Source organism: Dipodomys ordii, unplaced genomic scaffold (genome assembly GCF_000151885.1).
Source record: "Dipodomys ordii isolate 6190 unplaced genomic scaffold, Dord_2.0 Scaffold111, whole genome shotgun sequence".
NCBI classification, from domain to species: domain Eukaryota; kingdom Metazoa; phylum Chordata; class Mammalia; order Rodentia; family Heteromyidae; genus Dipodomys; species Dipodomys ordii.
In genome coordinates this window covers 5536962-5609050 of record NW_012267327.1, presented here as the reverse complement: position 1 = coordinate 5609050, position 72089 = coordinate 5536962, and the positions used below count along the sequence as shown (strand labels likewise).

General features: G+C 40.4%; 1 protein-coding gene across 1 annotated transcript; it reads right to left on the bottom strand.

Moving 5' to 3' along the window:
- Positions 1–24306: 24306 nt before the first annotated feature.
- On the bottom strand, positions 24307–66510 carry Plcxd2 (phosphatidylinositol-specific phospholipase C, X domain containing 2). The gene is made up of 4 exons (XM_013028535.1): positions 66209–66510; positions 37536–37996; positions 31238–31479; positions 24307–24466 (listed from the first exon to the last, which is right to left on the bottom strand). Exons 1-4 carry the CDS (start codon positions 66369–66371, stop codon positions 24307–24309), a joined length of 1026 nt encoding a protein of 341 aa, XP_012883989.1. The 5' UTR covers positions 66372–66510.
- Between the last annotated feature and the right edge of the window lie 5579 nt (positions 66511–72089).

Below are 72089 nucleotides of genomic sequence, written 5' to 3'. Positions count from 1 at the left end.
TTTGTCACGAGAGTACAAGGTTGAATTGCAATCCCTCTCCACTTCTGTAGGCTTTAATTGCAAGCACATAGTGGCTAACCTCAGAGAGCCTTTTAATAATTACTGATTTGTTGCGTAGCTTCTCAAGTGTGACTGTAGCCAATAGGGTTGCGGACAGTGTCAGCTGAACCTCATTTATTGTGTTCCTTACCTCACTCTGACCCTAGATAGATAGAAGAAAAATAAAAAGAATACACGGACTCAGAAATTAAAACAGAATCAGAAAGTAAAAGCTGATAAACCAGAGCAGCCAGCTCTACTTCCTTTACCTCCTTTTAGATGCTAAATAAATTAACCGAATTGGGAAACAGAACAAAAGGCATGTTTGTCTTTTAGATGTTAAGAACCTACAGATTCATTCAAATAAATAGAGAGGAAATTAAAGGGTATGCCTGGCAAATTGAAGTCCTAAACCTCATTCTTATTGTCCCTATATTTTGGGTAAAGTCAGACCACTTGGCATAGTAACAGGACCTACATTTTGCTACATCTTGCGATAGACCACCTTCACCCATTGTCTCTAGTTATTAGGGGATGCATGATGGTGTGTATTTTCCCAGATCAGAAAATAACGACCATAGCAAAATAGCCATTTCTTTTTGAGTATGTCTGCTCTGACTCCTGCATTTCAAGTCAGAGGTGTTCACTTTTCTTTCTTCCTGTTATCCCCCTACTTGGTCCTTTTTTAAGAAAATAAACCCTTGCTAAACTTCCACTTTAGGAAATTCAGATTTGTGTGTGTGTGTGTGAAAGAGAGACAGAGAGACAGACAGAAGAGAGAGAGAGAGAGAGAGAGAGAGAGAGAGAGAGAGAGAGAGACTCCTCAAAATGCCGTTTCCTTCTTAATCCTGTAAGCTGCAAGGAAACCTGGAAACTAAGGGACTCCCTCTTCCTTCTTCCCTTCATTCCTCTAGTAAACAGCCCTAAGAGACTACCTAAGAAGAACCTAAAACTTGATTAGGAATAGAGTAAAAGCTGAGAATGGGGAAGCTCTGATAAGATTTGTGTGTGTGTGTGTGCGTGGAATACTACGTAAAGTCACTTGAAGGGAGACCCAATTTCTCTCTACTAAAGCCAGGGCATTTCCCCTTCCCCAGGAAAGTATTCCATGATGATTATCATGAATATGTTGCTTCCTCTTTCCTCTTCTAAAAGGAACAAAATGAAACAGCAAGGTGATTTAGAAACTAGTAAATGTTTTTGAATCATAATGTCTAGTATTTTTCAGTACCTTCTTATTGAGTTAGTTGGGAATATGGCTGCTCATGGTCTTAGGTTTGAGGTGGTAAAGTAGGTCTTAGGATAGGTTTGAGGTGGTAAAGTAAACTAGGTGGGCAATGGTGCTATCACATTTTCTTTCTCTTAAAATGTATTTTTATTATAGAGACGATATACAGAGGGATTACATTTACATGACTCAGGTAATGAGTACATTTCCTTTCTTACAGTGTCATCCGTTTCCTCATTCTCACTCATTCTCTCCCTCCTGTCTCCACCTAGGAGTTGTATAGTTCACTTTCACCAATGTCTAGTGAACTCACTGCTGCGCTTTTTTCCCCTTTTTCCTTCAAGTTTTGTGCCCCCTCCCTCCCAAAGATACACACATGAATCATCCAAACTAAACACTAAAAAAAGAAAAAAGAAAAAAAGTCTTTTGTTTCCGTATCTGTTTCAGTATGTATATTATTTTATATAAATATGCAGAGGTGCTTAGGCATTGTGCCTTTGTGATTCTCCCTTAAAAGTATATCCTCTTTTGGTCTCACTGTATGTGAGACTCTAAAATCCTGTATGATTTGTCATAACCCAATACATTTTAGATTTAACTTCCACATATCAGAGAGAACATATGCCCTTTGTCTCTGATCTTGGCTTACCTCATTTAACATGATTTGTTCTAGTTCCATTCATTTTCCTGCAAATGACATTATTTTATTTTTTCTAATGGCTGTGTAAAATTCCATTGTGTAGGTTTCACATTTTTTTTTTGATCCACATATCTTTTGTGGGGCATCTGGGCTATTTCCATATCTTAATAGTGTGGCAATGAACATGAATACAGGTTTTCTTTTCATATTCTAGTTCATGATGTTCAGGGTAGATGCCTAGATGTATCACATTTTCTTTACCAGAACTTCTGGCCATGTAATCAGAGCAAGTGCTTTATTCTTTCCCTTTTATGCACAGAAACAGAAGTGAGATAACCCCAGAGGCAAAAATAAGTAAATAAAAAATATCAGCACTTGGGAGGGAATTTCATTATTCTGTAGTCATCTTGATGACTACTCATTCTTGCAAATTACAAGACAGAAATCAGTCTCTCCAAAGAAAACTGCCCTTTTAGTTCAGGGCCTCAGGGAAGATCTTTGATGAACACTCACTTCCTTGATGTGCCCTTCCTTCATTACAAATCACTTTTCATGAAACTTACAAGAAGGGACACGAGTGCAGGCACCTAGTTAGTTGCAAGCAGGGTGAGTAAGCCTGGGTGGGGCACTTAGGGTGGCTCAGGAGGGGCAAATGGACAGGGGTAGTCTCTGGATTCAGAACAATTTTTTTTCACAACTCTTGATCATTGTGTGCTGCAGAGGAGAAATGTATCTGTCCTGTGCTCTTCTGTCTTTTGCTTCTAATGTCACTTACTCCCTGTGTCCAAACACATACAGTTCATCTGACTGACTGCCATGTGCTGTAACCTGGGGCAAATCACATCACCTCTAACAATTTCCGCTAATTTATAAAGGGAGTATAACAGTTGTGACTAGCTGCTCACTGGCAGACTTTGAGACTTTGCCAGTGGCACATATGTGTCCACCTCTGGACACCCATGCCAGGATTCCAGCTAGATGTGTGAACTCAGATGCGTTCTCTTCACTTTCTCAGCTGAGTAGGATTCTTCTTTATAAAGATCCATGTTCTCAGAGTCCCTAATGTATTATATCCTCTTGGTTGCATATCTGAGATCTGACCCACCCGTTCATTTACCTAGGCCAGGGGAATGATCGATCACCTGAAGAGACTAAAATAATTTCCATGTCTTCTTTGAAATAGTTTCTGATTTTTACTCTTCCAGTTTTTCATAAGGAACAGAATATTAAAATTAGAAGAAGCTAACTGTGATGATAGATGTCTATAATCCCAGACAAGGTAAGAGGATTCACAAGTTTGAGGCCAGCATGGACAACCAAATAAGATCCTGTATCAATACAACAATAACTAAAAGAGCTTAATCACCATTACCACCAATAATAACAAAAAAAATAAAACATAAGTACTAGAGGAGACCTTGGAGATAATAGTCCCAACCTCCTGTCTCAGTTCTGAAAAGGGGAATAAGACTGACATGACTTGCTTGTGGTTAGCAGGGGTAAACAAAACCAGGGTCTCCTATCCAGAAGCAAGAAGACCTTCAATGCACACCATTGGCTAGTATTTCCAGTCCAAAATCCTGTCGTTCATGAGGCTTGAACTCAGGGCCTGGGCACTGTTTCTGAGCTTTTTTTGCTCAAGGTTAATGCTCTATTACTTTGATTCACAGCTCGACTTCCAGTTTTCTGGTGGTTAATTGGCGATAAGAGTCTAAGAGACTTTCCTTACTGGTCTGGCTTTGAGCTGTGATTCTCAGATCTTAGCCTCCTGAGTAATTAAGATTACAGGTATGAGCCATCGGTGCCTGACCTCAAATCTTTTAAAATATCACTTTCTCCATGAAACTCACAGTTTTTTTAAAATCAATTTTTACTGAAATTTCATAACATTAATAACAATCACTGTGTTAGTGGTTAAATACACACACATGCACAAACACATACACTTACGGGACTAAGAAAGTTGGGGTTTGATCCATTTTATAAGTTTAAAATTTAATCTCTGATGAATGGCAAGATTATTTAATTTTGTTTGAAAGCAGGTCTAATGCACTTATGAGAAAGGGCAGATTATTTGCCAAACTAATGATAATCCATCAATGAATGTTTGTGATTATTTCAGGCAAAAACACAGAGGACTGTATAACTAGAGCTGAGCCAACCCCCAAAAGTCTAAAAACCAGCAGAAAAACAATTACAATGATACCTTGGGATAAAGGTGCTTTGTTGGGCTGCTTTATTTTCTGTTTTTTGGACTTTAAGTCACCAACGCAAATATATTCTAATACAAATATGTCCCAAGGAGAATGGGGGTGATTTCTGTTGCAATGAGAAGCAAGATGAGGTGAATTTCGGGGGAGGACAGTGAGGTTCTGAGATGTCTAGTGAATGGTCCTGTTCATGGTCAGGATTCTTAGCTAGAAGGCACAGCTAAGGTTCATGAATACACGTTATTCACGTTGAAGGTCCATTTCCTTGAAACTAGTAAGCGTCAGATTGGAGTGCTGGTTTTTCTTGGGTTTCCTTCCTCACACCAAATCTTTTTTTTTCCCCTCTCACTTTTCTCTCTTCTTACAGTCTCCTAAACCAAAGTGTTCAGCTGCGTTACCTTGTGGAACTGAATGAGATCGTTACAAAGTGCTCCACTGGAAGACAGCCATCTTTGCCCAGAAATGCACTTGACTGCAAGATAAATGCATTCAAAAGGTTTATCTTGAGAAATACATCCCTGAAAACATCAGACTAGTGATGGCAAAAAATAATTCTGCCTATGAAGCATTCTCTGCAGGAAGTATTTCTGATAATGGTTTAGCTTAATGACAAGAAAAAAAAACCCACCAGGATTTCGGGTCACCGCAGTGCATAGTGAAACTGCAAATTCAAACTGCTTCAATCCTGTCCTCCAAACAGAGAGGTCATCTGTGAAAACAATCTTATTTTCACTTAACTTTCTGGGAACCCCTCCAAGGCACTGTGGATCGCCAACTTTTTTGACCTTCAGCCTCCTTTACTGATCCCATAGGAAAACTGACCTTGGAACCATAGAGAGGAGGGGACCAATTTCCAGGATGAGGTGGGGCCAGAACAGAGGTACTGTGTTCTCTACGTGTTCATTGGCCAAACACATGGGTTCTCCTGCATCGAGGTCCACAGAAGCGCTGAGGCCTCAGAAACATGGACAGAAGTTCTGCAGAAGATGTCCATGAATCCTAAAGCAAGATGTGGACAGTCACACTGTCAAATGGGATGAAGACTTTGGCAGCCATCCAGGAACAATTCTCTGAAGCATTAAGAAGAAAATAGTTTCTCTCCTCTAGATGCAAAGCTGGTGGAGGGCTCCATAATCTTCAGAACCTCTTAGGATTGAAGTGAAACTCAAAGAACTCAAGGTTGCCTCTTAGAACTGCTTCTCCAGGCCAGGAAAGTACACTCATAGATTCCCACTATGTACAAGGAATTCCTTAGGTGCTCAACTGTCCTGTTTGATAATTAAGAAATAATGTCTCATGGGACATCCATCTGCTTATTGAGCTTACTAGGAGAGGACACACACACACACACACACACACACTTTTGAGGTACCATGGGCTTTGTGTATTCTCTCCTTAGACACGCAGCAGATTGGAGGTCAGTGCTTTTAATCTTCTTCCTATTGTGTGTGAGGGGGGATGCATGCATGCACATGTGCATGTGTGCGTACATGTGTATGTTTAAGTGCTGGAGCTTAAAATGAGTCTTTCTTGCTCAACTTTCTCACTCACAGCTTGTGCTCTATCACTTGAGCCATGTTTCCAGCCTGGCTTTGTGCAGGTTCATTGGAGACCAGTGTTTCCTTTTGATTGTCTGTCCAGGCTAGCTTCAAACTGTGTTCTTCCAGGTCTCCTGAGTGGCTAGAATTACAGGCATGAGCCACTGGCGCCTGACTCCTGATATGTCTCTTTTTTTTTTTTTTTAACTTTGTTCATCAGCTCAGGGCTTCAAAGCATTCAGCTATTAAGGCAGATTTTATTAAGTAACAATATCTTCATTTTCCTTACCCACTGAAAATCTAATTAGTGTGACAGCATTACTACTGTAACCTGACAGAATTCTAGCCAAAGGCTAAGAAGTTGCTCTTTGAGTGGGTCTCTGTAGCCTGAAAACAGGCCTTGTAGTATTTTTAATTTCTGAAATTAGCTTGTAGAAACCATCCTTATCATTTGTAGGTCTTAAGAATCCCGAGGACTTCTTGTGTCTTAGAAGAAAATTGCGAAGGATGTGGAGCTTTGCTTCTTAGAGGGCTTGTTACCTGGGTGACACTGAGAAGGTTCACCAGCATTGAGTCTCAGGTTTCCTATCTAAAAGATATCACCTGAAAACAGTGCTTATCGCACAGGGTTGCTACGAAGATTAAATAAAACAATGAGAAGACTGGAAAGCTTTGAGGAGTATAGCTTTGGTGGGGGTAGGGAGCAAATTTCACTGTAGAAATCAACTGAGTAAAAAGCTTGGTATAATAGGTTTAAAATAAAACCCTGTTTCTTTTTTATTACATTAAAAATCACTCAAACAAATAAAACTGTGAAAAAAGAAATATTTCTGAGAGCTTCATAAAGGGTTAAAATTAGTGGATATGAGTATGTGTGTGTGTGAGAGAGAGAGAGAGAAAGAGAGAGAGAGACATACACATTTATAGGTCTTCTGTGGCTACTTTCATGGAAGAGAGGAAACACTGTGATAATGAGGGTTTTTTAGGATTGAACTCAAGGCCTTGCACTAGGTAGGCTGGTACCAGTCCAGCCCTAGTGTTCATTTTTTTGGATAGGGTCTCACTTCCTGCTTAGTTGCCTGCACAAGTTAACATGCTTCGACTATGCTTCCTGTCATTGCTCAGATCACGCACACGTGCCACTGCATCTACTTTCCCTTCCCTGGAAACAGGGTCCTGCATTTTTCTGACCAGGCTGGTATGGTACTGTGATCTTCCTGTCTCTGTCTCTCATGAGGCGTGGGGTGACAATTTCAGAGACACTGTGCCCATCTATGGATTGAGAAGGAGTCTCACAAAATTATTTTTGTCTGGACTGGCCTTGAACTGAGCTCCTCCTGACCTCAACCTCCTGAATAGCTAACATTACAGGTGTGAGCCACTTGTGTGCCTGGTTGTGATCATGAATTTTAAGCCTTTTCACAGTCAAGAGCATCCAGTAAGGACAGAAAGAAGGGACTAAGTATGAACTCTGAGGATCTATGGAAACAATTTAGAAAGTATTCCTTGTCTTTTTAGACTTACAACGCACACTGTGGTGTGAGCCTGTTTCCCAGAACAGAGCACTAAAGAATGTGGGATTCCAAATTGGATCAACGTTCAACTCACATTTCACCTCATTAACTCTGTGACCTAAGAAAGTTATATAAGTTCATTATGAGAATTCTTTTTTTTTTTTTAAAGTGTAGTTAAAAAGATGGCTGTTCATTTCCTGGGCATACCAAACCCTTGATGGGGATGGAATGTAGTACGTCCACGTGTTTCAACTTTACCTTTTCCTCTTTCTCCTAGTGTGGTAGGTAATATGAATCATAGTTTAGTTCCTGTGGAACCAGTTGAATAGAAAGGGAACTAGGGGGTGGGGTGATGTCCACACAGATTCCTATTTGTAAGGCCTTGGCTATCACATTCTTCAGTTGAGTTTGAGGCAAGTCAGTGAAAACAAGAAACCTTTTGTTCAACCATGTTTAGCCAAGTACTTTTTGAGATGGCATTTCTTTATCTTAATCTTCTAAATATCCAGGAACTACGGCTGTTTTAGAATTTTTGCAAGAGAGATATTGACATTGTTAGGAGACATATGTATATTTGTATATAAATATATATATGAACAAATATATATACATATATATATTTATGAACAAAAGTAAGTTTGGAGTTGAGAAGCAGGAATTTTTTTTTGTTGTAGGTTATTCAGTTACTGCTTACAACAGACCATTTGAACACTCAAAATGAGTGTTCTTTGAAGATCCTGAGAACCTGCTGATGGTTCCTCTTACTTTAAGCCTCTTTCTATCCAAATTCCTTGGATTTAGCTGGGATGATATTAGCTGATGGACACAAGCTATTACATTCTCAACTTTCCAGAACAGAATTGGAGTGAGGCCACTTCTTTCTCTGGAAGTAGGTGTTGTAGTTGAATTGAAGCTCATGAGTTTGAGTCCATGGGACTAGATAGTGGCAGAGATTTAACCTTATAATTAACTGGGTTCACTAAGAAAGTATTCAGAACTGCAAGACTCCATTAACAACTGTTGGAAACACTTTGTTTGGCTCCCTATCTATTCTTCCCTTTACCTCCCTTTTGACAAGGTCTGATCCAGTCGTCCAATGTTGGCAGTTTGGTTATAGTGGCACCTAACTAGTCTCAGGCCTGGCATATCCAAACACCAATGAGGAGGCCCTGTGCTGGCCAATCTTGTTTTCCTTAGCAACATTTCCATTTGTGTTCTGCCAGGTGCTCAACACCATGACCTCATGTAAAAAAAATCAAAGGACTAGAGAACAAGGTTGAGCTGACTTAGCTGTTGACTAACTACAAATTGACTTGGACGAATTGACTTCTATGTTTTTACCTTCCTAATACGCAAAAGTTATAAAAATTCCAATCTTATCTAGTCCATTTCAAGAATAATGTCCCTCTAATGTGTAATATATATATATGAACTGGAAAGAAAAATTGAATATACTTTCAGAGTTTTCCAGTATGTTTTTGAATATCAGACATGCTGAAGCTGAACAGAAAACCAGTCTTGTGTGTTACTATAGCACTGTGGAGAAGCATGGGCTGTGCATTTGAATGTCCTGAGACCCTTCACCTTCTTCAAAACCACCTCCACCACTGGTGTTATCAACAGTTCATTCCAGATAAAAGCCAGACAAACATTTCACCATTTCTCTCAGAGCTTAGCACCTTCATAAATTCAGTTTTCCATAATTCTCCATGTAATTCTTGGGAAGTCACCCGGGTTTACAGCAAATCACACGAGAGAGCTTAGTGTCTATAATGGCTTCACTTCTTGAATCGAATTAATTGCTCCAGCCACTATAACTTCTAGCACAAATCTGACCTAAGGAGATTTGTTTCACCTACATAAGTAACTGACCAAAATGTCAAATGCTTATGCAATTAAAGGAGACATATTAAGACCTAAAGATGAACAGTTTCTGCTCATTAAAAGTTCCATAATATATAAGTATGAAGAAAAAAATCCCTTATTTTCTTGATGATTGCTTAAGAGTCACTCCATAACTTGTTTTATAGTTAGTCAGCATTTTCCTGATGTTAAACCTCCAGGCAGAGGAGAAGCTCTTTCCAAAGCCACAGCTCTTATGCCTGAGGTATCAGGTTTGCTAAGAGTCATGCTCAAGTTTATTAATCACTGAACTGGGAGAGTTTTTACAGTACTTTTTACCCTGGGTAGGATAAAAACTCCCTCTGGATGGTAACGAATATGGGCTATACCTTCAGAGAAGTCTATTTTCTATCAACTATGCAGTTGCTCTAAAGAGGGATTCAGTTAGGCCAGAGCTTTAGGTAACAGATTGCCTTCCATCAGTAAATGATTGACCTGGCTGCCTGAAGCGGTAAGGTTAGGTAAATAGTCTTGATTCTGCTCCAGTAATTTCAGGATGTTTAACTCCCTGGATTCCAAGTCAGAAAAATGCACATAGCTTCCTGAGAGATCCTGTCTTTGGAAATTGATGCTGCTCTGAATGGACCATGTGTCCCTCAGAATTATCCACATGGAATTATAAACCTCTCTGGGTATATTTTGTTAGTGGAAACAATTCATAGCTGCAAAATTCTGGAACAAAGCCATGTCTGTAGGATCAAAACCCAAGGAAAAATTTCTATCTCAAATGTGATTCATGAGAAGGAATGGTTAAAAAAAAATAAATCATCCAAAATTTCGAAGTAAGGAGCACCATCACTTTCAGAGGGAAGAAAATATGGAAGGAACATTCCCCAGAATGTTCTTGAAATGCTGACAAATGCCCAAATTCCTGTGACACACATTTAGATCTACCCCACCATGTCCTTTGGCATATCAAGAGACATTCTGTTTACCAGGCTAGTTCCAGGTGCTTGTTTTGTGATCTTGATAAAAAGGCCAACAAAAAAGACAGATTACCTACCTTCGTTGCTGTTTTTCAATGCAGATTCTTCTGTAGTTTTCTTCCGACTTAGCAGTCAGAGCTCCTGGCTGTTCCAACACTGGCTGAGAACATTCGGGACCTTGAAAAGAAGCCGGAATACTTGCTGCTTCTCTTCCCAAGCAAGAAAGTGAGCTTTTCCATTCCCTTCCTCTCTCTAACCTCTGCAGACAGTGGACACAGGCAACAACTTGCTTGCAACCAGGTATGTTGACACATGTGAAGGAGGGAGTCTGCGCTGGTCTCCACTGCTGGCCTAGCCAATCATTGTACACTAGACTAGGTTCTTCATTGTGTCCAGTCTAGCCAGAGAACTGGAGGACAAAACCAGAGAGCAGGACAGTAAAGAGCCAGAAAGCAGGCTGAGAGCTGACAATCCAGCAAAGTGATTACCCTGTCATCGGACCTGTGAAGTGGAAAGGGTCCCTTCTCATATATTTTAGTAGTCTGAGAAGACAGTCTGGAGCTGACTTGATCAAAAATCTCTGGTTAATAATAGATTATTTTCTATGACTCCTTGTTTGGCCAAAATCAGGTGGAAGTTTTTTGAAGTTATACGTGTTTATTTCACATTTCATATAATGCACATTTTTTATGTATCATAGTTTTATGTGTGTAATATATGTGTAATATAAACAAATAACGCAAACTTTTTTATGCTTGTAATATAAAATAATACGTGTAATATACGTCACCATAACCTTGGGATATTGTTCCTGCTTAATAGCTGAAAGTAATGCTCATGTGACTTTTGGGTGCTGAAGCTAGTATTAGAATGCAGATCAGCTATAAAACCAAGGCAGCAGCAATAAACTTTCACGATATGTTCTGTGGCAGGCTGAATGATGGCTCCCAAAGGTGTCCAAGACTAATCTCCATAATTTTTGAATCTATTACCTTATATCGTAAATGGAACTTTGCAGATGCCACAAAGGTGAGAATCTTAAGGCAGAAGATTGCATTGGATTGTTTGGTCCTAGGTAATTGCAAGGGGTCAAAGTCAGAGAGATAACAGAAAATGTTGGGCTGCTAGCATGGAAGATGGAGGAAAGGCCGCAGGACAAGGAATGTAGGGAATGCAGGCAGCTTCTAGAAACTGGAATGGCAAGGAAATGCATTGTCTTCTAAACACAGTTCTCCCTAGTGACTCATTGTAGGCTTCTGACGAGATCTGAAAGTCAGTAAATTTATGTTATTGTGACTTACTAAGTAGTAGTAGTTTGTTTTAGCAGCAAGAGGTTGGTAGCTAATACACACATGCTCAGAAATACTCTTCATGATAATGAACTCATGATTGCACAGCATTCTCTGCCACATAGGAATGCTCTTGTTAAAGCAATTTACACATTTTTTTCTGATACTGAGTTTAAATATAGAGCTTTATACAGACACTCTGCCACCTAAATCATACCCTCACCCCCTTCTGCTTTAGTTACTCATCAGATAGGGTTGCTTGCCCTTCTGCCCAGGCAACCTTGAGCTGTGACCCTCTTATTTATACCACCCACAGAGCTGGAAATGGCATGTGCCACCACACTCAACTCTTTAAAAACCTTTAAAGAAGCCTCGCCGCTTCTCTCCTATTTGTCCGAGTCCCAAGCCTATTGCTTCATTTCTTATGTGGCATTACTTCTTGTTGCTCTTTCATAGTGTTACATGGGAATTCAATCAGTAGATACAGAGAAGCCGCAGTTCGAGAGGTCGAAGTGTAAGTATTGGAAAACCAGCAAGTGCGCGTGGACACATGTGCCCAAAACACTTGCAGGCTCACATATATTTAATGCCAATGGGAAACAGAGCCATGAGGGTAGTAAAGAAAGAGCAGAAAAACAATCTCAACACACCTGATCAACCCTAATGGATAGTTGAAGAGACGCACCTGAGGAGTCAGGAGAAAGGTGTGGTGAAAAATGGCCGCTGAGTTGGTGGGGGCCTAAATCAGGCCATGGTTAGGGGAGAGGGTTCCAGGGAGCTCAAGATTTCAATGAGTCTGGAGAATTCATGGCATAGGTCTAGTCACATATTGTCCAAGTTCCTGTCTCTAGGAATTCAGGCACACCCATCACCTGGGGGTGGGACTTCACCTTCATCCACCAAGAAAACAAGACGTCAGTTAGACCCAATTTCCTTATCTACCATATTGCTAAGATGGCACCCATTGGACCCAATATCCTTATTTCAATGGGAAGTCTTCAATTTATTTCTTTCCCTCTGAAATGCCATATGATGATCTGCCATAGCCATTCCCTGTCTTCCAATTCTTCCTGTTCCCTGACCTTTCTTGCTATGTCCCACCTGACTATTCTTTAAGATTTGTGGACTTGCCTTAGCCTGTTGTTTTTCCTTAAAAAGAAAAGAAAAAGATCAAGGCTTTATAGTACAAGCTTAAATTAGTCATCCTTGCTTGCTTAGCAGAATTTTGATGATAATTCCTTATAAGCATTTAGGAGGCAGTGGTTCATAATTGTGTAGGCTCATAGATTCCTTTGAAAAACTAATAAAAAAGCTATGATTCCTCTACCAAAACACACACACACACACACACACACACACACACACACAGAGTGTATCATTTTTAACATTTTTAACATTTCTCCTGAAATAGTCTACTGGTTTCTCTGAAGTATATCAATTTAATGCTACATTGACAAAGTTTTTACTTTTGCAGAACTCAAGTTTACTGTCTTTTAAAACTCTTTACTTCCTTTTAAAACTCTACAAAGGCCCAGAAATGAGATCTTCTGGACTTGGATTGAGTGCACAACAAGCAAGGATCAAGACAAGGAAGTTTTCAGGTCAAAAAGCAGCCAAGATCTCGGTTGAAACAAAGAATAGCTTTCAGTAGCTTTGTTTTGCCATTTCTGTTTCTTCATAGGACCTTAGTCTACAGGATCAATCCTATTCATTAGGTGCTCAGCCCCTTACAATAAAGCCACCTGAGGGCCTAATAAGGGTTCTATCACATGATGCTCTGAACAGAGGCTGACACCTTTGTACCCCCTCCCCATGCTATGCAAAAACACTTCCCAGCTGTGAAAACACCCTGGGCTGACTAGCACTTTTGTTTTACTGGCACTTGTCCAGGCCATCCAGGGTGAGGTTTGAGTCACATGGTCTTTGGCCACTGTCGCTGCCTTGTATACTCCCATCCTCTCTGAGAATGAAAGGTTTCAATTTTTCAAAATAATAACATGTCTTTACTCATAGTGAACAGATTTACAGAGGAGTAAACAAAAGCATACTGCTGATTGGGAAGAATTCCTTTGGAAAAAAAATATATCACCACCAAAAATCCAGGACATTTAGACATTTAAACCTCAGGGAATCACAGAAAAGGAATCATTTCCCAAGCTGAAGAAATGCCATGTTTACCCAGTATGGGAAGCTGTGGGAGTAACTCCAAGACCTTTATTTCTCAAGTTTAAATTGCTCCAAAGGACAATATGGAGATTATCTAAGCATGAAATTGTACAGAAAATACTAAGAAACTTCACTCTGAGTAAAAAGGGAATGCTTTCTATCTCAAATAGTATTTACATATTAGGTGAATAAAGAATCTTTAGAAAGAGCAGAACCAAACTCAGTTCAAGATAAAAAGTTGTATTGTATCGTTAACTACATCTTACTCTTAAAATATACATGAGATCTGGACTTGGAGTGTACTTGTGGCTCAAGTGGTAGAAGTCCTGCCATTTCAAACCTCAGTTCTGCCAAGCTAAGAACAAAAAATGACGGAAAGAAGGTAGCCACAAAAGAAATACAATTTAAACAAAATAATATTAAACATCAAGTAGAGGATAGTTGTTTTATCTTTTAGATGACAAGAGATAGCTAAGTTTCATCGTTCACCTGAGATTCCACTGTTGAACAGCCAGATCTGAATAATTAATGATGTTCATGCTATTTAAGGTGTGGCATTCTCTATCCAGTGACATCATTCACTCCACCAGTGGTGTGAACCCTGCTTTCTTATCAATACACATTTGGGCCAGTAGTTTCCCAACTGGCTATGTACCAAAATCTGTATTTATATTGCCCCCTTCTGAGATCTACCTTTTTTAAAAAAAGAATTTCTAAAGGTTAGGTCTAGAAATATATATTGTTAGCACTTCCAGATTTGGAAGCTTCTACTGATATGTGGGGGGAGGAGGGGGAGAAGGTTAGAGGGACACAGACAGAGAGATAGACAGAGAACATGACCCAGTCTAAGTAACCAGCATTGCCCATATGCTTTGACTATGTACTATAGAACAGCTTGAGTCTAACACAGATCTTACATTCCCTTTATTTATCTACACAATCTCTCAATTTTGGCTAAATCTTTCACTTATTTATCTATTTTCTTTTTGATTAATTAATTTCTGTAAATCATTCAACCATCCTGAAGGCTAGCTGTCAATCATGTGAAAGGCAGTCCTGGGAACTGCTTGAAGAGAGTAGGTGTGAAGTTCAGCTTCTAGTACTAAACTATATGAATAGTTACTATTGTTTACTATACATCATGCGTTAAAATGTTTTGCATACATTTAAAATGTCTTTTGCTACCAGTCTTACCTGGTTTTCTATCTTCTTATTTTTATTTTTTTTTTGTCAGTCATGGAGCCTGAACGTGGGGCCTGGACTCTTTTGTCCCTGAGCTATTTTGTTCAAGGCTAGTGTTTAACCACTCTGAGCCACAGCTCCACTTGCATTTTTTGAGGGGTTAATTGAAGATAAGAGTCTCATGGAGATTTTCCTGCCAGGCTGGCTTTGAACTACAATCATCAGCTCTTAGTCTCCTGAGTAGCTAGGGTTTCAGGAGTAAGCCACTGATGTCTGGCTTCTATCTTTTTAAAAGTCATTTATTTCATTTTTTTAATATGTATTTTTTATTGTAAAGATACTGTACGAGGAGTTACAGTTATATGAGCAAAGTAATGAGTCTATTTCCTATGGAGCATTGTTACACCCTTCTTTTTCTCCTACCATCCCTTTCCTCCCCATGTCCCCAACTCTCCCTCCCTCCTTCCCCCACCCCAAGTTGTAAACTTCGTTTTCAACATACTGTCTTATACATCTCAATATTACAATGGGTCATCCTGTATCTTTATTTCAGCATTTTATTATTTCCCTTCCCCTCCCCAAATTAGAAAAATGTATATACAAGATGCAGGGCACCAGAATCAAACACAGTGACAACAGGGGGGACATACAAAAGAAACAAAAAAAAATCACATAGTACATTGTAAGTATATTAAAAAGAACAGCAACAAAGATAAAACTTCTTGTGTCCTTATCTTTGGGTTCATTTCGCTTAGCATCAGTTTATATAGTCAGATGTACATAGCTTTTGATCTCTTCTGCTTGTCCTAGACATATACTAGTTATTGCAAATAAGGGAAACCATGGGATCTATGTTTCTTTGAATCTGGCTTATTTCACTTAATATAATTTTTTCCAAGTCTTTCCATTTCATAACAAATGGGGTGATGTTGTCCTTTCTGATGGAGGCATAGAATTCCATTGTGTGATATGTGTGTATATATATATATATATACACATATATACATATATGTGTATACACACACACACACACACATACATATATAACCATTAATTCTTGATCCATTCATCTACTGAGAGGCATCTGGGTTGGTTCCATCTTAGCTATGGTGAATAATGCTGCGATTAACATAGTTGTGCTGGTAGCTTTAGTATGGTCTTGTTTGTGATCATTTGGGTAAATGCCTAAAAGTGAGATTGCTGGGTCGTAGGGGAGCTCTATGTGGAGTCTTTTGAGGAACCTCCATACTGCTTTCCAAAGTGGTTGAACAAGTTTACACTCCCACCAACAATGAAGTAGGGTTTCCTTTTGACCACATCTCTTCCAGCATCTGTTGTTATTAAAGTTCTTGATTATAGCCATTCTAACTGGAGTGATGTGGAATCTCAATGTTGTTTTGATTTGCATTTCTTTTATGGCCAGAGAAGTTGAGCATTTCTTCATATGTCTATTGGTCATTCTTATTTCTTCTTCAGAGAAGTCTCTCTTTAAATCTTTAGCCCACTTATTTATGGGGCACTTGTTTCTTTGAGGATTTGTTGTTGGGGGATTTAATTTTTTGAGTTCCACGTGTATTTTAGATATGAGACCCTTATTGGTTGTATGGCTAGTGAAGATCTATTCCCAATCCGTGGGCTTTCTATTAATCTTGCTTGCTATGTCCTTTGCCATGGAGAAGATCTGCAGTTTCATGAAATTCCATTTGTCCAACCTTTCTTTGATTTGTTGTGTTTCTGGGTCTTTATTAAGAAAACTTTGGCCTGTCTGGCTTCTATCTTTTATAGAAGGCATTATTTACCTGATTTTCTGTATACACACAGATATATAGAATTTGCCTAAGGTCAGGATGTGATAGAGATGGACTTGGGATAGAAACCCAGGCTTGTGCATTTTCTGTGTATGTAACTAGTAATACTATGGCAAATTAATCAGTGATTCGAAATTAAAGAGTCCATACATGATATAAGGGCTTCGTTGTCATAGAGGCAATGTCTTTGCAAAAACTTACAATTAGACATTGAACTATGTAAATAGTACCTCTACATCTGGACCTGGTCCTATTAATATTGTGTGATTTGTTATTTAAAATCAAATGAAAATTACTGAATATGGTGCGCATTAAAGCCAATCAGATGTCAATGTCATAGACAGTAATTCTAAATACAAGCATAAATTCTGGCCATGACTATGGTTTTAAGATCTTGTAATAACTTAAGTAGATGTATGATTATTCTTAACTGCCTGTCCCAACACTTGACCATGTGAAATAAGTTACTGCTTAGACTTTGTTTGACCTCTGATAAATTCATACAAAAGACTTTCTTAACATCCCATTATTTTAGGCAAAAAAAAAAGAATAAAGAAAACTAAAAAGAATTCACTGAAATTGATATTTGGTAGTCTATTAAAAATATTAGGAGTAATGTTTAGTGCCATTGGCTCATGCCTGCAATCCTAGCTGCTCATGAGGCAGAAATTAGGAGGAAAACACTTCAAACCCAGCTGAAGTATAAATAGGAGACCTCATTTCAATCAATAGCTAGATGAAGTGGGAAATGTAAACAGGTGGATAGTAGTGCAGGAGAACTATTTGAAGAATAACAAAGGCAAAAAGAACATGGGACTGCTTGCCTAGCAAGCACATGTCCCTGAGTTCAATGACCCCCACTCCCAAAGGAATTAGAAATGAGGAACTTACTGGAATTTCCTTTGCAACAGCAACTACAAGACCGTTGTTATTTGTAGATGGTAAGTATGTATACATCATTTCTCCTTTGCTCTATTTCTAGGCACCGAGTTGTAGAGCACATGGGCAGCAAAGATGGCGCTGAGAGGGAGTTGAATGGGCAGAGCCCGTGGAAGCTTAGGTGGTGTATGATAGGGTGTGACCTTGACAGTGATTGGTTCCCCTTCCTTCCATGCCACCCGCTCTTTTTGGCTTTAAAAAGGGCTGCTCTCTGTTAATAAACGAGTTTTCTTCCTGCTTGACTTGGCTCCCCCACTGTGTCTGATTGTCTCCCGGGCTGAGGGAGGCTGGGGAACAGGTGAGCACCACACTTAACTTTCCTCGGACCCATTGGTCTTTCCTGGGACAGACAAGACCCAACACCTAGTGATTACTTAAATTGATGTGGGTCAGAGATAGCAATAAATGGGAATATGGATGTCATTTAGTGAAATGTGGTCTGAGCTTAGTGGGGAGAACGGAAGTGCTAAGGATGAAGCGTGGAAAAGCCTGAGTGAGGTAGTTGTGTACACATTACACACTGTGGAAATGTTTAACTGATCCTAATATGCCGCATGGGGCTAAGAAGCTTTTCATCCAATTTTATATAATGCATTTGATTTAGGATGAGAATAAAAATAGAAGTGGGTCAATAATAAAACATTCATTCACACAAAGGAAAGGTGCCTGTCGAAGTTTTCTATTTATTATCAGGCTTAAGCCTAGTTAAATAGGTCAAACCAAAATACAAGGAAACACATCATGTCATATGTCTATTAACATGTCTTTCACAGTTAAAATGAGGTATTCTGCTTTTACAATGTTTGAGGTTGAATGAAGCAGTTCAATCAATGCCACAAGAAAGAAAGAGATACACTTGAACAATTATTTCCTAGAGGAGAAAAAAGCCAAGCAAAATGTGTATGAATGAGATAATTAAGCCACAGAACACATTTTAGAGTATCAGTTAGTATATATGCAAAATTTTAACCCTAACTTTAAAATTGGTACAATTTACTATTATTATTTAACTTAGTAACAACAAGCAGCTTTGTAAAATAACAGAGAACAAAACAATGCCTATTAGAATATTTATTAGATACATGTATCATTTATTTGAATTGGTCAAGACTTATTTTAACCATTTAAATTTCTATATTTTTAAACTGCTGATCAGCAAGGTTAAGTATTATGTTTGGCATATATACAATACCAATAATGCTTATACAATATGAATTTAACACTTATTAGTATTTGGGTATCAATAAGTATTATAGCAGCAAGGTAACATCATTATGAGAATATATCCTAAGATTTATCATATTGATACATATAGATTCATAACTGCACTATCACTAGTGCTATAAACTAATAAAATTGCAAATATACAGAACTACCAAAGGCCTATATTTGACTTTTCAAAGTGCTGTGCTTCTTATTGGGCTTAAAGCTTGTGAGCAAGCCTGTGCTATTTGAATGAAATATTGGTCCCAAGTTCTGGGCTCCAATCAAGTATACTTCCAGTGATTGAGTGATGGTGAGGAGCAGAATAATGCATTTGAGAAAAGTTAAGAAGCAATGATCACGATGGTAAGAGTGTATTAAGCAATCAACACATACCATTTAACCATGTCTTTTGCCAGCCTTCTGGGATTAATGGTGATCAGTAGATGATGGAGGACAGCCAAGAGATAAAAGGAGAAAATAGTTTTCTCCAAATGAGGTGGGGAAAGCTGGACATAGAAAATGACTCTAGATCATTGATGGCACCGCCTCAATAAACTATGGGCCTAAACTCCCAGAAAATAAAAGGATGGAAATAGTTTTATCTGAGTTATTAACTTAAAAATGAGCTTGCAAAGTCCTAAAGACAAGTTTGAAGATGGCAAAACACTGGATCTAAAGCAGGATAGCATTATCATAGAAAATTTTTACAGCACCCAGACGTGTGCTCTTTAAAGAAAATCGGTAACCTTTTTGTGGTCTATGCTTCTGAGTTAAGTGTACCTCAGAAATGCAGTGCCATTAGTATCACTGATTTTAGCAGGAAGGTAGTGATGCCTAAGGAGACAGTGGGTTCATAGGGGGCAGTTCAGAGCTAGTCAGAGTCATCTGGAATTAAAGATTAAGTTTCTAAGCAAAACCACTTGTCATCCAATTGGTTCACTCCCGGGTGTCCCAATGAAACACCAGCAAGTGACAAGGAATGGTGGCAAATGCCTGAAGCCTTGCTGCAGTAGAGGGCCAAGATGTATTGGCAAGTCGATGGAATTTAGAGAAACAGTCATGCCTTTCTATGCCATATCAAACGAACTTCCAGTCACTTTTGATTCTATCCATTTTATTGGTTTCTCTTGACACAGCAAAGGCAAGGTCCCATGTGTTGAAAAGCCCACTTTCAGGAACCCACATATGCACGGATTCCCTTGAGCCCTCCGCCTTTTATTATGCAGACCATAGAAGGTGCCGTTTTGGTTAAGTTCATCAACTGATACTTCACTTTTGCTAAAAAGTCCAAGTAGTGTTCTCTACACACATGCATGGAAGGAAGAATTACCAGAATTACCCCTGAGTGTAAAAATTTAGTCTAAACTTTAGGAACCTTATATTTTCGGGTGCTAGTCAAGCAAGGCTTACAAAACACTCAGCACTGATATGACACACACCATCTCCACACAGATGAAAAGGAACAAGACGACTTGCCCAGCTCAGGGAGGGGAGTCTCCTGGTTGTACCCCAATCCTATGCTGATTCTGTTTCCTAGAACTTAACAATCAATAAAGAATACTACAAAACTTCAACTGTGGTATGCAATCAATCTTATGGCCTGATTTTCTAGTCCTGCTACCTTATTTCTTGGCAAAGAAGAAGTAGCTTCATTTCTGTCTAAATTTCTCCTATGTCGTTAGTTTTGTGCTAAGCCTTTTTTTTAATGCTGGGTTTTATCATGTCTCTTTGGGAGCATTTTCTCATGGTAAGATACATCATAACATATTAGAAAACATTTAATTTGGGAAGATTCCACTACAGTCTTTTTTGGTATAGAAGCAAACAGCCATGGTACTGGGCTTGAATTCAAGACCTTACACTCTTGTCTTGCTTGCTAGTTTGGCTGGTGCTTGGCCACTTAAACTATGCTCCAGTCCTGCTTTGGAGGTGGGACTCTTTGGAGATGAGAATCTTAAGGATTCTCCTGCCTTGGCTGCCTTCAAATCTGTATCTATTGGACCTCAGCCTTCGGAGATTCATAGTCATGAGCCACCGAAGCTGGGGAACATAAATGTTTTGATTTGACTATGAGATCATGATTAAAATTCCTAAGGTCTATCACTAGCTCTGCTTAGATCTTGTGCTTTTCTTCAAATTTATCTAAAATCCTGGGTTTTGTAGTAGCTCCACTACTGTTAAAAAAAAAAAAAAGTTCAGGGGTAGATTCAGCACTAAGGAAAATGACTAAGCAATTTAATCTACTGCAGCAAATATACAACCTTGCATGACCCTTTTTATCTGCCATAATACAAAATTAAATCTCAATAACTTATTGTTCCTTTCCATCGTCTATTCTCTCTCTCTCTCTCTCCCCCTCCCCCCAAGAGCATCATCTTTATCCACGATACCACATCACACCTCTAAGAAGCTCCTAGTTCAAACCTTTATAGCTTTTAACTGAAATCTGTGATGGCCCTTTTGCCACAAAAATTATGGAAATGTGGCCATTAGAACAGTCCAGGGAGTGCATGAAAAACTCAGTTTTATTTTAGAATAAATATGACACTAAATTCTGTGAAACTATGTCCTCATAGCCTCAATCAAGTAGCTTTTTTAGCTGCTCTTGAAGTTATTATCATCATTATTTAATTTTATTTTTTGCAGTGCTGGGGGTATACATGTCAGGTGAATGCTCTATCACTGAATCACTGTTACTCTTCTTGAAGTAAACTCTGAACAATTATTGAGAGCCTTGTTTTGACCTGAAAGGTTCCCAGAACTTGTGAGAATGAGTGGTGTGGCTGGGTCACAATTCTTACTATTGGCTGTGGCAGAAAGATTCACTGACCTTAAGTCTGTTTTCTTTTTGTCCCAATTGTCTTGAGTTCTCTTTCCTGCCTCATGGCCAAAGAGCAGAACACACCCATTCTTTACAATATGGAAAACCTTTTCAATGGAGCAGAGATTAGAGTGTTTGTTAGGGGAAAATTGTAAAGAATCCAATTTCTACCTCCAGGACTCGTGTGCAGATTTCCCGAATAAAACCAAGGCCAGTAACCCAAAGCAGCAGGAGTGAGCGCCTGCACTCACCACGCAGCACAGGGCTCCGGACACAGAGACCTCGGGAAGGTTTTGTTTCTGTGTCATGCTTGGTAACTTTTCGCTTAGCATGCTGACACTGAGGTGCACCTAAATGTTACAGTTCAAGCAAAGCACAATTCTACATTTAAAAACTAAGGAATAAAATCAAGTAAACAGTTCATTGAACAGTCACTAGCCATCGAGCCTTGCGGGCATCCCATGTAGATGCCGGTCGACGCTCCTGGCCTTATAGCACCAAACACCTGGACAAAGCTGAGGCTCAAATAAAACAGAGCAGAAGAATTCTCCTCTTGCCTCCTTATCTCTTTGCCAAGTCACAAAGGGTTAAAAAAGAGGGAAATGGTCTCGTTCATAGCAATTGGCCAAGATTTAAACAACAATGACAACAAAAATGGAACAATAAGAACAAACCTAGACCCTGAAAGTAAGCCAGGGATTTCAGAGTTTGTCATTTGGGTTTGATACAGAATTGAAGGAACATTAAGAAAATGAGGCGACTCATTGTCATGCTTCAATCCAGAGAAAACTCTACTAAATTGGACCTTACTATCCCAGAAATTCTTTGGGAAGGGATTTCCAAGGTGAGAATGCAGGTTTTCCTAGAGGCATTTGTATTGTGACCTCCCTCAAGCTGTGGAAGCAAAAGGTCAGGGTTTAAATCACTTCACAGAAAGTAATGACTAGAAGACCAAGCATTGTGTGCGTGTGTGTAGGGACCTGGGGGGGTGGGGGGCATGCATAGGCCTTCAGTGGTTCCTGAAGATATTCTCCACTGCAGGCAGCATGCAAAATCCAGCTAGGAAATCACAGGACAGAAGTGAGAAACGACTGCGACCAGAGTCCAGCAATCTTTATCATTCATACACCTACCCAAGACTCCACGAATATACTTCGCCTCAAGAATCTGGAAGCTGATCCTTCCTTGGAGATTCTTAGATAGGGTCAAGGTGTGTTGAAGTGGACATATCCTCCTGTCCGGCAGTATTTCTATGCCCCATTGATTTCCAACACTCTACTGGAGGGGCTACATTAAGAACTGAGACGTCTTCATGACAGGTTTCATCTTCTGTCCCCAGGGAGTGGTGTCTCCAGTCTGGACCACATCCACAAATGCACACTGTCATCAGCAGGACCGGGGAAACCAGAAGATCCGCAGTAGATCCGAAGTCACTCGCAGCCCTGAGACAAACAGTCTTGTGGAGAAAACAAGATCCTGGCAGCATCTGCCTAGGGTGAAAAAAAGTCTAGTAGTCAACCGTGTGAGGGCTCCTGAGGTAAGAAGCAATGCAGATCCTTAATGTTATAAATAAATAAATAAACAAATAAATAAATAAATAATGAAAGCAACTGAAATACAAGAGGGCTCATTGGAGATAAGCACCTCTTCTCAATAAAAATAAAAATCCCCTCTTAGAGTGTCATGGCCCTCATGCAATGGTGATTGTTAGTAGGCTCAGAAGAACCTGTAGGAAGGAAAAGCATGGAGATAAGAACTGGAAACATTCCAATGCTGCACATCTGTCACCTGATGACACACAAGTCATCTGAAATATCCCCGAGGTAGTCTTGTTTTCAAGGAGTTGCAAAGGGCTCCAGACCCACTTGGAGCTTCTTCCCCCTTTAATGCCATTGCACATTCCCACACATCCCGTGTCCGCCTCCGTGGAATCAAAGCAAGGTGCCTCCCACTCCGCATTGTCAACCACAGTACAGTTTGAGGCCTGGGCTGGCCACAGTGAAATGCAATTCCAACATCTGGTTTGCACGCCCCACTCCAAAGAGGACTCTGTCAAATGATGCAGGTGCTTACCTGCCAGTTATTTTGGGGGGATGCTACAGAATAAAATCAAAGAAGTCTGGTATGCAACAAACATGCATGTCTGTCTCTTATTGAACCCACACTGGGAAGATCTCCCCTCATTGTGTCTTTCACTTTTAAGAAGGAGCCAAAAAGAAAGTGGAAAGGAATCAATGCTTTAAAATTCAGAAGTGCATCTCTGATACCAGGAGCAATACGTACTGTTTACTCTCAATTCACCAGGCTATGCATGAATAGCTCGTGGGGGAATCACCTTGGTGATAAATACAACTTACTCTCTAAGGGAACAAGTTACGACATTCAGCAATCCTATAGAAAGTTCGATTTTGGCTCCTTTCTGCAACAGAGTTCCTGGTTGATATTAGAGCCTATACAATGTCCATACCTGCAAGGAAAACCATTCTTAGGACCTGTTCAACCTCCTCACTGGCTCAAACACAAAACCCTGGGAGACAATAGGGAACTGGACCAATTAAGTAATACTCCATAACCCAATGGAACTTGGAGACTACATTTCCTCATTCCATTTACCATTCAGGAGTTAGCAGGGAAATCCTGACTTTGATCACATGAAACATGCGTTCTTCCCTTAGACTTAAATTTTTTTTTTTAAAGTCTCATTTGGGAAAAATGCAATTAAAAAAACCCTGTAATTTTATCCAAATGGCCTTGTGAGGAAGGAAAAAAAGAAGCCATCTTCCTCTTATGCACTATCACTGCCCAGGGGTCATTCTAACAGGAAACCCTTCAGAACACCACCCTGGATCAAGAACTTCAACATTAAGTTAACCAAACAACAACAACAACAAAATAAAGTCAGCATTTAGTCACAGCTCTGTCCTCCTGTAGAAGATCGTTGAGCTCAATAACAGTTGTGGCAAAATCTACCAGGTCTACAAAGTCAGATGTGATGATGTTGACACCCATCGCTCCAGGCTTCTGAGTCTTCACCCAGTCTAGGATGGCAGGAAGATTCCTACACAGAGGAAGGGATTGGGGGAAGAGAGAACAGACCAATAAGAAGTCTAGAAGGAAAGGCTCCTCCAGAAATGGAAACAACATTTCTAGTTCAACTTTATGACTCTCTTAAGAATGAAGAAGTTGCTATGCTATCTGAGAACTACATTTCCCAGGGTTTCTCGTATGGGAGAGGAAATTATTTAACTGACCCAAGCACCAAAAAAGGATAAACATGTCAATGGAACCTTGAAACGTGACGCTCAAGAGCTTCATTACTGGTGGATTTTTAGATCATTTTAATCATGGAAAAATATAAAATATGTTGAAACTGAAAATATGTTATTATGTCGACGGCTCACATTTTACTATGCTTGCTTGTCATGTATCTATCCATCACTCCATTACCATCTTTCTATCAGCCCATCTTATACTTTTGGCCTATTCCACTTGCAAGTGTCTATATACATCCCCTAAATGTGTCAATAGGTATACTAGGGGGTCAACCCTTGTTTCCTTGGGAAATTGAAGCACAAATCTTAAGTTCACACTTAGTTTTGTCAAGTATACACAAATAAACCAAAGTCACCCCAATGATAACACATTATCAGCACTTCCAGAAGTCTCTTCTGAGTCAGTTCCTGCTCCATTTTCCCACAGGCAACAACTATACAGATTCATCTTCCATGATAAATTAGATTTGCCTGTTTTAGAGCTTCATGTTCACCATGCATATGTATACATATGTATTCTTGAGTTTTCTTTTGTGTGGCACAAAGTAGTTTTGAAATGTATCCTTGTTGTTGTACATATCTGTATTTCTTTTAATTATTGCATAGTTTTTTGTTGTGTGAACATGACATAGATTGTTTATTGTCTGTTTCCAATTTTTGGTTTTCAGTTTTTATTATAAATAAAACTATTGTGGGCATTCTTCTACAATTCTCTCTTTTTTTAATGGCATTTCTTTACATTTCTCTTGGCTAAAAACCAAGGCATAAAATATCTGTCTAACAAAGTTGGCTTAGATGTAGTCTTATAAGAAATTACCAGACCTTTTCACAAGGTATATTCCGGCCAACAAACCAGATAGCTCTGTTTGCTTCTGATGCTACCACTCTTTTTTTTTTTTTTGCTACCACTCTTTTAAATTCTAGTCATATTAGCGGATATGTAGTTATATCTGTGTGTATTAATTTGCATTTCCTGATGGATAATCTTTTTGATTATTCATGCTATGTCTTGTTCGACAGTCTTATTGAAGATTTTTTGGCTATTTGTGGATATTCCTGGAGGTTTCTGTTCAATACTGCATTGTTTTTTCATTTTCCTTTTTTTAAATGTTAAGTTATGGATATGATTTACAGATTATTTATAAATCATTTGAAGGCTTTCTACATGATAAACACTTTTATCCAAAGAAGCTCTGAGTTTAGTTTCACAAACCAGTAAGTGGATGTGATGGTGTTGAGGTTAGATGTAAATGAGAACACCATCAGCAGAAAGAGGCATGAAGCATAAAAGCATGCTTACAGTTTCACAGTCTACTAAATACCCAATAGGTTGAAAACAGCTTCAGGAAGACACAACCTGCTGCATCTGTTGTGAATTATTGTCTTAATTGTCCCTTCACCCTTCTTTTGGTCATACCCACTTTGGTTGTTATTTTTCCCTTTTCTTTCTCCTTCACAGCTCCCTCCTTTTTTTTTTTTTTAAAAAAAAAAGAATGAGTCATGACTTATCAGTCTTCTGAAAAAGCAAGTTATTAAATACTTGATAGCATTTTTCTCATTCATGATGACAACTATAATCCATCCTGGGTCTGTTCCTTCAGTGGAACCTACAGTTGGTCATGAGCTAAAACAATTTACAGTGTTATAGTTATAGCTGACTTGTGACTTAGTAGACTACACATTCCTCAGAGTACTTCCTTTTTTTTAGCTAGACTTCTGAAGACTTAATAAACTCAATATGATTTTACTCTCCCACTGTCCCTCATCCTCTCTCCCTGTGAAATAAGGATCATAATGATATAGTAGATAGATTTTTAGAGGGATGAAGTACTGGGAATATAGTAAGTACTGTGAGGGCATTTGGCAGAAGAAAAGAAATCATATTGTGGAACTAAGGGTAAGATATTTCCTTAAAATACTAAGACCTTGCCACCTAGGCAACAAAACGTCGTAGCCTAAGAATGATGGAGGTAGAGACTATGCTGGGAATCACACAGGCTCCTGAGCCTGGTGCATTGAAGCTTTCCCACAGTCCCTAGTCAATGTTTTAAGTATGGAATGCAGGCGCCATCTGCTGGTCATCATGGGAAGATAAGATTTGAAGGCCTAGTGGCTCAGCTCCAGAAATCTGCAGCTTGGAGCCCAACCGGAGCCTGAGCAGAGAAACGAGGGAAAGGTATGTACCAGTGGTCTTCAGGGACAAAAAGCCTCGTGTCTGTTTTGCATTATACCTGCCAGCCTTCCCCAACGCTAAGATCAAATAATCAGGATTAAGTACAAAGAAAGGGAAGCATTGAAGCTGTGGTGAAAGGGCAGCCACTCATTCTTTTCTTAAATCCTGGCTTTTACCAGAAAGAGAGATCCAGCAAAGAGCAGAGCCAGACATTTCTGACACCAACAGGCTACAGAGCGTACAAACTTCCCTTTGACCTTGAGGCCCACTGGAGAACAATGCTGGGTCCGGTGCCTTTCTAAAGTGTTTCTTCATCAACATACCTACTACTTTGTGCCAGGCACTGTGGTAGGATTTCCAGCTTAAGTCTACAGTTTTGTGAGGTATTATTAACCCCACTTAACTTGTGAACGAAGTCCCAGCACAGAAAATTTATCCAAGGCTGCCTGGTTGCTAAGAGACCCTATTAGTTTGCTGGCTAGGGTAGCCATGACAAATACTCACTGATTGGTTTCAAGGAGTGTAGTGAATTTCCTCTTGTTTCAGAGGCTAGAAGTCTGAAGACAAAAATGGCCAGAGGTCTGATTTCTTTCCTCTTTCCTTGCCTTGCAGATGTTACCTTCCTATTGTCTGTTTCCTGGGGTAGCTTCTATGCACACAGCCCTGCCGTCTTTTAGTTGGTAGAAATGTCCTCTTCTAAGGACATCAGGTGAAAATTGTGTCAAGGTCCATACCAACTGCCTTTTCCCAATTTAATTACCATCTCTCTCTCTTTTGGACAGTATTGTGTTTGAACTCAGAGCCTTGCAAGGTGCTCTTACTCCTTGAGCCACACCCCATGCCCTTAATTATGTCTTTTACAAAAGCCTTTCTCCAAAAATAGTCCCCCGCTGAGGTAGTGGGATTAGGACTTTAACATATGGATTTTGGGAGAAGAGGCATACTGTACCACCTATCACAGGCCGGTCCCAGGCCTTCTGATTTCAGTTCACATCTCCTAGATGCCTTGTGCCCCGGCTTAGGCAAAAACTCACTTTGGTCTGATCTCAGTGAGAATGCTAAGAATCTGAATTTCAGGATTTTGCAAATCTGAGGGCAAACGACTATCAGAGTTCAGTCTGAATATCTATAATTTTCTGTGGTTTCCTTCCAGGGTGATGAACCAAGGTGATGAAACAAGATTTCAGGTGCATAGTTCACCTATGAGTTTGGGAGCTAACTCCCTGCTTGAGAAAAGGATCTCTTTAGTTGAAGGCCAACCAACCTTCCCATGGGTTTGAACTGATGATCAGTGTTCAGGAACAGCTGGAGAGCATTCCCATGTGGCTGATCAGTGAGGACAGACCCACTGGGTGCTGGTACTCAAGGAAAGGACCTATGCTTACTCAGTAGTTCAGAGGAAATGGCAGCCACGTGCTGCCCTGGCACTGGGAAACACATTCTTGGCCACGTCTGCATTTCCTCTTTGGCAGATGTGTACAGGAATGTGCCTGTGACCAGCAGAGGTGAAGATGACAAAGTATCTTCCAGTCTAAGGAACATCTGCCTACCAGTTGGGCAAGCATTCTGCCATACTGGGAGACCTTGACTTTGGGCACATGGTATCATCATTATCACTAAACAAGGAGCCTGGCATTCATCTACAGCCAGAATAATGTTGTAAGAATTTTGAAGTTTATACACAATTTACTTCATGGGTCGTTTTTCTTGACTGTGTCTTAAGTGGGGAAAATAATGTGCTTTGGACAATGTGCCCTTCTAGAGACTGGCTTGGATTTAAGAAGCAAATGAAATCATTCTCAAAATAGTACTTTCTGTTCAGAATACAGAACACAGCTATAACTTCCTTATTCTCATTATCTCTCAGCAAAGACTTTTTTTTGGTCGGCCGTGGGGCTTGAACTCTGGGCCTGGGCGCTGTCCTTCAGCTTTTCAGCTCAAGGCAAGCGCTCTACCACTTGAGCTACAGCGCCACTTCGGTTTTCTGGTGGTTTATTGGAGATAGGAGTCTCACGGTCTCTCCTGCCCGGGCTGGCTTTGAACCACGATCCTCAGATCTCAGCCTCCTGAGTAGCTAGGATTACAGGCGTGAGCCACCAGCGCCCGGCTTTTTTTTTTTTTTTCGGTCCAGTCGTGGGGCCTGAACTCGGGGCCTGGGCCCTGTCTGAGGGCTCTTCAGCTCAAGGCTAGCGTTCTACCACTTGAGCCACAGTGCCACTCCCGGCTTTTTTCTTTTTCCTTATGTGGTGCTGAGGAATCAAACCCAGGGTCTCAGGCATGCAAGGCAAGCACTCTACCACTGAGCCACCTTCCCAGCCCTCAGCAAAGACTTTTATTAGTGTGATTTTCGCCTTACTTTACAGGAATCTTTCTGTTCATTTTTCCTATGAGCTGGTGAATCCAGTAATATTAATTTATACATTTATAATTATAATTCATACATTAATTTATACATTTATGGATGCATGAACAAATGCTATAAAATGAGTTTGTAATTCTAGATCCTTAGATGTCATACTAGTTTATCAAATTCTTTTTACACTTGGGCGCAAACAATTCAATCAAGTCTTACAAAAGCCACATAGAGAGAGGTTACTTGTTGTGTTCATTGTCAATATAATCAGGAGGCCTCCCAAAAGGAAAACTGTAGCTATCTCTTGTTTAGGTGAATTATTGTTATTTGAACTCAAGCTATCTAAACTCAGAACACAAATACGTATGAATGATTTTCTTACTACCTGTACTGAAAGTCAGGAACTAAATGGATTCTTACAGATACCTTTTGTTTTCTAAAACGTATTTGCTTTCTGAACTTGGATTTCAAGAGATGCCCTGCTATCCAAATATATTTGTAACATATAAATCGATGCCCACATACACCTATCTACTTACATGCATATACACAATGCACATATATACACACATATATGCATATATGCTTACATACAGATGTGTGCATATATACCCATATTCCTTCATAGGTACATTCATATAAACATCTATCTATATACACATACATATAAATATACACACAAACACATAGTCATACGCACACGTAATTATCTTTTTCTAGATAATATCTATCAGTTGTTGGTCTCCAGGATGATGAATGTTAATCATCTCGGACAGAATGACTGAATGTCCCTGTAAGATGGTACAGTCATGCTTAATTCTTCCCTGAGGAAGTATCTAGCTATGGCATGATTCTCAGGACTCACAGTCACTATGGAAGGGGGAGGAATGAATTCATTCCTACAGGGCTCACCTCTAAGTCCCCATCACTCATCAGCACAGCCAGCACAGTGTTTAATTATTCTCCGGTGAGGGAGTGCCTACCTGGCCAGCTACAGGGGTGTGGGCGGACATGTGTGAGAAGAGAAGAAACACTACAAGGGGCTCAAAGTGCTTTGCCTTAGAATTAAAATTTAGGAAGTATTTATGGAATAGTGTGAACATTTTAACAGAGTGCTTAAGAATCCTTCAGGTACTTTTAATACAATCTCCCCCAAATCTACATTTTTTCAATCCGCAAACTTCATTGTCAGAAGAGAATGAAGATTAATGATCTTGAAAAACCTTACCAGGAGGTGACATTATCCAAAAAGAAATGTACTCATTACCTGACTTAAGTAACTATAATTCCTCTATCACCTTTACAATAACAATACATTTTTAAAAAAACAATTAAAAAAAAAAAACCCAAATCCTACCAGAGCCAGGCACTGGTGGCTCACGCCTGCATTCCCATCTACTCAGGAAGCTGAGATCAAAGGATCATGGTTGAAAGCCAGTACAGGTAAGAAAGACTGTAAGGCTCTTTTCCCCAATTAGCCATCAGAAAACTGGAAGTAAAGCTGTGGCTCAAAGTGGTAGAGTGCTAGCTTTGAGCAAAAGAGCTCAGGGACAGCGCCCAGGCCCTGAGTTCAAGCACCACAACCACTATCACAAACAACAAAAACTTACCAGGGGATAGGTGCCGATGGCTCATGCCTGTAATCCTAGCTACGCAGGAGGCTGAGATCTGAGGATCATGGTTCAAAGTCAGCCTAGACAGGGAAGTCCAGGAGCCTCTTATCTCCAATAAATCACCAGAAAAAAAACAGAAGTGGTGCTGTGGCTCAAGTGGTAGAGCACTAGCCTTGAGCTGAAGAGCCAGGGGACAGCACCCAGGCCCAGAGTTCAAAAAGTCTTAGCAGGGATGTGGGGCCAGGCATGGGGGTGCATGCCTGTAATCTCAGCATTTGGGAAGTAGGGAGGCAAGAAGGTTGTAAGTTTGAAGCCACTCTGGGCTGCATATGGAGACTGTCCCAGAAAATATCAGCAACATGAAGAACAAAACCACCACCAACAGAAATCTCACTTTTAGGGTGGAAGCCAACGTTACCTGTGAACCAGAGTGTTTTTGAGGCCTCCAACCAGGCCTCTGGCGATGGTCTTCACTCTGGGGGTGAGGATCGCCTGGGACACGTGGAAGGAGCCGCGTGGTGCTCGCTCACTTAGTGTGGTCTCCAGGAAGAGGATTAGTTTGCGCACACTTGTGGTATTCGCCCAGGGTGCTGGGATCTTCTTTCCTGGCCACAGGAAGGGGTATTGCTTGTAGAAGGGACAGTGATAGAAAATAAGAACCTGAAATGTTCAGAGCAGGGGAAGGAAAAGGTTGAATGTTAGTTTTTTTAATTAATTTATTTTTTTTACTCTGATTGCTTGAGGGGAAGTCAAACAAACAGATGTAGGAATTCAAGGAATGCTACATATATTTAAAGACAAATCAGCAAAGATGTAGTGAGCACTTGCTATGACTCAAACCTTCTCAACTGTAGGTAGGTATCAGTGGCTCATGTCTGTCATCCTAACTACGCAGGAGGCTAAGATCTGAGGACCATGGTCTGAAGTTGGTCTAAGCAGAAAAGTCGGTAAGACTGCTCTTATCTACAACTAACTAAACATCTAGCACTAGATTTGGGTCATTAAAATTAAGGGTTAGTACCAGATCCAAGTTTAAGCTCCGGTATACACACACACACACACACACACACACACACATTTTTTTGGGTTAGTACCCAGATCCAAGTTTAAGCTCCGGTATACACACACACACACACACACACACAAACAAATACACACACACACACACACACACACACACACACAAATGATTTTTTTTTTTGGGTCCAGTCGTGGGGCCTGAACTCTGGGCCTGGGTGCTGTCCCTCAGCTCTTCAGCTCAAGGCTAGCACTCTACCACTTGAGCCACAGCGCCACTTCCGGCTTTTTTCTTTTTGCTTATGTGGTGCTGAGGAATTGAACCCAGGGCCTCAGGCATGCAAGGTAAGCGCTCTACCACTGAGCCATCTTCCCAGCCCCACAAATGATTTTTTTAACTTTGTGTTTTACCATGAACAGTTTGGGAAATACAGCAACATTACAGACCAGCTTCTCAGAACAGTGTTCTAAATAAAACCATAAACTTGACCAGATTACAAAGGAAATGAGGGCTATGGAAGTATGCCTATTCATATTACATAAATGTGAGATGATTAATGTATGCACTTTGAGATATACAATCAAATTATTTGTCGAGATTCTGAGTTCTATAATGTAAGTCAGTGTTAGTTTAAGCTCTCTCAATAATTGTGCAGTGACAGATTCACACCTATGAGAAAAAGTAACAGGTGGATCCAATGCTCAGTGTAGGAATTTTTAGTTAAAAGGTTAGTAAAAATGAATATGAAAACTTTCTTTTGCCATCCAAATTCAGTCTTGTTAAAATCTCTCCATACACCCACCCAGGGAAGCTTTTGGACCTCAGGCTGAATACATCAGAAGTTTCTGGGTTGAGTTGGTCATAAGGTTTTTACAAATTATGTTTCGGGTGCACTGGCACTCAGCTCTTAGAATTTAGTTTATGTAAACACAGAGAACTAATTGGGGGATAAATAGATTTTCAACTGTGCTCACTGACTCCGAATGGAATCCTTCTCCCCGGGAGAGAAAGAGGGTGAGCACAAAGTCAAGGAAGAGTTCACACAGGCAGTGGGTCTCCAGTGGGATGGCTCACGATGGTGGTAATTTTGAAAATAATTAGCAAGCCATATCCACAGCATTAATTAGTTTCTGGGAGGCAGCCATGGGACAGGGAATTGCTATTTTGATCGTCCCAATTCAGAGCTCTACTGAGCAGGTTTCTAGAAGTAATACATATTATTTTCCCCCTATGGGCACCAGCGATCACTTCCCAGAGGAATGTTGTGTGTGTGTGTGTGTCTATTTACACCGCCTGACTATAGTTCTCAGCCAGCGGACAAGATTATCGTCCAGGCTCCCAGAAACAGAGGCTCTGTGGGCCAGTCTCGTTTCTGGTGCATTCAACCAGGGAGGAAGGAGACTGACTAACTACTCCCAGAAGGCTCAGAGCCAGGGAGCACCAGATTGGAGTGTACCACGCAGGGGGATGGATGCTCTTGTTTGTAATGGTTTTGAGTAATGCTGTCTGACTACTAATGATGTCGGTGGTAAACATGCGTGTTAATGAGGTTAATCACAGGCTCATCTTAAGCAGATTGCCTGGGAGATGGGAGGATTTCCTCTTGGCTGTGTAATTGGCTAGTTGGGAAGGCTGAGTCCTGTGAGGTGAGCTGCCCTGGGCAGTAGGCCAGGGAGAGGCAGGAGTTTGTGCAGCCCAGTGACAGTCTGGCTGCACCTTATCCCATGAAGGTGCCCTAAGGGCCAAATGTCAGAACAAGAGAGGCTGGTGCAGGTTCTGCCCTAGAAAAGGTACAGAGAGTAGATCTCTAGGGCCTCTTGGAGCAATTTGTGAGAGTTTGCAGCATAATCTTGGTTGACTGTGGGAGGCTGGGCTGGCAAACCAATTCTCAGGGTACAAGAATCCAGGGACAGTGACCGTCAATTTCCGGGGACTGCCTCCCTCCTCCTCCTGCCAGAATATTAATATTTCTCTGAAATAGTCTCCCCTCCAGCTCAGTAGCTCATGTTTGGTTTCTTTCGAGACTCAGTTTAAAATAAAAATCTCATTTTCTTTAAGGATAATTCCTTGAGTGACTTTATTCTGATCTTTCCTTTGTTGGAGCCAGAATAAAGATTTCTCTCTCTCTCTCTTTCTTTTTCTTTCTTTCGTTCTTTTTTCTTCCTTCCTTCCTTTCTTTTTCTTCCTTCCTTTCTTTCTTTTCTTCCTTTTTCTTTCTTTCTTTCATTCTGTCTTTTTTTTTTTTGTCAGTTGTGGGGCTTGAACTCAGAGCCTAGTTGCTGTCCCTCAGCTTTCTCTGCTCAAGGATAGCAGTTCTACCACTTTGAGCCACAGCACCACTTCCAGTTTTCTGGTGGTTAATTGGAGGTAAGGGTCTCATAGACTTTCTTGGCTGGGCTTGCTTTGAACCATGATCCTCAGATATCAGCCTCCTGAGTAGATCAGATTACAGGCAGGAGCTACCATCACCTGGCCAGGATACAGATTTATGCTATGTTCTACTTTTCAACTCATGTATTGCAAAACTCACTTTCTTCATAAGGCATAGAACATTTGAGGCAGTGCTATTTTACAATGATCTATTGATTATAGTCCACTAGTTTTTGGCATTGCATTTCTCCTTCAATTCTAATACGTCCGAGATGTGGGTTAAATCTTCTAATCCATTGTACCTTTGGAACTCCTATTGTGCCAGTGTGTACCTGTGAACTGTGATGTATTTGCATGCTGATCCAATAGGTAGAAACACACTTCCTGATATTAAATTACAGTAACAATATACTCAGGAGGTACATGAAAGGTAGCTTGTCCCATAATAAATATATAAACTTTTGACCACCAGTGCAGCAAGGCCCTAGCTAAGTGACTGGTAAATATCATTTAGATCTCTGGTTTCAGCTTTCAAGAGTCATATCTGAAAAAACAAGGAAAGGAAGAAGCAGGGAAGGTGTTGGGATTTAAGTTGGTGACAGTCAACCTTCCACAGGTTCTTTCCATCATGATTTAGGAGTATTTGTAGTTTGATGTGTGATACAGTTAAATCAGCCCATATTAACCATGATGATAGATCATCATTCTGCTTTGAGAAATTCAATATCTACCCTATTTCTTATTCCTGAAGGTACACCTTTGTCCCAAGGATTGCTAGTCTATTTAATATGCAATTGGTCAATCATTGAGAATACTAGCTTTGTACTCAATTATACAATTGTATCCGGACTCCAATTAAACCTTACCCGAATCCCTATATTCAACAGCCATCCCTCTAATTTACAAAGAGAAAGTGCTTTTAATGGCAGTGCACAGAACAGCAGTTGTGCAAATCATCAGATGTGCTAGAATCAGAAGGCCTCAGCATCTGCAGCCAAGGGAGCTGGAGAGAGGCTGTGATTGAATCCTGCCTCTGACCTCTTATGAATAAAAGTAAGTGGCTTCCTCAGGTTCTTCATATGTACAATGGGGATAATAACAAAATACTTACCACAGAGCACTGATGACAGGATCAGGTGAGTTAATCCATGTGCCTACCACACTGTTACGGTTTAGTAAGTGATAGCTGCTAGTGGTTGCTATTATTTCATAATGTTAGAGAAAAACTCTACTGGGAGTAAATCTGGGAGTAAATTATTATTTCATAATGTTAGAGAAAAACTCTACTGGGAGTAAATCCCAGACATGTGAGTCTGGATAGATACAAACATAGGTTTAAGGGTAGAAATATAATAGGTATTTGGCAGAGTATTCTTTAGAAAGCTGCCTTTTTTATTTTATTTTTTTTTGCTAGTGTAGAGACCTGAATGCAGAGCCTCATGTTCTTGCTTAGCTTTTCACTCAAGGCTGGCAAGAGTGCCACTTGAGTCACACACTTTCATTTCTGGCTTTTTGCTGGTTAGTTGGAGACAAGAGATTCTCAGATTTGTCTGCCTGGGCTGGCTCTGAACTAGATACTAGGATGAGTTCATGAAGTGTATTTAGCATGAAAGACATGGCTTACTTTTGCTGGTGTGATTGACAAACTGGTATTTCCAGTTCCTCAGGCCCAAACCTTGGACTACACTGGAATCTTTGCCTTTTCTGGCACTCAGACTCTAACCTATCAGCCTGCTGGCTCTACCTTCTGATCTATTCACAATATGTCCACTTGTCCCTGAATCTCATTGTCTTTCCCAGTTCTTCCTGATCTCCTGCTGTTTTCCTGGTACAGCAGCCAGAGGGTACCATTAAAACCTGAATCAGGCCATGAGCTATGATCGAACTGTCATCACAGGCCACGCTTGGTCTTTCTAACCTCTTTTTCCCTGCTCTACCCATCTGCTCTCTATCCATACCATTCCTACTTTTCTTCAGTGTTATCAGGGAAATTCCTGTCTTAGGGAATTACCAACACAGTTTACTCTGTCCCCAATTACCAACACAATTTCCTCGGGCAAATGCTATGTTTTCAATGAGAGCTATGTAAAATTGCAATCAGCTTTCCCACCCAAAGACCTCTGGTTCTCTCACACCCCACTAGATCTTTCCTTTGTATATAGCTCTAGAAACATACATAATGTATATGTATATGTTATCATTTTTTCCTTTTACCTTCTCTCCCTCCTGTCGAATGCAAAATTCTCATTAGTAAGTGCTTTATTTACTGATTTTCCCGAATCCATAGAATATCCATTCTTTTAACTCCTTGAGTTAAAAGAAGATGGATTGTTTAATGTGTCTACTAGGCAAGTGAGAGACCTTGCCTTTTCTTTTCTTTTTATTGTAAAGAGCCTAGGTTGGGGGGGCAGGGAATGCAGCTTAGTGATAGAGTGCTTGCCTAGCAGGCATGAAGCCCTGGGTTCAATTCCTCAGTACCAAATAAACAGAAGAATCTGGAAGTGCTGCTGTGGCTCAATAGTAGAGTGCTAGCCTTGGGCAAAAGAAGCTCAGGGACAACACCAGGCCCTGAGTTCAAGCCCTAGGACTGGCAAAAAACAAAACAAGAGTCTAGGTTGGAGGCTGCCCTTTTTCTTTAGAAGTTCTTCTATGCCACTATCATTCCTTGGGGGTAAGAATGGGATTTACCTTTTGTTCCATTCCTTTTCCTGAGCAGGTCCTCCATGGGCTTTAGTTTGGAGGTTCTTCTCTACTTCTGTTACCTTGAGGAATGCTATCATAATCTAGACCCCCCCTCCCCCACCTATCTTTCAGTAGGTTCTCCTTTACCTCTGTCTCCAATAGTGACCTAAATTCTATGAAGAGGGCCTGAAAAATATTAATACTCCTGTGATGAATGCCTTCATATGCCTTTGTCAGTTAATGCTTTCACTTATCCCTCAGTATCTTGGCAAGAATCATCTGAGTGCAGCTGGCCTGTGAAGTTCAACAGACCTTAAGAAAAGAAGAATAGCAATGACCCACTAGCCCATTTCACAACTTTGCCTTGGGGTATATCTGGTCAGTGCATCTGAGGTCAGTTTAGATGCCAAACAGATTGCAGACAAACTAAATTAGATGGCAGGTGTTAAATCCAGTTCAACAGGACCCACGGAAGCCCTTGAAAGTTATCCTGGAGCTCCGGGTCCTGTCTCCATATGTTCAGTACTTCCAACAATCCACCCTTCTACCTCTGAGCTCTGGGTGCAGCTATGTTACAAATGATAACCCAGGAAAAGCAGAGGGTTAGGTTGTTGCCCTTAGGAGCTCAACTCTTCTTCCCACCTACCTGATGCTTCTGCTCCCACAGGCTTCTCAGTGTCATGCTTTCCACACTGCAGGCTGGGCACAGCTTGCTTCCAAAGGCTTCCTGGATTCGGAGAACCAGGTATTTGTGATGAGCTTCATCCATGGCATAGAAGTGGTTGAAATCCAAAAAGACAATCTCTTGAGGGTGTTGAGTGAGGAACGCATCGATCTCCATCAATCCATCCCAGACCTTGATGCCAAAAAGCCCGTGGATGAAGTAAATTTCCTGGTCAGCATCTCCTGGCTTAGAAGAAACGCGCAGGTCAAAGTAGCGAATCCCAGCCTCCAGCTGTTCGCGGAAGGTCAGGTTCTGAGTCACAGACCATTTCTTCATCAGCTTCTTTACCAAGGAGATCCTGGCCAGGCGTTTGATAGCTGGGGTTTGGTCAGGCCCCACTGGGGACTTTTCATCTACCCAATAGCTGAAAGAATCATGGGAGCCTGTACAAAGTGATAAAAAAAAATGAGGAACACAGATGGAGCTGGAGAACCAAGCCAAGAGTAAGAAAATAACTGTGATGATTAAGAACCAACTACACAAAAACTATCACAAATGAATACTTGTGAAAATTCCCAAGCCTGTGAGGAGGGAAATAAGCTCAAATAAAAGTAACACAATCCTATTAGCAGCTTGTTAAGACCAGAGCAATTCTATAATTCTCATATATTGTTGGTGTAAGATAAATTAAGAAGTATCCTTGCAGAAAACCATTTAAGAAATATGCTTAGAAATTGAGCTTTAAAATATTTATGCCGTTTTGATCTAGTGATTTCATTTCAGGAAAGCTGTTCTGAAGGAATAAACTCAAATGTTTGGAAAAACAAAGATGGATGCTGCAGAAAAACCTAATAGGTCTCTAGGGAGGATTGCACTTATTTATTTATATATTTGCTTGTTTATTTTGCAGTTCTTAAGACTGACCCCAGGAGTCAGTATTCATTCTTGCTAATTAAATACTGTACTGCTTGAACCATGCCCCTGTTCTTTTTACTTTTTTTGTTGTTGTTGTTGGACATGGAGCTTGAACTCAGGGCCTGGGTGCTGTCCCTGAGCTCTATCACTTTGAGCCATAGCTCTACTTTCTGTTTTCTGGGGGTTCATTGGAGATGAGTCTCCAGCCTGTCTGGGCTGGCTTTGAACCATGATCCTCAGATCTCAGCTTTCTGAGTAGCTAGGATTACCGGCATGCGCCATCAGCACCTGGCTCTTTTTACTTTTAAAATCATATGTGCATGATCATTTAGTGGTTATACAAAGGAGTTACCATGTAACACATCAGTTTATGAATGCAATGCATCTTGATCGATGTCACCCTTTCATTGTTCTCACCCATCCTTACAAACCCACCAACTTGTCCCAATTTTCTTAACTTTGTAGGATACCCATTGATTACTATGGCTGCATTCTCTCCTCACCCTTGCTTTATTCATCTATCTCCATCCCCAGATAATGTTTTAGAGACAGGGTTGTATGCTAATGTTAGCAAAGGAGGGCTCCGAACTTGCAATTCCCCTGCCTGTGCCTCTTGAGTAGCTAGGATAACCAATAATAAATATGTGTAAGTGAACGTAATGTTTAACAAATACTTTCAATTTCATCATTGCTTTCTTTCCAGTGTCAACCGTTATCACGATAGCAGGCTGCTTTCTTTAGCACAGTGACTGGCTCTGAGGTGGGACCGCACACAGCCTGGATGCACTTTGTGTGCCAAGGCAGGAGAGAAGCATCCTTGTTCTAACATTGATACCCGTGTCCTCCACTGCTCCTCAGTCATGTGTCTACACGTAGTACCCGTTACCAGGTCTCTCTCTCACTGAATTTTAGAGTATGTATCTCAGAGACAACCCTGAACTTCATAAAACTACCACATTATGCTATATCTTTCCATTCTTTCTGAAAACACAGCACCCTCTTCAGCCTTTTATTATTTTATTATCTTGAAAATGAAGTGTGAAAAAAAAACAGGTAACAAATAATGCTTTCTTCTTCTGTAAGGTGGAAGAGATTCAGTAAATAGTAAGAAAAAAGTGTGTTTATTAATCCTTTGGCAAATTGAAGTTCACAAGTGAGTAAATTGCCAGCATACTTCAGGTTAAAGTTTGTCATTACTAATGACATGTCCATGTGGATGTTCATATTGTTGTTGCTGTTGTTCTTTTTATCCCGGCCCTGGGGCTTGAACTCAGAACCTGGGCACTATCCTTGACTTTTTTACTCAAGACTAGTGCTCTACCACTTTGAGTCAAAGCGCCACTTCTAGTTTTCTGGTGATTAATTGGATAGAAGAGTCTCGCGTACTTTCCTGCCTGGGCTGGCTTTGAACTGTGATCCTCAGATCTCAGTTGCTTGTGTAGCTAGGATTACAAATGTGAACCACCAGTGCCTGGCTTTTACATCGGTTAGTGCTGCTCGTGGCCTCACTGGGTGCTTGCCTTATGATCTATTTCCTTTAATGCACATCAGCAAGAAATTTTTATACCTTCTCATTGAGAGATTGATAATGAATACCTTGTATATACATGGGGAACAGCCAGTTCTCTTTCCCTTTTAAATTGTATTAACAGCCCAGCTGCTCAGGCTTCAGTGTGTGACATAGAGTGAGGCACATATTGGACTTAATTCTTCCCTGGGCACAGGGAACAGCCATTATCCAAACATAGAGGAAAGACAAGTCCCCTAGTGTGTGCTTGTTGGTGCTGAGCCCAGTTTCAACTCCACAGGGAGAAGTGCTAACAACCTCCAACACTTTTCTCTCTGTCTCAGAACTGTGCTGAAATGTGGCAGCAACAGTCCCCTGGGGGTGATTCCCACACAGTGCCCAATCCTCCCCACAGAGGGAGAGGGTACACATTCTATGTCTCTATGTCTTTTTAACTCTTTGCTACGTTCTCATCTCTCTATCCAGTAGTCGTATGCCTTCTGATACCCTGTGCTGTCTACCTACCCCCACTTCTACAAGGCAAGACTGTGGAGCAGACTGCTTGCTCATTGACACTTAGTGAAACTGGCCTACTTAGGCCCACAGCCGACAAAAGCAACCCTTAATAATTTTGCCTTTCTACTTACTTGGTTTTGGGGGAAGCTTTCACCTGATGATAATAAGAATGTCATTCACTTAAATGCATTTAATTTTTTTAAAAAAAGATCAAAACAAGCTAAAAATAACCTCTCTCCTGCCCATTCAACATTTATGTGCAATGCATTCTTAAACAGTGCCTCTACAAATCCTATTACTTTATAATCCACATTCATTATCAGTAAGTTCTCCCTTTCTCCACTGTCTATGGAAGTTATTTTTCTCCTTAACCACCATCTATAAAAAGAACAATTCCCTCTCTGCCCTGGGATAATGAATTAAATCTCCCCTCCCCTCCCCAGAAGAGGAGAAAATACTGGTTTATTGGTCCTTGCCTTATTTTATTTTATTGTCAGAGAACTGGTGCAGAAGAATATCTAGGTATATGAGTGTCATTCATTCTGGCTTGTTTCATGACAAGGGCAGAACACAGAACAGGAGCTCATGTGCTGTGATTTCCTGCAAGTATTTTTGCTCCAACAACCCAGCATTGCCTGTGCTCACTCCACTTCATGTTTCCTCTCTCTCTGCCTCAAAGAGTACCACTTTAATGAGGTACTACCTTAACATAAAACAAAGCACACTGCCTCATGTGTCTTCCCTTTGATACTGCTGGCTTCTCCTTCTTCCCTGCAGTCAAAGTCTTCAACTTCCAGGCGGGGCTGCAGCATTAGTCTGTGCCGACTTCCCCATGCCTCACCAAATCCACCTCCCACCCTTCTACTGTTACTCTCCATCCCCACAAGCTTCTTGTCAACATATCCAAAATGATGTTACTCTCTGAAGGTTTGCCAAGTCAGCTCTTTTCTGGATCCTTCCATTCTCTTGTGCTCGGTGATGCATCTGCATATTTCTGGGTGTTTCTATCTCTTCTCCACTTTTCTCTTTACATCTCCCTTGCTTGCTCCTCTTCCTCCCTTTTTTTTTTGTTGTCAAGGTGATGTACAGAGGGGTTACAGTTATCTTCCTCCTTTTGGACCCCGTATTTAATGTCTTCCTAGGATCTCTTTCTTTTTGCTTTCCCCCACCCCCTTTTCCTGGCTTGGGAGAGTCCATCCATTCCCCTTTTACCACAACAGCATTATGTAGGTAACACTAGAAACTTCTTTTCTGGCCCAGATTCTTCTAAGTTCTAACCTTCCTACAACTGGTCCTCCACCTGACAAGACTGCCCACATTACAATTTACATTTATCCAAAACCAGCTACTCATGCAGTGTTAGCCTCATATAGTACCTCTTCTGAATTTCCATTGTTAACCCTGTCACTCAGACTTCCAGCCCCTGGATTGCACCAGACCCAGCCAGGTGCTCATGGCTCACATCTGTCATCATAGCTACCCAAAGAGGCAGAGATCGGAGAATTGTAGTTCAAAGGCAAACCAGGAAGAAAGCCTGTTAGATTCTTATTTCATATTAACCAGAAACAAATTGGAAGTGGAGGTGCAGCTCAATTGGTAGAGTGCCAGCCTTGGGAGTGAAAAAGCCAAATGAGATTGGGAGCCCCTGTACACACACACACACACACACACACACACACACACACACACAAACACATACACCAATCACCAAGACCTTCTGAGCCAGATAATCCCCAGATGATTTTACTGAACTCCAGGCTTGACACTGCTATCAAGGCAACCTTTCCCTTTCTTGACAAGGTTCAAATACTAATCTGCTGGGAAGGCCATCCCCATGTCTAGGGATATGTTTTTCTGTCCAATCTAATGTTCTGGGAATGCTCGCTGTAAACAACTGTGTAGTCACAGCTTGATAGTGGATAAAAGAGATATTGGAAGGTCTTATTTTCCTTATTGTATCTTCTAAGAAGTTATTAGATGGGGTTGCTCAAGTTTAATTAGGGCCTTTGGGATTGTGCTGGGTCACAGAGGTCAGAATAAAGACACTGGGACTGTGAAATCACGAAGGAAGAGAGATTGGAATGGGGAAAGTTAGCAGGATCCATGTTCAGTGTTATTGTTATTTTCTCTTGGATGGCCCTGAGATACAAGATCATCCAAGAGGCCAGGAATGGAAAGAGTGAGCTGGCCTTCTGACTTGCAGGGGCAACAGTTTGTCTTTATCTGGAGCATAAATTGCTGCTTGATTCTTCCTGTGGTTTGGGTTCTGGGAATTAGAGATCTCAAGTGAGCACAAGGTGTTTTTTAGTTAAAAAACTTTCATTGCCTACTTTTTGCAAATTGGAGGCATAGCCATTTTCTGAACTCAGTTAAAAAGAATTTAAGTGAGCTTCCTGAGAATCTGAGTTCTAAATACAAAGAAAAAAATCTAGTTCCCTTACTCTGAATAATACATTGCATTACAGCACAGTGGCATTTCAGAAGATATTCCAGGGTGTTTCCAGATACCATGACCATCCCCGTTACCACAGAACGAAGAAAGAGAGAAGGATGCTATTGAAGCCACAAGAAAGAGGGAAATGTCTTCATGACACCTCTGGTTGGCATCTAGGGAGGTAGACTTGAGGACTCTACGTTGAAGTACTCTTGACTTCACAGGTTCAAGAACTGTTCTGTCTCCATTGACCTTAGTTAGGTACTACTCTGCCTTTGGTGAACTCTCTGCCTTTGAAGCTCCCTTAGCCCCTTCAGAGTTAGATTGCTGACCTTAACCCTCTCTAGCTGAGTTTCTTCACACCATTCCCTCTATCTGTGCCTTCACCCTTTAACACCATAAAGACTGGTTGTTTGAGGGTGGAAAATTTTTTTTTCTTTTATGTCTAAAGCACAGCTATCCATACAGTCCCTAACACATGTGCAGTATAACTGTTCTATTAAAATTCCACAGGGAGGATGCGATTAAGATAAAATGTTTAAATAGACTACACTGGGGAAGGTTTATCGTTCACAAAGTGCTGAGACACACTGCTCTAGACTTAGGTCCCGGGTCATCTGGTCTGCATCTCTGATTTTGTGCATCTTTTTATCCTCAAACTCTTCAGCAACTGTTCCCTACTGAACACCCATCCACAAGAAGAGTCAGTACCAGGAAGTTGTGTTCCTCCCCCTCCCCCAGAGCACTGATAGGTTAGGAAGCATTCAGTTCCCTGGGTTTCAGTTGTCACTTAAATATTTCTACTTGTCATCTCTAGAAACAAGTAATGTCTCTGTTTACTCAGACCCAAAGGACCTAAACTAATAGTTTACAAGATGTCAGTGTAGGAAGCAGAGATTTACAAATGATGTGTCCTGAGTTCTGAGACTAATTTAGAGATCTGTCATAGCTCTGAAAGTTCCCACAGTGGCCCAGAGTATCAGATCCAGTACTTGGCTGTGTGAGTTCATAATTCTGGCTTCTCACTGCTTGCTAGTGATGTGACTGAAATGTTGTGGCTCAGTTTCCTTATCTGCAAAATGGGGATAAGAGCAGTACCAACTTCACTGGTTTGTTATAAAGACTAAATTAATTAACTTTGGTACTAAGCACTTGGAAGAATTCCTGGACAGCCAACGGGGCCCATATATATTATTGCTCATTATGAAGGGAACTGTCATCTCCTACTTGGATGAATGACATTAACTGAAAAACAACTGACATCTCATAAAATATTTATATTTAAGGATCTTCTGTGACAGTTACAATTTAAAACTGAGAATGAAGCTTGAAGTTTAAGTGATTTCTCTTAGGTTACCTCTAAAATTAATATCAAAAGGAGTAACTTTAAATCATGGTATTATAGAAATTAAGTTTGAATTGGCAATAAAATGAAACATCAACACTGGGCACTCAATCAATCAATCTGTTCAGTCAATTTATCGTGTATGTTATTAAGACTGAAATGAAATCAAGAAACATTTAAGATAACAACCTCTTATTTTTATTTATTTTGAAAAAAAGGTTCAATTTTAGTAAAATGTTTTTAACCAGTATCAATGTAGATCTCCTAACAGATGTCTATAATTGTTCTCCAACTATTCTTTTAAAAGGTAAGTATTATTTTATCATTATTACTTTAAGCTCACTTTTGAAAAAGTTATGCAAATTCCACATTAACTCCACATTTTTATCAGGACTTCATAAAGTGATTTGTATTGAAAACTAAGACCTGGTAAGCTTGTCCACGGGCAGTTGGGGCTGAAAACACATTCTGAATGTGCATGTATTTTCTATTAGGAACAGTCAAGTGTGTGGACTTAGGGCTAGCCTCTGGTCTGAATTTTGCATAATAAAATATGTATGCTATTTTTTCTAGCGATTAACCTATATCTTATCTTTCTTATAGACCAAAGTAAAGCAGGCATCTTTCAATACAACCAAAACAAACAACCCACTTCTGAACCAGGTTCAGAGGACTTTCTGGTTATCTACCACAGCTGAAGTATAAAATTGTCAAATTTGTTTTCTCTGAATATAAAATACATCGTAAGTTATATTCTTGGAAAAGTTACACCATTTTAAGCATTCTCATCCAAAATGACAATAATAAAATATTAAGCATGACATGTTGCTCACCCTTTATCTTAGTAAAGCTGGGTCATTCACGTGATTCCACCTACCAGCAGTGACTGAGTGGTAGTAAGGGTTCTACTGGGTCAGAGACTACAGTGCAAACAGCAGGACATAATGTAGTGTCCTGCTGTAGAAAGAAAATTGGCTCTGACTAAACTATAGAAAGAGAGTAATTTGCTCCGAATCTTTTAAGGAGGAAAAGAATGGAGAACAGACCTCAAATGGAATTTGAATCAGATGCTGAGACACTCAGTTAAAAATAATAGATTCTCTTCATCCTGACTGTCCAACTTTGAATTTCAGAGATGATGGACTGGTTAACTGTTGAGCAGTTTTCAAATAGTAGGATTTTTTTTTCCTGAGAAAATAAAAGATTTCATGCTCTGATTTAAATAGCCATCAGAAGACTTGGATTTCATATAATTTCTATAAAGAAATCTCTCAACAGTTTTTTAGAACATGAGCTAAATAATGAGGTTTAGGTTCTCAAACACATTATCTCACTAAAAGTGGTGTCAGTTAAAATGAGATAATTTTTCTTTTTAAGGGGGTGTGTGTGGTCCTGGGATTTGAACTCTTGGCCTGGGAGCTATATTGAGCTTTTATGCTCAAGGCTAGTGCTCTACCACTTGAGCTACAGCTCCTCTTCTGGCTTTTTTTTTGTAGTTTTTACTGGAAATAAGAATCTCATAGATCCTCAGATCTCAGCTTCCTAAGTAGGTAGGAATACAGCCATGAGCCACTAGCACCTGGCTTGACCTGATTTTTTAAAAAAGTTAATAAAAAAGCTTTTCAAATATACTAAGGTGAAATCAGTTGAAACATTCCCACTCAAGATGATTTAATCAAAACGTTGGCTAGTTATCTAAGGTTGGGAAAGGGCACTGATTGATTTCACAGATGACTGACACGTGGCTCAGTATTCACAGAAAACTAGTCAACAAGGCCCAGTTTCTGAAAGAAGAGCCACTTAGAAACTGCTCACTCCCTTATCATGACTCTCCACTCTCCAACATGGGGCACTTTTCTGAACCTTCAGAGGACACTGGCCAAGCTGGACTCAGACATCTTAGTGTCATCCTGACTCCCCATGGAAATCCTTACCAGCTCCCTCCCTATCCAGTATCTTCTAGGCTATCAAGGACAATAAGCTCTGTCAGCTCTAATAGCTTCCGGCTGTGGCCATGTTCAGGGGCATCCTAGCAGAGCAGTGAGAGAAGGGCCAGATGATGTAGGTTTTACTTCAAACTCCTTACAAACTAGATGGCAAAAACAAAGAGAGCTCTCTTGCACACACATAGCAAACTCCTTATCTTGAAGATCAACACATGATGAGAATGCACAGTCATGTGCAATCCCTACTCTTTTCCCCAAGCAGCAGGATCCCTAGTCACTTTGGTATCTTCTGTCTGCTATGTACAACGGAAATATTCATCTGTGGCATGAAGGGCTTTTGATACATTTGCAATGGCATTCATCGCGGGGTGGGGTATGCAGGGGTGGAGGCAGAAGCTCAGAAAGACCTCAGCCACTGTGCTGACCAAAGGGAGAGCAGGTGGGAGTTGGGAATATAAGCTGAGACATGAAGGGGGAAAAAGAGAGGAGGTGAAAGGGAGAGATTGCAGCTGGGGACAGTAACTGGGAAGAGGAACAAACTGAATGGAGATGTCTCAAGGATGCAGTTCAACTTCACTTCTAACATCTCTCCTTCGATGATGAATAAATATTTCGCAAGTGACCACCTGAAGGGATGCCCTGCTATTAAGCCACCTGAGGCGCACGCATATCTCGGCCCAACTTTACTTCGAGGACACTTTCCATTCGAAGCTCTGCTTTGTGGGATCTTCCCTCCTGGCTTACTTGTACCTGAACAGGAGGGGAAGAGAACATAATGCCACAGGACATGACAGGGAGAAGTAGGTCCAGATAGATGTGTTCAAAAGGCCCTTTTGTGAACCATGTCTTTGAACTTAAAACTGTCATAAGGGCTAGCAACATAAGCATCATAAGCAAGATACACAGGTGTGGGGAGGGGTATTCTAAGGAGAAATATGATGTACCTATAAAGGTACCAAGGCACAATATAGAAAATGAGACAAACACCAGGAAGAGCATTTCACAAGTATTTTTTTTAAATAACTACCATAACAAGATGGTGTACTGTTCAATTCCTCTGAAAAGACAGAAGACTTTCAAGCATAGAGAGAGGAAATATCTTTTCACTAGTCGGCTATAGATTTATAACCAGGAAGAGTGCACAGGAACCACCCCCCACCCCCTGCCCCACAGGGTGCAGAGATCACAGCAGGTCTGCATGGCTAGGGGCTCCCAGGATCCTGCTCCTGCTCTGTTTCTCCACAGCCACAGAGGCTGATGAAGAACTTCCTATAAATAATAAATGCCTGGGCCTCCAGGGCTGCATTTGCCTTGTTTAAAGGTAACAGATTACCAGAAAGCATGAGTGAGCCACTGGGGCTGAAGGGCAAGGCTTGCAAACTAAGCAGCATTTCATCTTTTCTTGCAGGGTAATAGATTCCGTAAGACTCCCTGTAATTATGCTACTAGAGGAAGCATACAGATAGCCCAATTCTCCCTTTTCTTTGGTTATGTAAGAATAAGATGAAGGCATGGATGTATTTCTTTCCAATCTCTCTCTTCCCTGTTTATACACTATGGGACTATTTCCTGAAATTCTCCAATAGGCAGGTGGCTATGGAATGGCCAGACTACACTTCACTGACATTTAAAGGTTATGTTTCCTCATATTACAAATAATGATATTTCGCTCCCGCACCTACAAAGAGGAGAGCTGTAAGAATGACTAGGGGGAGGAGGGGACCTTTCAAAGTTCAATTGAGGAGGGCAAAAAGACTTGATTTACTGCAATTGTGCTGAACATTTTAGTTGAGATACTTTTTATGTCACAGAGTTGAAGAAGAGCCAAATCAAAGGCTAACTCTATCTAGTTTCTTTAAAAAACAGTTTTCTTTAAAAAACAAAAAAACTGTTTTATTTTTTAAACTGATTTTAATAGGCTTGGTCTCTTGTGAGTCTGATCAAGGTATACTGTTTGCATACTTGGACATGTTAAAAGGAAACCTCCATGTACAACTAATTGATGCTAATAAAGTATATGTGGAAAGCAGCTAGCCTCCCAACCAGTAAGGATTTTAGGGGATTGTTTTAGACAGAAGTAGGATCCAGTTTTCTAATTGTTTTTCAAAATACAGGTGCTTTTAAAAAATTATCCCTCATTCTGTTTGGACTCTTAGCATTGGAGATCAAAAATTCTTTCTTGAACCTTCCATCTGAAGGAAGGCCATAAGGCTTAGCACCACTTAACATTTCTCTATTTGAAAGAGAAACGTGTTTTTAAGGACTCACATATCCAGCACATATTTCTTTAAAAAATTACCTCTCTTTTCCCTTATCCTAGCGATCCAGGAGGCATTTTCATCCAAAGGCTAAAACACATTATTTTTATCTCCCCTAACAGTGTTATTGCTCATTCAGTTTTATCATTAATTTGCTGGCAATCCCTAGCAGAGGCTCGTCTGAAAAGAACTAAAACAATGCCAGTCTATCTATCGACCATTATCAAATATCGGGCTGGGCACTTACAACAGCTCATTTTATCTCTGCCACAATCCTGCAGGCTTTGGATTATGTGCCTGCGTTTTATAGATGAGGAAACTGAAGCTCAGGCAGGTGTTGGGGACTAGATTGAGATAAAAAGACTGCAAGATTGTAGGATTGTATCTTTGTGTAGATTGCAGTCTATACACAGATACAAGATTATTGCTTCTCTATCCTTCCTGCTTAAACAAGTCAAATTGCTCATTAACTCCCATTAACATTCCTTGGCTTGTCTTTAGAGTGAATAATCTTGCCTCCATCCTCATGGGTGAAAAACTGAAGGCAACATGAAATCTTATTTTAAATATTGCCAAGACCCAAAGAATTTCCATGTAAGAACACAGGAGGGCACTCTAACATCCTTACAGTTGAGAAAACAAGGATTTCCTTTGAGTTCCACTGAGCCTGGACCTCCCCACCTCCCAACCCTCCCAACTCCCGGTGCTGGTTCTGAGTACCTGAGTTTATAAACTTGTACTTGAGACCCAGTATCTCTATTTCTAAACCCAAAAATGACTCTTAGGGCCACTTTTATCTTAGCTAGTTATTAACTATTCGTTAAAGGAATGGATGTCTGTATTTAGCAAGTATTAATAATTAGAGACAATCTTTCATACTTGCTATATTTAACAAAAATGATGTTTGTAGATTTATGTTATTAGATATTTGCATAAAAAGGGGAAAGCAACCCCTACATTTGCATTGCATTTATTTCTCTTTCTGGTTTCTAAAGGATTTCATCAAATTGCTGGAGAAATTCTTTCTTCCTTTCTCACGGATTCATGGGAGTGGGGTAAGAAAGGAAATCTCCCAGTTGGCTGATACTGGGTCTATACTGTTAGGTTTTTAAAAAGAGGTGGCTGAGTAAGAACCACACCATGCATGTGGTATTCAGGTAAGCGGTAGGTTTATTCAGTAGACCTACTGGGACCAGGCCAGGTTGGCACTCCACATCTGGGCTAGGCCTTATCTAGGGTAGGGGCGGGGAAAAGTGTGGCCAGGTAAAGGGAGGGGAGACCAGGTACGAGAAGGTGGGACCAGGTGGGAGACAGGTGTGGCCTCATCAGATCCAGATGTGACCTCAGGGGATGTGGATGTGACCTCTTCCAGGTGTGCCAGTTGCCTAGGTAACACAGGTACTGGTTGGGGTCTGCTCGCCATCCAGGAGTGGACCTTATATATACCACATTGATCCAAAGCACTGGTCATTGGTTGGAAGTTCACTTCCTGTGTAGGATTTATATGACCGTTTCCTTTATTCCAGAATCTGGGGAATTATTTCTTTAATGGGTATTTTATATTATTTAGTTTATTTTTTTATGTCTTTATTTTTTAAGATTACTTGTTTTGTTGTTGTGTTTTTTCTTTTTTTCTTTTTCTTAGTCATGGGCCTTGAACTCTGGGCCTGGGCGCTGCCCCTCGGTTCTTCAGCTCAAAGCGAGTGCTCTACCACTTGAGCTACAGCGCCACTTCCGGTTTTCTGGTGGTTTTTTTTGGAGATAGGAACCTCACAGTTATTCCTGCCCGGGCTGGCTTTGAACCCCGATCCTCAGCTCTCAACCTCCTGAGTAGCTAGGATTACAGGCCTGGGCCACCAGTGCCAGGCCTAAGATTACTTTAAAGTAGTTGCACAAAGTGGTTTCAATTCAATGTGTCAGTTTTTTGTTGTTGTTGAAAGTATTCTTTTTTTTAATTGTGAAAATACCGTACAGAGGGGTTACAATTACATGGGCAAGGTAATGAGTACATTTCTTATCAAGCATTGTTGCCTCCTCCTTTGTTTCTCCTTCCCATCTCAGTTTCTGATTACATACACCTTGAATAATGTCACCTCTTTTCCATCATACCCCCCCTTCCCACTCCTAACCCCATCCATTTGAGGGGTACTTTTTTTTTTTTTAAGAAAGCTATTATGGGACTTTGAGGAAGAAATTCTAAACAAAAAGTCATCTAAGATAGCTGAATTTTTCTCAGGGTAAAGTTAAGAATGAGTAAGATACAAGGAAGCTTCTCAGTTAGCTCCCTTCTAAGACAAGTGAGGTCTTTTGTTTGTTTCTTTCTTTCTGTAAATGAAAGGCTAAACCAGGCACTCTGACAGAGGAAAGGGAAAATGGAGGAGGGAAAATCCGATAAGTAGCGTCTAAATTCCATGAAATGATGGGTGTAAAGGAGATTTGTACATTAAACTCAGCAGGGAAATTGAATAAGAACACACCCTACCTTCCAAGACCAATATTCTGAGACATGCAGACCTGCTAATGCCTCATGTACTAGTCTTTCTGTGTAGCAACAGAAAGATTTTTTTTTTCTCTGCTGGAGCCTTGCTGGGTGATTACTACACAGACCACTTAAACCATTGGGTTGCTTTTGTTCTGAGTCGATAAAAAGCTTCCCAGATTCTCTGATCTTCAAAATAAAAATGTGACTTGTTCAGTCTGAATAGGTCAGCAAGCCTGAAGGCATAAGCATCCTCATGGGTGCTCACGAATTAGAGTCCTGGCACAGAAGCAGACAGTCAAAGATAAAAGAAAACACCCTTTATTGCAACCAACCAAAGGAATGGAAGTTTTAGCCCTATACTAGATCTCTATCTCCATAAATGTCTTTCATTTAAATTCAATGAAATGAATTTGGTAAGACCCAGTTTTCACAGTCATAGTGTGGTTATCAGGAACTTTTCAAGGCTGTTTAACCTCTTTGTGACTCAACTGTGTCATCTGTAAAATGGGAACCATAATAGTATCTACATCCCTGAGTTGTAATTTTGTAGATGAACTAGGTTTGTACAAATCAAGTAAAGCTACCTTGGGCACCTGTTAATGCAATGTAACTGCTATTGAACAGGTTATTTTTCTGCTTTATTATTATTATTTCTTATTTTAAAAGCTTTGGGATATTTTAAGAAGACTTTGCTATGCATTTACAAGATTTAGTTTTACCCTAAAAATCATTACTTGCTTCTGCATGTTCTAGTTTATCCTTAGTTTAACTAGAAATATTGCCTCTTTATATTTAAATGCTTTGTAGGTATTTCAAGATTCTATGTTTCTCTGTGCTTATTCCAAACCAGATACCAAGTATTCACTGAGCTAAACACAGCTGTGTATGGCAGAGAGACAGGACACTGTCCGAGCAGGGAACACTGTGTCTCATCTGTAATGGAAGTATGAACAGAAGTAATTTTTAGCTATTTTTTGCAAGTCAATTGAAGTGGGGTATGGATTGAGTGCAGGGTGTTATAAGAGAGTAAACTGAAGTTGAAAGACTGGGGTAATTAAAAGGACAGTGATTTCTTTCCAGAGTTTTCTTTAGACTGTAAATTGTCTTTGTTCCCTATTAGGAACAAAAAACAAAGCACACGATGCCCAGAACAATATGGAACACCTCTTTGATCTGGGTTATGTTTATTTTTACTATATTTTCTTAGTTTCTTTCTCCTGTCACTTTTATGAGGGCACACAGAATGAGAGAAAATGTTTGCAAGCTATCTAACAGATCAAGGATTAATACCAAAATATACAAATAGCTTTAAAAATTAAACAGCAAAAGAACAAATAATCCAATTAAGAAATTTGCAAATGTACCAAACTATAGTTCTCAGAGTACAAATTAATAAAAAAAAACTGAAGAAATGTTCAAAATCCTTAGCCATAAAGGAAATGCAAATCAGAACTACATTGAGATTTCATCTCCCCACAGATTGGCAGTCGTGGTGATAAAAAAAAAAGTGCTAAAAGAAATCCTCATACACTCTTGACAGGAATATAAATGAGTGTTACCATTATAGAAATCAGTATGGAGGCTTCTTAAAAAATGAAAAGTATATTTATCTTATTACCCTGCCAGACCACTCTTGGGCATATATCTAATTCAACATCTAACTCAATATATATATATACATCTCAACATATAAGAGAGATATCTGCACACTCATGTTTATGGAAACACTATTCACAATAGCCAAGTGGTGGAATCAAACTAGGTGTCTAACAACTGATGAATAGATAAAGAAGATGTGATATGTACAGACTATGGAGTATTATTCAGATCTAAAGAAGAATGAGATTATATCATTTGAAAGGAAATGGATAGAACTGGAAATCCTCATGTTCAAGCTAAGCCAAATGAAAAAAGCCATATCTACATTGTTTTTTTTTTTTTTTGTCGGTTGTGGGGCTTGAACTCTGGGCCTGGGCATTGTCCCTCAGCTCTTGAGCTCAAGGAGAGTGCTCTACCACTTGAGCTACAGCGCCACTTCCGGTTTTCTGGTGGTTTATTGGAGATAAGAGTCTCACGGTCTCTCCTGCCCGGGCTGGCTTTGAACCATGATTCTCAGATCTCAGCCTTCTGAGTAGCTAGGATTACAGGCGTGAGCCACCAGCGCCCGGCCATATCTACATTTTTTTTTCCTATGTGGAATCCAGATCTCAAATGGTGTTGTTGCTGCCTTGTTAATGATGAAGATAGCATAATAAGTCACACTAAATACTACTTGGAAAAGAGATGGTTATAGGAATATAAGAGTGGAGGTAAACTTGTTTGAAACATATTGTTAGGCATCTTTGGATTTATCACAATGGAATTTCCTAGTACTCTTAATGTACATTAATAAAAAAGAATATTAAGATCATATCTAGGGAAGGTTTGTGTGTGTAGGCGGGGGGATGGGGGGGCTTTGGGAGAGTTCAGATAATTTTTCACTATGTAGTCCAGGCTGCCTTCAGACATGCGATTGTCTGGCTTTAGCCTCCCAAGTGCTGGAATAGGGCAATATATATAAACATTTTGTATCATAAGTATTTACTCTCTACAAGTATTGTTATAAATTTGATAGGAAAATAACATTTTGTATATTAAAATATTTCTGTAGCCTGAGCTAAGAACATAGTATTTTATAGTTTTATGAATAAAATGGTATTATGGTTATTGAATACTGCAAAACAATATTTAAAAGAAAGAAAAAAAATCTACTATCCTGTCCGTGGCGTTTCCATTTTAATTACTTTCATGTAACGCCATTGAAAATCATTAGTTTATGAGTCACCTGACTCTACCACACAAATTCATCCTCCCTTTCCTCTGTGCTTCCATGCATTTAGCATGAATCGAATGAACTCAGGATCCTGGGTAGTAATTACCTCCATATTTGTCTCTGACTGCAGCTCTCTGAGGGCAGGCTCATGTCTAATTCATACGACTCCACATTTAGAAGTCTGCCGTATAAAAGACAGACTAAATACCAGCAAGAATACTTGAATAAACAAACGTTTAGGGCATTGTCTAAGGCTGGTAAGCCAAGATCTCCTGCTCTTTTCCCATACTCCTCTTTGATCCATCCATCTTCTGTATCCAGGCAGCATTCACTCTCTCCACTTCTTCAGTCCTAGCACCTGTTTACTCCCAGCATCATTTATTTCTATTTGTCTTTCTACCTTGATGTATGTGGGTCAATGAAAAAGAATGTGCAAGGAAAACATAAGGGACAAAAATACACCAGAAAAGATGACTGAAAGAGTAGTTATAACAAAATACAAAACCATTTATTATGATTTTTAAAGTCTGAGAGAATAGATTCCCTGAAATTTATATCTATGTAAATGTTTTGTGTGTATGTGCGCCAGTACTGAGGCTTGAATTAAGGGCCTCATGCTCTTGCTTGGTTCAAGAATGGTGCTGTATCACTTGAGCGACACATCTATTTCCAGATTTTTTGCTGGTTAATTGGAGATAAGAGTATCACAGACTTCCCTTCCAGGCTGGTTTTGAACTGTGATCTTCAGATCTCAGCGCCCTGAGTAGCTAAGTGGGAGCCACCAGTGTCTAGCAGTAAGTTTCTTTAAGATTATTTTATTGTAAAGATGCTGTAGGGATGCTGAGGGGTTACAGTTACATGAGAAAGGTAATGAGTACATTTCTTGTCAAGCATTTACCCCCTCCTTTGTTTTTCTGCTACTATCCTGATAGTAAGTTTCTAATAACATCTCTTTGGGATCTCTCACTTCCCACCCCTGAATTAGGTCCTTTGAAAAATGCAGCATTTGTAAGGAATTTGACTCCACATTCCTAAATACAAAAAGGCTTCATTAGGACGACCTTCCAACTTATCCAACCTGAATCCACGATTCAGGGGACCATTTAGTAGTCACCTTAGCCAAAGAATAGCATCATTATACCAAAGGGATAAACTTCACCTACCCGGCTTGATTACTTTTCATGAGGCATGTGAGAGTGTTAATAACAACCATCAAACTGCCAAGCACAATCGGAGAGAGCCATGTGGCCAATTTAATTTTTAATCAGTTGCCTATTGAATTCTTAATTGTTCACAATCCAACAAAGCGATGTGTAGGCAGACATCTGGAAATGGAGGATGTGGATCAACTTCTTTTTTTTTTTATGTGAGAAATTAAGAGGTGTCCAAGCCTCTGAGTTCAGATAGCTGCCTGGGTTTCTTGTCTATTCTCAGCAGCATGGATGGGGCCAGGGTAGAGTAAATTGGAGGATTTCAGGGTATATCCCAAACCTAAAAGATTTTCAAATGAAATATTTTTGTGTAAAATAGACACAAGTATAGCCTTTCCCATTAAGGGTCCATCCTGCGAAGCCTCTAGTCCTACACTGAGATATCTGCAGAGGCACAAGCTGGGCACTACCTTCTTCAGGGCTCTGCAGGGCACATGAGTATCATCTTATTGCCCTCGAAAGTCTATAATCAACTTCGGCATCTTATGATTTATGAGGCTACAGTGCCTTGAGTCCCATACATAGGAGGCATAGTAAAGCTCTTTACCTATGGTTAGTGGCTATTCTCTTTCAAAAGATCGTTCTCATCTCCGCCCCATACAATACTGTATAGATAATTCACGAATAAGAATTTCTTCCTATGTTCTGCTGTTGTGCTCCTGCTTTGTTTCCAGACAGATAGCAACAACATTTGTAAAGCACAGGGGTACTTCATCTTCCTTTGTGAGGAGGCTTTTCAGCTCTGAAGTGATCTTATTTTCTTAACACACAAGAAAGAATGTTACTAAAGTTAGAGGAAATCAGGAAAATCCTGAGCTTGTAAGAGAAAGTTATATTAAATATTTGGCTACAAAACTCTCTTGCTTTCATGGAGCTTCTTGGTGTACTCCTGATGTGAATGTATGAAAGAACTGAGGTTTGATGATTGTGGTAAAGCAACCAGCCAAAAGTTTTCATTTCACAGCTGGATTGTGGTGTAGTTTACCCAACTTCTTGCCCCTAGCTGCCAGCAAGGCAAGCAAACAATTAAATGAGAAATGGCAGAACAAGAAAGGACTGAACCAGAACCAGGGAGAGTGGGACATGGCATATATTTGGAGTATTTTTCCTGAAATAGGTAAAATCTAGTTGAAATCTTAACAGATTTATTTTAAAAATGAGGATGCCAGCTTTAAATAAAACTATCTGGCATTAGATAATATCTGTGGGTGGGATAAATGGTGAAATGTACGACTGAGCTCCGAAATAATTTCTTCTAAGTACTATTTTGCCCTTCCCCCAATACTGAAATGTTCCATAGGGTACCTTAAATTCAGCAAGGCCTAGACAATGCATATCTGCTTCCTTCTACCATCTATAACCTGCTGTTTCTCCTGCACCTGAATTTGTGGGAATGCCATGTCCTTCATTCCCATTACCCAAGCCAGTTGTGTCTCTCAGTCATTCTCCAATTAGTCAACAAGTTCTGTTGACATTTTCTCCTAAACGTTTCTGAAGTCTATCCCTTTTCTTTTGTCCAGAGAGATCACCTTCCACTTAGATGACCTCTAGCTACCTGACTTATCCTGATTTCCATATATTTTGTGCTGTAGCCCCAACACAAAGTTGACCTTGTCATTGATCCTACTTAAAATCCTTCACATTCCTGTCAAAGCCTAGTTAAATTCCTTTAAAAAGGTTTATTAGCCCTAAATACCACTTCTCCACTCTTCTAGTTTCCTCTTTGTAAATGATGATATAACTATAATGAACTACTTTGGTTTATTGATGGCCATTAATGTCTTTCTTCAAGGTATACTAGGAAGAGAAAGAATACAGACTATTCTGAGGGCTAATTCCTATGTACTGTTTTCAGAGTTTAGATTATTAGCATTTCCTCCAGGAGGCCTCAGACTCCCAAGTCCTGTTAGGAGGCCCCTGTCATATGCTTTTTTTCTTTTTTCTTTTGGTTGTGTGGCTTGAACTTAGGGCTTGGGCCCTATCCATGAGCCTTTTTGGGTTCACGGCTGGTGCTCTACCACTGTGAGCCACAGTTCCACTTCTGGTTTTCAAGTGGTTAATTGGAAATTAGAATCTCATGGGAACCTTTCTGCCCAGGCTGGCTTTGAACCACAATTCTCAGATCTCAGCCTCCTGAGTAGCTAGGATTATAGGCATGAGCCACCAGCACCTGGCTGTCATATGCTTTTCCAGCTGCAACCTATACATATCTTACACAGCATATTATGTTGTAACAGGTGGATTAAATGTCTGTTTCTCCAAATAGCTCCTGGAAGGTAGGAACCACTTCTGTATTAAATTACCAGTGCCAGGGAGACAGCCTGGCATATAAAAGGCAATTAACACAACAGGTTGAATAGAGTGAAAGAAACATTGCATGCCTCTTCTTGCCCTCACTTTCTCTAATAACAAATGGTTCATTTTGTTTCACTGAACTCTTACGGAGTTTATTTTGTGGGCTTTTACCCCTTCCTGACATGACTTTCACTGAATGCTATTTGCCTTCAGGATAACATTCAATTCTGGCATGACAAATGAGGTTCATTAGGATCTAGTTTCTGTCGACTTTTCTAGCCTCATCTCCATTCCTTTCTCTTCCCCTTCGGGAACTCTATTGTCTGTCTCAATCAGACTGCCTGGGTTTCTTCAGGTCACCTATCTTGCACTTCTCAGTCCCTCAGTGCTCTTCTTTCCCCTGTAATGACTATCTTCCACTTCTTTATGACTCAACCAGAAGGTCAACCAGAAGGTCACATTCTCTTGAAAGCCCAATCTACCCCAACCAGACTTTCCTCCACCTTGTAGTAATGGAACTAGGTAGGAGGGTTTTAGTAACATCTACAGTGTCCTATCTTTTTGAACTTTAGCATTTTTTCTAAGATAACAATTTCATAATGAACATGAAAATAAATCTCACTCATCTTTGTAATTATCTTATCTAACACAATACAGCACAAAAAGATAATAAAATATCCATTGAACTAATACTTTCCTTTTGTTTTCTATATAGGCAAAGAGACCCAGAGAAAAGCCAAACAAAGAGTAAAGAAGGACCATCTTCTTTTAAGCCAAATCAGTATCGTATATTCACATAATTCTCAGAAGGGATCAAATGAGTACTTGTGCCAGAATCTGAACTCAAACCCAGGAATGATGGATGGGAACACTTACTCTCACCTTTATGTGTTTGGCTTTTTGGATTTTAACAATCTGGCTTCAATTGTACTCAAGCATATTTCTTCCAATATATAAGCCTGTAAATCACACATATTCATAAAATATTCATTTCAGCCTGACAGAATCTACTTTTTCAATTCCACCATTACTGCAGCCTGTAAGTGCACACTAAGACTTTTGCATTGCAGGACACAAATGAGTTCTATTTTCTCCTTTATTTTGCTATTGATGGATCTATGCAGAAAAAAACACATACTGATAGAATGTTCTCTGAGAAGAAATCATCCTTTATAGCTGACTGTTCGAGTAATTGGAAATTAAAGAAGAAAACCAACCTGTTATTCTCTTAGAAAATTACAGTTGCTTGGTAGGCAATATACCCAGGACAGACTAACTTGTCTCACTGATTCTACATTCTGGATGTCTCCTTTAGAGCAACAGAGCTACCATGAGATCAGCAAATATGCTCCTTCCATGTACTGAGCTTATGTGCTTTTTTTGTTTGCTTGCTTTTATTTGGAGGCGGGGAGAAAATACTGAGCTTGAACTCAGGGCTTGGCTGTTTCCCTTCACTTTGTTTTTTCAAGGCTGGCCCTCTCTACCACTTGAGCCAAATCTCCACTTCTGGCTTTTTGGTGTTTAACTGAAAATAAGATTCTCATGGACTTTTTTTTGTCTGGGATGGTTTCAAACCAAGATTTTCAGATCTTACCCACCTGAATAGCTAAGATTACAGGTGTGAGCCACCCTGTCCTGGCTCATGTACTGTTTTATCCTCACCTATGTCCCGCAATATAACCCCAAGTCCTAGCAATACTTAATGATGTAAGTGGGAAGGGACAGGACTTCTGCTTAACTCTATGTATAAATACTCAAACAGATTTCATCCCAGACCCTTCTCATCTAATTTTGTTTCCTGATGTGTGTTCAAAGTATTTTCACATGCACCAAACACACCTACCTATAACAACGTCTATAAATAATCCTTCCTCTGCAATCCTGCCTTGAAACTCTAATAAGGGTTTTGCAAAATGGCTTGTGGATTTTCCCCAAGGCAAAGTTACAAGGTGCAGAAATATTTTACTGACATTATCTTCGTTGTGCCTGTGCTCAGAAGCTTCCAGTGGCAACCTGTCATATCTAGTGCAGGTCATGGCAGACCACATATTAGAGGCCAAGTCCTTGCCTTCAAAGGAATGTCTGACAGAGAAGCATGAAGGTAAAGGCAGCATGCTGATATGATCTGAAATGTCAGTAGTCATGATTCTGAAGAGTAACAATATGAAGCACTAGAATTTGGTACTCTGAGAGTGTGGCTAAGGTCATAGCCAAGTGTGTTGTGTGTGTTTGTGTGTGTAACGTGTGTGTATGTGTGATGCGTATATTTGTAAGAGTGGGGAAGGTGCTCAAATGGGGGAGGAGCAATCAGATATGTAGTCTCATTGGTAAAAAAAGCATTCTGTGATACGCTCACTGTAGAGTTGGATACAAAATGCCTACATTAGGAGAGCAAATGGTGGAGAAAGGAGAATAAAAGCAGAATTAACAATATGGCTTATCATATCATAGAGGGCTGAATTTTCCCCCATAGGATGTGAATGTCTGCAGATGACAAAGGTGACAACTGATCTTGGAAAGAATGGACAGGATAGGTAGAATAACTAAAGCTGTGTCTGGCTTTCTGATCAGTTGCCTTCATACTTAAGACCCTTGGTTCTCACACCCTGGGCAACCCTCCCTGTACCCTTTGCCTAACCTTACTACACATCCCCCACCTCGGGGTGGGGGTGGGAGGCTGTCAAACTGCCCTAATCTGGTCACATAGAATTGTATGGCTTAATTGGATAGTCAGATCCTTAACTAGATTGTGATTACCCGAGAGGATGGAATGTGTCTAATATTCTTTTTGTTGTTGCTGTTGCTATCTTCTCTGTCCAGGCACAGCATTTGATTTTAAAAAGACATATAATAATTATTATATAATGCTTTATCTTATACTAAAAAGCTTATTATATTAATTAGCACACTAGTAAGGAGGTACAATGACCATCTCTGTTATACAGAAGATACTGAGGTACAGAGAGTTTAAGTAACAAGTCCAAGGTTATATTGTTTGTCAGGGGCAAACCCCAGCAGTCTGGCCTCAGGACATTTATCATCTTAACCAATCTGTGATTCGGACTTCATTTTTGCTGAAGATAGAATTCAAAGCCTTGAACATTTTAGGCAAACACTGCTCCACTGAGCTACATCCCCAGCCACAGATTTTCTTTTCTTTTTCTGTTTTATCTGGTGGATCCCAGGGCTTGAACTCAGGGCCTGGGCACTGTCCTTGAGACTATTTGTCCTCAAGGTTAGCGCTCTACCACTTTAGCCACAACTAGCCACAATGCCACTTCTACCTTTTTTATGAGTGGTTTGTTGGAGACAAGAGTCTCCAGCCATGGATTTTTGAGACAAGCTCTCATAATCACTTAAGCCGGCCCCGACTCACTATGTAACCCAAACTGGTCTTGACTCAATTGCTGGAATGAGTGCCACCATGCCAGGCCCATGATCCTCTTTCAAACAGATGTACATGATTCCTAAAATGGTGGGGCTTTTGTGTGATGTGGGAACTGTACTCAGAAAGTGAAGTGCTCTCTCAGGAGAGAAAGCTGTTCATGGGAGCAGCAGAATTACAACTTCATTTTAGTCTTTACCATGACCATATAGAGAAAGAAAAAGAGAGAGAGAGAGATGAAGAGACACAAAACAAAAATAAACCATTCCTGTTTAAGAAACCAGTTTGGTCTCATATGATTTTTTTTTTCTTGGTTGAGTCAGACCTGGCAAATTCAGCTTTGTCCTTGGTTTTCCATAGCCTTAAGTCCTGTAAAAAGATTTGTTCTTAGGCCAACTCACAGCTCATGCTGACTTCTTGTTACATAATTGCTTTTGCACATTTATGGTAGGATCTTCACATCTGTTTAAGATACGCCAGATCCAGTCCAACTTCCAAAAGCAGGATTTGTGTAATAACCCCTTCATCTTATCTGCCTAGTGATTTTATTTCTATGTCACCATGTGGGAAAGATAACCTGGGCCCACTGAGAAAGATATATGGAAATGATTGAGTGGTCATGGGAACAGCTGCATAAGGAAATGACAGGATCCCAGAAGGGAAGAAAGAAAATAAGAGGATGGACACCAGCAACCTGAGATGACAGAGCCATTGGGGAACTGGAGAGCAGTGAGGAGCACCTGAGGAACACTGACCCTGAAAAGGAAAGAGAAATAAGGCTAGATCAGTGGGAAGAAGGGGACAAGGGGACAAGAAATGGGAGAACGAAGAGGCAGTAGCCAGGCAGGAAAGATGAGATGACAAGGAAAAAAAGAAAGACAGAAGGGAGGCTAGGTCAAGGAATTACTTTCAGAAGAGAAGGTAAGCCAGGGTTCTGCTTCTAACTCTCCTAACCTTTCCTCTGCCTTACAATTGTCATCTTTCAGGGGTCTTCTGATGAACCTTTGATGGAGCTTCAGGAATGTGGCAAAGAACAAGGAATGGGTGGGGAAAATCTTCACATGGCTTCATGTGGGCTATGCGTGAATGGTGAACATGGCCAATTCATTCAGTTTAGTCTTGATTGCAATGGGAAATGATGGTGACTATGAGACTTCTCCAGCATTCTCCCACATTCCCAAACATGCAACAGTCACCAATGACTGAGATATTAACAATTATTAGGACCTAGGATTATTTTTTAAGAAGTCATATTTACTTGTTACAACTATTAGGACCTAGGATTATTTTTTAAGAAGTCATATTTACTATCTGCAAATTGTTCATGGGCTCATAACATAACAACATGATAAGTGCATGATACAGGTACTAAGTAGGGAAATGGAGGCATAGCAGAGAGTATGTCCTTCTCCCACCAAATCTGACATATATTTTCATTATTTAGCTTAATTGCAATGAACTAAACCTGGATTCCCAACCCCAACCCCAAATTCCAAGCCATAGCTCTTTCAAATCTAGAGCTTTTCAAATCTAGGTCAAATGCCATTTTCTTACTGAAGTATTTTCTCATATTCAAACTGTTCTTTCCCAGTACTAAATATGGTAGATATATAGAGAAAACTATCTATCACCAGATTGTAAACTTCTTTGGCAGTAGGATTGACTCATCTTTTGGTATCCTGGGTATGGAAGATTCTTAAAACGCACTCATGATAAGAAGTGAAAATTCCTTTAGATCAACTTTTAGGATGCTAGAGTCAATTCCACTTTAGGAGAAATCATTCTTTGGGCAATTGTGAGTTCTCTCTGGCATACACCAACATGTCATTTTTAAATAACCTTTTAAACCTGAACGCAACCAACTATTCTTTTCCTTTTCTCCTACATTTGGACAAAGAACAGACAAAGCAACAAGAGCAACAACAATAACAACAACAGCAAAACAAAACCCTCAAATCAATAAAGTAATTTTTAATTTGGATGCTATATTTCAGTTAACTCAATATCAAAATCAGAAAAGAAAGAACTTTAGGTGCTCCTTCAATATCATAACTCAAATGAAAAAACAGATGTGAGACCTTTAAGTTCAAGGGTCTGACAAAACAGTTTCCTTTAATAAAAAAAAGAATAAGCATAGTTTAAAGAAAAATTATATAACATAGAACAAGATATACAGATAAAAAGCAATTCTTTGAGATTCAGCATATATTATCAAAAATATTTTCTCTCTTGGTCCATTTGTCCATAGGAAATATCTTGCTTTCTAACATAACTGGTGCTGGGCACCAGTGGCTCATGCCTCTAATCCTAGCTACTCAGAGGTTGAGATCTGAGGATCATGGTTTGAAGCAAGCCTGGTCAGGAAAGGCTGTGATACTCATCTCCAATAAACTACTCAAAAAAGTCAGAAGCGGCATTGTGGCTCAAGTGGTGGAGCACTCACCTTGAGCAAAAGAAGCTCAGGGACAGAGCCCAGACCCAGAATTCAAGCCCCAGGACAAGGGATAAAGGGAAAAAAAAGGTAAGTGTAGTTTAAAGCTTTGATTTAATTGAATTAAAAAACTATTCAGACATCAATGGTTCTGTACAGTTGGCAATGAAAATTATTCTAAGCTTATTCTCTAAAATATTTCAATATGTTTGGACGGCACTGGTAATTAACAGGTGTTCCTGACAGGTACAGAAATAAAATAATACATGAAGGCTCTGTTGAGAGGCTCAAACATGTTCTTGCCCATCACAACCTAGGCAGATGCATGGAAATCTAACATAGTTCACTCCATCTCTGCTCTGCTAGTATTGACAAAATCTTCTGCCTTTCCCTGACCTTTCCCATGCCACTGCTGTCCCAAACCCCGTGATAGACCTTCCCAGACTTACAGATGCCACAGATCAGCATGTGCATGCTCTGTCTCTGTCTCTCTCTCTCTCTCTCACACACACACACAGATACACAAGCATACAAATCAAAGCAGTAAATTTGAATTCAATTTTACTGGGTTTCAATTCTAAACAAGGGTATCAGTCTGTATATCTATATAGGTATCTGTCTATGTACGTATGTATATAAGTATCATCTACTTCCCTATCATCTATCATCAGTCTTTTAGATATGTAATACATATACATTTATCTAGCTCTTTTTCTCTGTCTAATCTTCACAAATGCTTTTTCATCACTTATATAAAAACCACCTGGTTTTGACCATTTCTTTCACTGACTGCAGAGTATAGCTCAGGAAAGTTGGTTTTCAGTAAGAGAATATCTCCATTGTTCTGGGTCCCCCTCCTCCACTTCCCAGGTCCCTCTCACGGGCTGTGACTTTAGCTAAAGAAGACTTTAAATGCTAGTTCTGCCACTTTGCATTTTTGTAGTCTGGAGGCAATCACTTAAAAGTTTCTGGCCAGTTAGTTCCTCTTTTCTAAATGGAGGATGACAATACCTACTTCTTCATCGAAATGGAAGGACTTGAGACCATACAGGTCAGTGGGTGCATAGAGTTCAGTGAAGAATAGATATGATGGAAAGGAAGAGAAAGATGATTGTCCCACTTCTGGAATAGCTTACATGTTTCAGCATTTCTCAGCAAGGCTTAGCAGGATTTGACTGCAAGCTTTTATATGGGGAGAATGACACTCCAGGTACAGAAAGGAAAACTAGTAGAGTCCACTAATGGTTAGTACTTAATAAGTACGAGATTCTCCTGTGTGAGCTGACATATACATGGACTTATGTCCCTTCTACTCCTGCAAGAAGGACATTTCACAGTAGTGAATTTAGCATCTTTTGAGGAGTCAAAGCTATTTTTTTTCTTAGCAGGATTTGACTTCAGAAAGCAAAGTAAACAAATTCTTGAACAACTTCCCACCCCAGCAACTAATCATAGAATTTCCAGGCACAGCAGCAGGTCCTGGCTATTTTCTTCCTATGGCAATTCTGGTAACTACAAGTAACCCTACAGGTCGCACAATAAATGCCCAGCTTGTTTCTAGAATCTTAGTCAGGTCACTGAGCAGAGCTGCTGTGCTGCTGAAGCTGCCAAAGTGTAAGGAAGGAGGAAGTCTCAACCTATTCCAGACATGCCATGAATGATAGGGCCATTACAACTGCCCTAAGATGCCATTCTGTTTGCGCGCGCACACACAAACACACACCCCACAACCTGCCATATCACTCAGCAAAATAACTCCACTGAAAGCCTGAAGGCAAATGACTAATGTTAAAGGTATCCCATGCATTACTGTGGTGATGACTCCACAGGCACCAATTAAACATGGAAAAGGCATGTTCAGAAGCACCGTCTGACATTTCCCAAGGAGTTGTAGTCAATGGCTAGTACTGTAAAGACATTTATCAGCTCACTCCTTGCTCCAAAGCAACAAGGGCTCATGAGGACAATGAAACTGGAAAACCTCCAAAAGAAGAGGTGAGCAAGGAAAAGTCTGCATCTGAAGCCAGTGCTATCCTTCTTCAAGCATAGAAAGCAAAGATGGGGGTTGGATGAGGTCATCTTTGCAGCTACTAAAAAGGCAGACAGGATCAGGGAGTGCTTAGTAGTTTGTCTGGTGGTCAGTCTGGAGATGAACTTCAATTTCCAAGAGAGAGAAAGGATTGGCAGTCGTCCATCCCTCACTCCTTGAGTGCTTTCCAAGCATCAGCATTAAAGGACTTTGTGGGGAATATTAGGCCAAGCTTGCTGTAGTCTAAGCATCCTTCCCTAGAAACCCTGGCTTAACAACCTTTTGAGTGGAAAGAAAAACGCACCTTAACAAATCGAATGAATGTGATGTCCAGGTGGAAATGCCCGAGCAGACAGGAAGTGGCTGGAGCAGAAGTGCTTTTCAAGGCAGCAGTTCTAGCTCAGCCAGACAGACACCTGTGTGGTGTATACATAGACGAGGCTTCAAACGCCCTCACCTCATCACACCTAATGACTACCTGTGATGAGAGCTTGCAGTCTCTATTTCTGGCTTTTCCAACAACAACAAAAAAATGTATGTTCATACCCGGATTCTGAATCTCAACCTAGTTCCTAATGCTTATCTGGTTTTGTTGTTGTTTCTTTCTCCAATATACACAAGGTCAGCTATGAGAAAGGAAATTTTTTTTTTCAGTTTCAGTGTTGATCCTGATCTAAAATTATTAATGATTTTTATTCACAACCTACAAATAAAACCTCTACCTTTAATTTTTTTTTTCTTTCAGGGAGTCAAGTAAATACCCTCTTCACATAGCCTGGCCCAACACTGGGAAGGTTAACATTCTTAGAATGAGACTATTAAGTAGACATGAACCCAACAAGACAACAGTGCAGTGATCCCATTTCCAAGAGTCCTTTCTGCTAAAGATGCAGGGTACTCATCTCTTTCAAGGAGGCTTCTTCCCTGTTAAATTTTGGTTTGGAAAGCCCAAGGGGGACAACTAACAATTATTTTCTCAACACAATAGAAAAAAAAAAAAACAAAAACCACCCACCCACCCAACCCCATGAACCACAGTAAAATGGCAGAACCAAACACTGGTTTGAACAAGTCAGCACCGAGGAATACCTGGGATCGCCAAATTGGAGAGGGGGACGTCGTAGAGGTGAGGGGGGAGCGAGGCCATCCAATCGGCATTGCAGACCTCCGACGCTGTCTTTGTCCCGCTGGGGTTGGGGGAGCAGATGGTCCCCATCCTGAATTTCCTCCTCGCTCTCCGAATAGCTAGCATACCTTTGGTCCACACAAATCGTCCAAGGCTGAGCCTAGACGCTGTTCACTCGGTGACCATCACCAGCCCTGGACATCTCCAGGGCCACGTCTGTCAACGCCCGGCTTTCCCAAACGCCTAAGGAGACGGAGGGTGGCGGGGCGGCTCCTCACCCCGACCCCGGCGCCCCGAGTCCCCACCCTCTCGGCCCAGCCCCAGCTCCACTTCCTTAATCTGCTCAGTCCCAGCTGCTTTGAAACTTCTCACGTTCCACTCCGTTGACGCGGGGAGGGAGGCCGGGACTGAGACCGGACGCGGGAAACCCGGGGGTCCCGGGAGCGAGCCACGCCCGGAGCTACTCACACGACAGGTGCCCCCGGCCGCCGGTAGACCCGCCTCGGGGCTCCTACCCACGTGTGCGCGCCCGGCCGCTGCATCGCCAGCTCGATCGAGGCTTCCGTACGGGTCGCCGGGCTCCTCACACCCGCTGGGCCTGGCCTAATCCCTCCGTTCCCGGGCGGGTCGGCACCCACGCCCGCTCCCGCCCCGCCCCAGCCCTGGGGTCGACTCCCAAAGGCGCTCGGCGGCAGAGTAACCCGCGGCCGCGCTCGGACTCCCGGCAGCCCCGCCCCGCACTGCCGGGCAGATTTGCCCGGAGAGGCGGCCTGTGATTGGCCGCTGGCGCAGCGCGCTCCGATTGGCTGGCTGGCGCGCTCCGAGGCTGATCCTGCATCCCGCGCCCACTGCTCGCTCTTCTTTTCCCTGGATGCCAACTCCCCGGCTCTCCCTGGGTGCAGACCGACAGATGCCCCTGCAGCCAGCTTCTGCAGACGAGGGAGCTCGCAGGCTTTGGCCAGTCAGACAGCTCCCGCCACCTCCCCCACCCCCGACTTTCCCATAGTCCTTACTCACAGTACGACCACAAATGTTTTCTTTCCACTCCTCCCCCTCCCCAGCAATGAACACTCCCCACCCCCCAAAAGCACTACGTTTTCCATAAACCACAAAAGCAAAAAAGAGCTAGGAGAGGCAGAGAAATCGAAAAATACGATGTATCTCATAGAAACCATCAGTGATGGTTTCTATGAGATACATAAACCATATAAACCCTCAAGGATGGTTAGGCTTCCAGAATTACATAATTACGGTTCGTTCACTCTACATACTATTTGGTAGCAATTCTGTGCCGTGATTGCCATTTTCCAGGAGAGTCAATAGTGATACAGCCACATTGGTACTGCCCTGCTTGGAACCTTCTTTTGAATTCTTGGTCCCATTTGTTCCTTTCAGTGTCCTCAATGCAGGGAGAGTCACTGCTACGTGTCCTTTTTAATGAAACACAATCTGAGAACTTCAGGACCTGGGTTAGGCAGCAGGCACTATTTGCAAATCTCATTTTGGAATGAAAGTTTTAATTGGCCCATGTCAATATTTCTGGATCGTGTAAGTAGTTTGCAAGTTAAAGGTGCCCTCCTTCTGTAGGTACGCAAACACATTTTCCTCCTTCCTGCAATGTGCTCTACTCATTCAAATGGTGGTGCTCAGCCATGGTGGCGAACTACAGGCTTTCTAAGGTAAGGGAACTTTGGGAATTAAAAATCACTGAACAAACATAAAAGAAAACCATAAAAAAATCACTGAACATCTTGGCAAAGGTGCTAATTAAGAAAAAACACCATGGCCTCCATGGTAGGGCACTGAATGACTTCTAGGCCAGGCAGAACCTCTGGGCCTCTGGAGGGCCTCAGGGGAAAGACAACAAAAGTAGGCCTGGACTCCAGAGGCTCATAAATGGATCTAAAGGTTATCTGGTGTTTCAGCACCAAGTGGCTGCACTCTATTTCCAATGTCCCAAAGCCATCTTTCTAGGCACATAATTCCTACTACATATTGCCTCTTTTTTGATATTCTGTTAAAATTTCAGCTTCAGGATTACTCCTTAAAACAAAATTTTGTATGTGTGTACTTGGAATATGTATCTATCTATATGTATATATAGATACATGTATATACATATAGATGTATATATAGATACATGTATATATACATACATATAGATAGATAGATAGATAGATACTTAGACTATATATCCAAAGGAAACCCAGAAAGGTGGCGTATTGGCATTTATTAGTTGTACATTGGTGTTTAAGTATCATTAGTATACATGCATATAATGAACCTTGATAAAACTCCCTCCTTCTATTTCTCTTCCTCACCTCTCTTCCTCTCCTAAAACAACTTCAATGGGTCTCACTGTTCTATTTCATGGACTTACATGCATATAATGTACTCAGACCATATTTGCCCTCATTGACTTTCTCTTCTGGCATTTCCCCCTCCCCCAAGCCTGTTTTGGTCTTTTGTCATTTTTTCTGTTTCAAATAATTGCACGAAGGAGTTTTGCCATGGTAAATCACAATTACATATATTATAATTAATTAGTCAACACCTCTTTATCACCCTCTTTGCAGTCCTCCCTATCCTTCTCTTGTTCAATAGCTTTCTGTGAGTTTCCTTATGCTATCTTCATTAATGGACACTAGGTATTTTAGTATTAATGCGGTTATTCTTAACATTTATTTAAGTGGCCGAATAATTTTTATTGTCTTTTTTTGTCTTCTATGGAAGAATATTGTTTGGAAGCCCATTAAAAGAAAGTCTATGATATTTATCCTGTATGTTGATGTTTAAAGGGCACTATAATATATTGGTCTGTAGAATATTGGGAATATGTCATGTAGCTGTTTTGAGTCAACAAAATCTCTTTGTTCTGAAAAAAAACCATTCTGTGAATAAAACATCTTAAGATGTTTGTGTTCAAAATGCCACCTTTCTGGGTTTCCTTTGGATACATATTCTAAACATATATATATATATGTATATTTCAAGCATATACACACATATATTCTAAGTACAAAATTTTAAAGGCCTTAAGGCAAACAAACTCCATTCCTTAAGCAAAACCATTAAATAGGTCTGGAAGCATAGGTCAGCAAAAGAGCACCTATCTAGCAAGTGGGAAGCCGAGTTCAAATCCCAGTGCCACCATGTCTTTTCCTGTTAATGAAGGAGCATCTTAAGAAAACGTCAAATTTTGAAGACCAGAGGCATTACTAAGTGAGCACTAGAGGGCAAGAGAAGTAGGACCACTTCAGAGCAAGTTGTTTTGCAGCTAGTTCAAACTGGTAGCTAAATCACTTGATTTACCCAAAAACAGTTAAAAAAAAAAGAGGGGAATACACGGTGTATTCCTGAGGCATTCCCTCCAGAACTGTTGCAGATGAGAATAGCATCTATTATAACAACACTGAGGGGCACTAAACAATGGATGTGGATGCTTCTCATTTCCCACACAAAACTGCAGGTCCTTGAGATCCACACATGGAAAATATTTCAAGGGGTCTCACAACAAGGAGAATCTCACAAGGGGAAAGTTTTAGCAAAGTTTTACTTTAGAATAACAGGTTAAAACAGGACGAGAAAATGAAAGAAGAAACATTTCTTGCACTGGAAATGGAGGTGAAAGACATTATTATTATTATTATCACCTGTAGGCTTTATACTTCCTGAACTGAGAGATTATACCCCAATCCTTAAATGATAGCTCTGGTGATAGATGGGATCCAGCCATCCCCCCCTCCAAAAAAAAAAAAAAACCACACATAAGGATGACAGGTTAGTTTCAGAACTTCCTGTTGTGAGTCAAACCTTCAATTCTCAGGTCTTTACCTGTTGTGAAGAGTTTATAGGTTTTAAATAACTGTAAGGAGAGGGAAGATGTAAATTATCCATTTATGTCTCCTATTCTTGGAACTTAGTATCTAAAAACAGACTCGGTGAGAAGAGGAGTTATTTGTTTTCAGCTTCTGCTTTTACTTTCTGTTTTAATGTCTGCATCTGGTCCTTTTTTTTTATTATTGATTGTAATTTAGCTCTCTCCTCAACTATGAATCCTGACACAAGTGGCATGCAGGAAGTCTTCAATCAATACTTGTTGGAAAGAGAGAGATACTTGGTAAAGCATACTCTTTTGGGCTCAAGGTGGCTTGCTTCTAAGCAATTCTTTTTTTTTTTCATTTGTAAGGTAAAAGTGGACACTCATAAACTGGTCTGTGATGGGTCAAATATTCTATGTTTCTAACAAGCTTCCAGATGATTCTGGTTCTGATGGATTACATTATGCTTTGACAATAGACATGTTAATAGGCAGGAATATGTATGAAGTTTCCCCCTTTTCTAAGACTTCATAAAATTTCTATATCAGCTCTATTTTTTTAAAGTTTTCTTTACAAATCCAGGTCTTGGGCTAAGAGAATGATTTTTCTGCCCTACTATTTAATAGTAAATTATCAGCACAAAATTTCTACTTTAACTGCAAATGCTTATGAAAAATAATTCTAAAATAAAGCTGAACATTCAGAATTTCAATTGTTAATAGTTATATAACAGTGACTTGTTAGATTATCCAAGAGAGAGGAGACTGGGAAAAGAAATTTTAAAGCAAATCCATGATAGTAAATCACTATAACCACATGGAATTCTTATGAAATACAAACCATTCTGGTAGGTGCTCGAGATGGAAAGAAAGTTAAATGACCCTCAGATAATGTGTGGCCCAGTTAAAAAAAAGACAAATATGTGAATTACAAATTGTAATATGAGACAAAAATGACAAAATATGAGACAAAATTGTATCTTCACCTGCATAGGCATAAATTTCAGTGTAGAAAGGCCAAGGGAGGCATGAATTATTAGAAGAGGGGGCATTCAAGCTAGATCTTATATTCTGTGCTCTGGGAAAAACTTCTGCTTGTGGAAAATGAGGGGGTGGTTGTGGTATAGAAAGGGATGTGCAGCTGAGAAAACATAAGCAAAGCTATGACAAGAGTGGTAGATGTGAGAAAGAAATAGTCTAGAGACTTGTGTGCAATAAATGGAAATCCAACACAATCACTCTCTGTTTAACCTGGATAAGAGCCAAACGAGTTATGGCTATCGCGTTTCTTGGTTAGAGCTATGTAATTCTGTCTAGGACCTCACAGCTAGTTAGTGGCAGACCTGTGACTCCAAGTCTCTCCATTATTGGGCCAAAGGCTTCCCATTGTACGTTACCTATCATTACCATAAAGCAGGTTTAAAGCTGGTTATGTCCAAAGCATACTAAAGCGCTTGGCTTTCTTTTCCTTTCTATGAACAAAAGGGACCCCGGTAGGCTTTTGAAAAGGGAATAAAATGATTCATATTACACTATAGGAAGATTGCTATGGTGGAATGGAGAATGGTTGAGGAAACAAATCTTTCAGGTTGATCATTCAAATCAATTCTCTAAGGAAGGAAAACTGAGAAAGTATGTGAAGGCCTGGTGCTAAATGTAGGTCTTTCCTTAACTCGTGATTCACTTGTTACTCCAAGAACCTGTAATTCTAGGACCAGAGTGGGCCTTCTGTATACCTTTGATATGATATTTGTGTCACTTGAAAAGGTCATCAAACTCTTCATTTATTTTTATTCTACCCAACAAACCCCCTTTCTATGAATATTTCTACAAATTCAATTTTTTTCTGAATTCGTTTCTAAGTTCTGGGGAGCTTATTGAGTTCTTACAGAATTGAGTGCAACATTTGCCCTAATACAAATAGAGGCTATATTATAGTTGGAAGTTTCTGTATTTTGAAATTGGTTTAATTAGTTTGAAATTCATCCCATCAATGAATAAGGAGGGTTCCGGGGCTAGTGCCT

Excerpts from the sequence above, each read along its gene's own strand:
- Plcxd2 (XM_013028535.1), bottom strand. The coding sequence starts at position 66,371 with ATGCTAGCTATTCGGAGAGCGAGGAGGAAATTCAGGATGGGGACCATC. Across the intron at positions 31,480-37,535 it reads TGTGGGAGCAGAAGCATCAG|GTTCTTATTTTCTATCACTG; the intron begins GTAGGTGGGAAG and ends TGAACATTTCAG. Across the intron at positions 24,467-31,237 it reads AAAAACACTCTGGTTCACAG|GAATCTTCCTGCCATCCTAG; the intron begins GTAACGTTGGCT and ends TCCTCTGTGTAG.